Consider the following 71,675-nt stretch of genomic DNA (forward strand, 5'->3'; position numbering starts at 1 on the left):
AAACATTTTGTTTCTTTTTCACAAATCTCTGGCTTTAAGAGATGTCTTTCCAATTGGCGGCGGACAGAAGAGCCCAGTAGATTTTAGTATTTTGTTTTTGGGAGGGGCCCCTGTTGTATAGCAGTTTTGGGCATCTCTAGGTGGGCCAAATATTGTATTGCCCCTCCCTCGGACCTCTTGTTGTTCGGTAACACAGGGACACCCTGACTCTGAGACACATCTTTGAGGTCGGTCTGACCTCAGGCTCAAGGACGCTTGACCCCGGTGGCAGATCTCTAGGTCATTTGAGGTGGGGACACCCTCCTTAAACCTCCCTCGCCGCACCCCTTGTTTGTTCTCATCCCTGAGATCACCTTCCCTTTTAAAATGGGCAACACTCAATCAATCCCACCCAAGGACTCCCCGTTGGGATACAACTTGAAAGCTCTGGGACTTATGGACTTCAAGCCCAAGGGCTTGATTCTTTATTGCAACACGGCCTGGCCTCAATACAAACTGGGCGACCAGAAACTCTGGCCCATGAATGGATCTCTTCACTAAAATACTATCCTCCAACTTGACCTTCACGGTCACCATCTCAATCCCCTCCTTAGGTTTATTCTCAAGATGAGATAAAATTTTTAACCTTCAGTGGGGATTCCAGGCCTTTTTCTACTAACTATGCCTTTTTGTTCAAATTTGCTCCACTCTACCAACTCCTCCCCTCCCCCACTTGTGTCTCTCTTGCTGCAGAGTAATCACTGTATTTGTTTTCCAGCTGAGCAGCATTCTAACCTGCTCAGCAGGGGGTGATACTATTCCTGACCTCCCTAGCCCAAATCCTGCATGCAACTCCCTCTGAAATTAGTCTTGGCCCCACTGTGCCCATGTTAAGTAAACACGTGTACAAGGAGGAAGAAAATCTCACCCTCACCCTCCCACCCACAGGCTGTAAAACAGTCTATATTCCCCTCCTGAAGAGCAGGGAGCTGCTAAATCCTGGTAACAATTGGGACTGCCTCTCAATGCAGAGAAAAAAAGTGGCATTTAAAAATATTTATTTATTTTTAGAGAGAGGGGAAGACAGGGAGAAAAAGAGGGAGAGAAACATCAATGTGTGGTTGCCTCTTGTGCACCCCCTACTGGGGACCCGGCCCCAAAACCCGGGCATGTGCCCTGCCTGGGAATCGAACTGGCGCCTGTTTGGTTTGTAGGTTGGCACTCAATCCAATGAGCCACACCAACCAAGGTAAAAGCGGCATTTTAAAATCAAACCACTTTTCTGCCCCTTTATAAGAGGATGCAGCCGGGGGGGCAAAGAAGGCTTTGTAATGGGGTCCAGAACTCAGGGTGTCTAGGAAATATTAAAAAGATGGGATGTCCTCATCTCTGTAAGTCTGACCTGGGGGATGGGACACATGGAGCAGGGCCACTGAGAGTCGTTCTGCATGGCAACAATTTTGCAATTAACCTCAGCCATGGTCATTTAACATATCTATAACTTTTAACTGGTTTCATCAATATGTTAAACAGCTGTGCCCATGCTTTGAGCCAGGAAGATGGGAGTGACTTCCACCCAGGATGTAACTAGGAGGCAACACCCCCTGGTTATCGAGCCTGCGTAAGAGCTTGTAGATGATTGGCTCCATGCCACAGGGCCACGCCTGCCCGGAATTACTACGGCAGCCCAGAAAAGCTGGAAAAATATGGGAATGCTAGCAAGTGTAGTTGATTGTGGGAGGAGTTGGAAATGGGGCTGCTGGGGAAGACTGGCACTGGGATTTAAACCCCGCAGTGGCAGCCAGGACAAGAACCACGTAGCTTTGGGTCTCCTTTTGTCACGCAGCTTAGGCAGCTGGAAAGCAAGATGTAGCAGCGAGGCAGAGCTCTGTCTTGGGAATTTGGAAGAATACAGGAGAGATGCTGTGGGAAGGAAAGGGGTGAAAGGACTCTTGCTGGTTCACGAAAAGGTGCCACGTGGTTTTGGCTTAAGAACTAGAGAGCCTGGTGACACAGCTGATGGTGCTGTGAACTGAGGGAGGTCTACAAGCCGAGCACGGATTACTGGGAAGAATCGGGGACTACCTGAGCCACAGACCTCTATTTCTTTTACTGAGATATGGTACCCTGGACCAGGCAAAGGGGGTAAAAAAGGACTGTGTTTGTGGATGTTTTAAGGGACTTTGAGATTTTAATGAAGACATTGAGTCATTACTCTCAAGTCTGTATAACTTTTGAATAAATAGTTCCTTTCCTTTTCAACAATCTCTGACATGAAAAGCTACAATTTCCTGGTGCTGGGCAAAGCAAACCTGGTACAGAGAGATCCCAGGAGAGGGGGGGTCCATTCAGTAACACTGTGCGATCCCTTCTCTGGTGGCCAATGAAGGAAAATCATGGGAGACCACATGCGCAGTAGCTTTAAAGTAATATAACTAGTTGTGCATGCTCGATAAAACCCCACCAAAACTAGTCAGGAAGTATCCGCCCTATAAGAACAGAGTCCCTCCAGCCAATGAGGTCAATCTCTGCCTGGAGTTGGTGCTCCCAGGTTCCCTGGTATAAACTCTGTGTTCAGTTCAATTCTTTGTCCTGATCACCAAGAACCTGCTTACCTGTGCCCACCTGTGACACTTTCACTGGACTCTCTAACATTAACATCCCCCCATCTCTTCTCCCTACTTCTCCTCAAACCTCTTGCCTGGCTCCCCCTTCAAATTGGGTTTCTTCCAGCCATTCCTGTGCTAGCCGTCCCCTCAGTAACCCCTAAACCTGCAACTAGCTCCCTCCCCCGTGAGGGATCAGAGGAGATGCTGGATCGGAGAGCATTATTCAGGTCAAGGCTCCCTTTTCAGTGTCTGACCTCTCCCAAATTGAGGTCAGACCCAGCAGTTTTTAGGCAAATTCGGCTAAGGATTTGAATATCTCACCCCCTCATATGACACCTATGTGACAGTTTTGTGACTGCCGATTTATGCTTCTTCATCCCTTCACTTTACTCACCTAACCCCCCTTTACCTCTGGCAACCTTCACCCTCCCTCAGAGTAAGCTCTATACAAGTGATAGAGATAATTATCCAATGTCTGCTTTTCAATAAGAAACTGTTTTCTCCCAACTAGGAAGTGTTATGGGGCAACAAATATTTTTACCAATCTGCCCTGATTTACCTAGTAGCGTGAGACTTTCTTAAAACCAATGATGTCCAGATATCTTTGTGCAGACTGTATTTAAAGCTAAATGAACCAGATACTTGACCAAATGGGAAAATAAAGATTATAAAGGAACTTCCCACATGAGACTGCCTGAATGTTTGCTTCTTTATTAACTTCTCAGAGACAACTTCACAGGGTATCCACTCCACAGGATGGACCTTTTGTCAGGATGGACCAAAACAGCCCAGAGACTTACAGAGAGGCCTCTAACTCTCAGCTTGTTACATATCTGTCCCTCTGTGGATGGGGAACCAGTCCACGGTGCCTGGATCATACAATAGTTACTATTTTGAGTCAAACCTCATTTCCTCAACAGTATGTTTATGAAATTCAAATATAGGTGAATTTGAATTTATAAACAAATTCTATTCACTCTCATTGGTGGATATTTTTACAATATGTAAATTTACCAATAATCCATTCTGTTACAGATGATGGTTGGGTAGGCCCCTGCTTGGTTCTTAAACATGGTGCTGGTATGAGCATAGTGGAAAACATCTTTGGCTGAATGTATGTGTATACTAACCTGAGAAATGTGTTTATGGGTTGAACCAAAAGGTTATGGCATATGAATATCTTTAGCTTTGGTAGATGCCTAAAATGTCCCAAACTGGCTGTCCCAATTTACAGTACAAAGAGCGGTATGACATTGTTGGCATTGTGCTAAGATTCTGTCTTTTAGTTTTTCTTGAAGAATGTAGTAATATCTCATATTAATTTGAAGTTTCATTTTGACTAATAGTGTTTAGTAACTTTACACATGATTCTTGATTGTAGAATTGTAGTGTTATATCCTACCAAACCACTGCTACTAATATGGCAAGAGAAGAGATTAATACCTTTGTACATCATTGCCTCTCCAAAACCATTCTACTTCGCCTATTCCTCAATTCCCCAGCTCTAATTCTTATACATTTAGGATTATACTAAAAGTTGCCCTGGCTGGTGTGGCTCAGTGGATTGAGCCTTGGCCTAGGAACCAAAGAGTAGCCCGTTCGATTCCCAGTCAGGGCACATGCCTGGGTTGCAGGCCAGGTCCCCAGTAGAGGGTGCAGGAGAGGCAACCACAGATTCATATTTCTCTCCCTCTCTTTCTCTCTCCCTTACCCTCTATCTAAAAATAAAAATAAATAAAATCTTAAAACAAAGTGTACTAAAATTTACCACCTTCTTTCTTCTCCCCCCTGCCCCTAAATTCAACATTTTCCAGTTGAGATTAGTTTTTAATCTCGTGGCTCATTGTTCACTCCACCAACAATACTGCAATAATTGAAGACATCAGGACTTCGGGGAGTAATGTGTATAGGAAAACTTTCCGCTGGTTGATTCAGGAGAGGATAACACCAGCCCTCCGAGTGGTTACCCGCATTACCGCCTTGAGATCGACAGTGTCAACCTTTTTCCTACTGGTTGTGTGGGAAATCGTGGAGCCTCTCAGAAGAGTGTTAAGCACTTTCGCTTGAGGAGGAGGGTGAGAATGCAGCGGCAATCCCCTTTGGCTTTCTGGGAAATGTAGTCCACAGATGCGGTGGAGCCGCGAATACTTCCGCATTGGCCGCCGGGACAAGGGAATTCTGGGAAGTGTGTTAACCAGCGTAGCACTTTCACTCCGGGCGCCCAGGTTACCGCGTGCATACCCCTTTCTGTGGTAAGTCGGTTCCGTTGGCTAACTTTCCGAACTTCCCTGGGTCCTGGTACCACCGGGCCATTGATTGAGGAGGAAGAGGTTGTGTCGGAAAGTGGTGCTCTCGGGGGGGCTTGGGTGGCCGGCGTTCCTCTCGGCGGAGCCTCTCTGTTTTGGGGATGGGAAGGCTGTGCGTCTCCTGCGTTTTCTGCCTCCTCAGGCCGCGCAGCTTTGGTTTGAGTCTGCGGTTTCCCGCTGCGAAACATCGGGCGAATTACCTAAATACCCGTTTCCGATGTTTTTGTGTAAAATTGGGATGGCGTTATTACCTTGCTAATACAGTAGTTTGAGATTTAAATGAGACGGTATAAATAAATAAAAGTCTTAAGGCGGTGGCTTCTCGTTATTAGTACTGTTTAGTTGGGGGAAGTGCTCAGTGGGTTTCGAGCTCCAGCTGCAGTGCCCGAAGCTCGGGCACTTCTCTTTGATCTCTGTAGGGGAGCTGGATTTCCAAACCATTTGTGGCTGAAAAGGAGAAGGAAGTGGGGAAGGCACAATATCACTGTGATTTCTCAGGGACAAAAATGTTAAAACAAGACAAGGCCCCAAATAGAGTTACTTAACACTAAGTCCCATGTCACCAGACAGACTTAATGATAGTTTCTGCTCTCCCAGACATGGAATCTTAAACTAGTCGATCAGGAAACTCCCGTTTGGCACTAATTAGGTCATCTGCTTGATGGACCCATGCCATCCCCTAAAGGAATGTGACATTGCAGTAACCAACCTGCTTTATTTTTCTAATATAACTCTCTTGCTCCATTCTGCCTATTTAAAAAAATCTTTCATTTTGTTCGGCTCCTGGGAGCGCCTTTCTATTTGCTAGATTGGATGCTGCCCAATTCGTGAATCGATGAACAAAATCGATAAAATTTTTATAATTTACTTATTTGAATTTTGTTTTTTAACAGTGACATAATCTAGTATTTCAGAGATTCCTTTTCTCCCCCAGCATTTACTTGTCTGAAAGGACTGCATTTCTTGTTGTACCATTGTTACCAGCAGCAGCCTGAAAACTGCTGGTATTCTAGAAATTATCTATAAGTTGAAAACATCAAGCTTTAGCTGTTGCCAGCTATCAGCATCTGCCCTTGCCATTTTTTCACACTTTTATCACACTTCTCTTTTCTTCTCCTAAAAAATGTGACTTGTTCTGTAGACATGGGTCCTCTTTTTCCTTAAATATTTGCCCTTAAATATTCTACGAACAAGGACATTCTTTTCCATAAGTACAGTATCATGATCAAAATCAAAATTGTATTGTTAATATACTATTATCCACAGTTCCTATTTAAATTTGTTCTATTTTTCATTTAAGATCCTTAAAAAACTGTCCCCCCTGCTCCAATTAAGGCCAATATTATGGATTGCTTTTTGCTGTCTGGTTCCTGTTGTTTTTTTTAATCCAGAATGATTTCTCCGCTTCCATCATTTTCTTCATGGTGTTTTTGAAGGGTTAGGCAAGTTAATTTGGAGAAAGTCCATCATTCGAAGTTTACCTTGTATATTTCACAATTTGATTTATCGTTGGCAGAGATTCCACAATTGCTGAGGTATAATTTTCAGCTAACATAACAGGAACCAAAGGAAGTTTTTTGACTTTATATTGCTGATGTCAGCTTTGTTCACTTGGAGAAGGAGATGTCTGTCTCATTACTCCATTGAAGTTAGTAGTTTTATTTTTTGTAAGCACTTTCCTATGGAGAGACATTTTCATTAGTAAAGATGAGCTTCCTTGTTTTTTCCACTTGATTAGTCATTCAAATATAAATTTTATATGCATATAGACTCAGAATCCAGTCTTGTTAACTTGGAATGAGACATAGTTTATCAAATGGTTCTTGAGAACGATTTAATTGACATATTTTACATATAATAATTTTGAAGTGGTGCAACTATACCATAATTCAGTTTTAGAACATTTTCATTCCTACAATAAGATTGTTTAATCCCATTTATAGGTAATCCCTGTCTTCACACCAGAGACAACAACTAGCTTGCTGTATCTGTATTGTGAACCTTTTATTTAAATGTGATCATACAATATGTGGTCTTTTGTGACTGGCTTCTTTCACTTACAGTGTTTCAACATCCATGTTGTAATATATATCATAATTTCATTCCCTTTTATTGCCCATGAATATTTCATTGTGGACATTCCATACTTTCCCTATCCATTCACTCATAGGTAGACATTTTAGTTGTTTCCTGTTCGGGGTTCTTATGAATAAACAGTTTCATTAACAATTATGTGTAAGTTTTTGTGTGGAGATGTGTTCTCATTTTTCATTTTTTTAAAATATATTTTATTGATTATGCCATTATAGTTGTTCTATTCCCCTCCTTCATTCCCCTCCACCCTGCACACCCTCTCCCCCACCATCCCCCCCTTTAGTTTATGACCACGTGTCTCAAGTTCTTTAGATTCTATTCATTTTTCTTGAATAGATACCCAGGAGTGACATTTCTTGGTTAACTGTTAGTTTTAGGTTTAACTTTTTGAGAAACTGCCAAAACTGTTTTCCAGAAATCTTTTCCATAATCTTGTGTTTCTAAATAGATACTAGAAACCACGTTTTGTTGTTTTTTTCCCCAGAAACATTTGCCTGTGGTAATTTAAAAGTTATTGCTAAGGTAACATATTATTAGGGAAGACGGTGAGGGAAAGTTCCCAGATTTTTCAGAAGTTGAGTGACGTTTGCAGAACAGAATAATCATGTCAGAAGTCCAGGTATCATACAATATCTTTTGGTAATGATCACATTGCAAGACCAATTTTGTATTACAAAGTGTCTTTTTTTTTTTTTAATTATAGCTACAAAAATAAAACCTGGATGTACTCAAAGTGGCTGTCCAGCTCAGAACAGTTCAGTTAAGTTGGAAGTAATGTTCTTGCAAGCGTACAGATGACAGTTGAGGAAAAGAGATACTGTTAATTTGCCCAAGATGACCCAGCTATGTGAGAGGCTGAGCTAGGATTTGAACCCAGATATTGTCCCAGGGATGATTCAATGTGTATCATATCTGAATCCAATTTTCTACCTTGGGAGCCACAAGATGTTAGAGATGGTACCAGTATGTATTGTGCAGGATTTGGATGCCCTTCTGTGATCTCACCAACCTGTGTACAGCAGCAGCCACCTCAGGAAAGGGGCTGCTTGGCTAATTCACAGTAAGCATTCATAGAGGTGAGCAACACTCTTGATCACCTTTTCATGTTCCTTTTCTATCTTTCCAGACACTACCAGGCATAGTTCTGCCTACCAGGACTCTCCATATCCAAGGAATCTGTACATTTGCAGAAGTAATAAGAAAAAAATGACCACATTTAAGGTACATATGGCTCACTTTTCTTGCTGTTAAAATTCTGTCTTACTATTCAGAAGGTCACTTTTTTTTTTTCTTGAAATGACTTAAGGAGAACACCAGGCATTTAATGTAAAGACCTGTTTGCTTTGTATTTGTTCTTAGTGTTTGTTTTATTTTGTCATTATTCATTTTATTTCAAAAATAAGTGTGGACAAATTAATAGAAATGACCAGTTCTCCAACATTTTTTAAAAAATATTTTATTTATTTTTAGACAGAGGGCAGGGGAGGCAGAAAGAACAGGAGAGAAACATCCATGTGTGGCTGCCTCTCTCACACCCCCTACTGGGGACCTGGCCCGCAACCCAAGCATGTGCCCTGACTGGGAATCAAACCAGTGACCCTTTGGTTCGCAGGCCGGTGCTCAGTCCACTGAGCCTTACCAGTCAGGGCCACTTCTCCAACTTCATTACATCACTCTAGTACATGAACTCTTATTTTCTTATAGTCTTTTCCTCATGTGTATCCATGGCTTTACTAATATTCATGATTACATCTCCTATTAAGCAGTGGATTTTCATTTAATGTTATAACATTTATTTCTATAAATAACTTTTTAAATATCTTCTACTTACTGATCTACTTTTATGCCTTCATGTATTAATTATTTTTCAAAAGTAATATGTAACTTTCTGTGTGTCTTTTAATAATAGACTACTATTTTTGTAGGGCAGTTTTGTATTCAAAGTAAAATCCAACAGGAAGTGCACAGATTTTCCATATACCCCCGCCCTCACACATGCACAGCCTCCCCCATTCTTATTTTTTAAATATTTAAAAAAATATATTTTATTTATTTTTAGAGGAAAAGGGAGGAAGATGGGAAAAAAATGTCGATATGAGAGAGAAACACCCATTAGTTGCCTCTCGTATACACCCCAACCTGCGACCAAACCCTCAGCCCAGGCATGTGCCCTGACTGGGAGTTGAACCAGCAACCTTTTGCTTTGTGGGACAACGCTCAACCCACTGAGCCATACCAGTCAGGGCCTCCCCCATTCTTAACACATCCCCACCCCCCACATACCAGATTGGTACTTTTTTTAGAATCGATGGACCTGCATTGATACAATGTCACCCAGAGTCCATACTTTACATTAGGGTGCACTCTGTGTACATCCTGTGGGTTTAAACAAACCTATAATGATATGTCCCTGCCATTACACTGTTATACATGTGTAGGTTCACTGTTCAAAAAATCCCTTATGCTCCACCTCATTATTCTTCCCTTCCTGCAACCCTGGGGAACACTGAATATAGTTGGAGTAATACATATGTAGCCTTCAGACTGGCCTCCTTTACTTAGTGATATGCATTAATGTTACCTCCATGTCTTTTTGTAGCTTGATAGCTCATTTCTTTTTTAAAGATTTTATTTGTTTGCTTTTAGAGAGGGAGGGAGGGAGGGAGGGAGGGAGAGGGAAGAGAGAAACATCATCGTGTGGTTGCCTCTCTCACACCCCCTACTGGGGACCTGGCCCACAACCCAAGCATGTGCCCTGACTGGGAATTGAACTGGCAGCCCTTTGGTTCACAGGCCTGTGTTCAGTTTACTGATCCATGCCAGCCAAGGTGATAGCTCATTTCTTTTAGTACTAAATTATACTGTGACCTGGATGTGCCACGTCATCCATTTGCTACCTGAAAGACGTCTTGGTTGCCTCCACTTATAAACTAAGATATAACCTTAATTTAAATGCCCAGTCTTGCCCTGACTGGTGTGGCTCAGTTGGCTGGTTATTGTTCTACCAAGTAAAAGGTTGCCAGTTCATTTAGGGCACTTACCTGGTTGTGAGTTTGGTTCCCAGTTGGGCATATGTGAGAGACAACTGATCAGTGTTTCTCTCCTCTCCCTCCTTTGCCCTCTTTATAAAAATAAATAAATAAAATATTTTAAAAATATGTCTAGTCTTAGCCCCAGCCAGCGTGGCTCCTGCAAACCAAAAGGTCACCAGTTTGATTCCTAGTCAGGGCACATGTGTGGGTCGTGGGCTCTGTGCTCCATCCCAGGTATGGGTGCTTGCAGAAGGCAACTAGTCAGTGTTTCTCTCCCTCTCCTCCTCCCTTCTCTCTCCAAAGTTAAAAAAAAAAAAAGTCCAGTTTTGCTGGATAGGCCAGGCAGTTAGTTCTGTTTCCATATGTATTCCTTAGAGCTACTAGATAAGGAGATTCTTGATTTCATCTTCCATTTAAATAGGTAAAATATGAGAAACCTGCTTAGGGTCACACAGGAAACCAAGCAAGGGTCAAGGAATGTTAGCCATCATGTTTGAAAGGACATATAAGAAGAGAACATCTGCTCAGCGCTGTTCCTGCTACAGTGGACATTGGTTATGAGGTTGAGGTTGCCTGTGTTTGGTGTTGTAGGAGGCCGTGACCTTCAAGGACGTGGCTGTGATCTTCACTGTGGAGGAGCTGGAGCTGCTGGACCCGTCCCAGAGGATGCTGTACCGAGATGTGATGCTGGAGAACTTCCGGAACCTGATCTCAGTGGGTGAGGCCAGGTGCCCTCTCTAACTGAATGTCAACTTCCAGGACTGGCTGTGTATCCTTGGGTGTTCAAGGCTTTGGGGCCTCTGCAATGGTTCCCTGGATTTGGGGGGGTCTGACTTTTCTAATACAGGGTATGTCAAAAGTAGGTTTACAGTGTGTATGGAAAAGAATACAATAATTAATCAATAGTAATGCAACAATAAACTGTGTTTTGTGTACTCACAGCTGTAAACCTACTTTTCCCCTGCCCTGTATGCGGGGGCACAGAGGGGGAATTATCAATTCGCAAATACTTGCGTATTTTATCAATACGCAAGTTTGTGTTTTGCTAAGGAGCTGTAAGTGCACAGTATACTGCTCTCCCTTACCAGTTCCTGACCCTGTCATGCGTTATTAAACCTGTTGAGTCCTACTCTCAATTTTTAAGGAAATAAGTTAATAACCTCGATCCTTCTCATACTCTTCCAAAAAGTTCGAGGAGGAAGAACTTCCTAACTCTTTCTACATATGTGTATGGGTTTGGACAAATGGCATTTCTTCAAGTTGGTTATGAAAAACTCCGCTTCTGATTACTAGAAGAGTATGCTATGGGGACCTAATTTTCCAGGAACGTTTAGTTAGAATGTTTTAGTTTTAAGGATGTGACTTTGCATGTTCATGGGGCATCAATCATTCAAACAAGACATGGTCCACTTAGTAAGGAGAGAAGAGTTTTGGATGATGAAGTTGGCAACCCAGCCCTGGCTGGTGTGGCTCAGGGGATTGAGCACCGGCCTGCGAACTGAAAGGTTGTTGGTTAGACTCCTGGTCAGGGCACATGCCCGGGTTGCCAGCCAGGTCCCCAGTATAAGGCCTGTGGGAGGCAGTCGATCCATGTGTCCCTTGTGAATTGCTGTTTCTCTCCTTCTCTTTCTTCCTCCCTTTTTATCTCTCTAAAAGTAAATAAATAAAATCTTTGGGAAAAACAAACAAAACGATGGCAACCTAGAGAACAGGGAATTCAGGTGAGAACCAAACAGCTCTGAGTCCTGCAGGCAGCTCTTGCATCTGTTGCACTTCTCTCTCTCCATGCTGATCTCCATCGCCTCGTTCAAAAATCCCCAGATGTCTCCTGAGTTGTTATCATCACCTTGGTGCTGGTAGCCATCCTAGATGTGTTCTTCACAAAACGCCAAAGTGATCCTTTGGAAATGTAAGTTACGTTGCCATTATTCTGTTCAAAATCTGTATGGCTTTCTTTTTTTTTTTTTTTGAAGCCAGTTAAAGTGGCTTTTGGAGTCTGGAGCCCTCTGTGGCCTGCTCTGTGTCTCCATTCCCTCTCTGAATACATCTGTGCTGTTCTGTCCCTCTTGCTCCATTTGTCCCACTCAGATTGTCCTCCATGATATTCCTCGGACCTGCCAAGGACACTGTATATTGCCTATTGCTGCTGTAATAAATTACTATAAACATAGTGAAGCTAACAACAAAATTTGATTGTATTTTGGTTCTTTAGGTGTGATGTCTGACATCTCACTGGGCTAAAATCAAGCTGTCTATAGGTGCCAAAGATTTTGAACACAGAAATGGCAGTGTGACCTACGTTTCCAAAAAATCACTTTGGCTGCTACACGAAGACCATATCTAGGATATGAACAGTTCTAGTGGGGAAAACCTGTCCCCTGGGTTCCCGGTATCTACGGCCTGCCCTATTCTTGGCTCTTGTTCTCCTTCCTCCATCTTCAAAGCCATCAGCATTGTACTTCCAGCCATTCTTCTGTGCTCTTCCTCGGCCACTGTCTTCCACCTTCCTGGACACTTCTGGTTACATTGGTCCCTCTCACATAATCCCAGATGCTCTTCCCATTTTTATGGGCAGCTGATTAGCAGCCTTAATTGCATCTGCAACTCAGTTCCTATTTGCTGTATAATAACATGTTCATAGGTTCTGGGGACTGGATGTGGACATCTCTCTGGAACCATTATTAAGTATATTACAGAAGCTTTCCCCTCGGGGTCCTTTACTACTTCTTTCTGCCTAGAATACTCTTTCACATAAAATCCTACAGGTCCTTCTTCCTTCATTGCCTGCTTTGTTTCAATATCATGACCCAGGCCTTTCGACCACTTACTTTACGTACAGTCATATCTTTACTTGCCTAATACTGTGTCTCATATATTTTTGTTTATCACTTCTCTCCCCAGCAGTATATGATCTGCAGGAGGAGTATATTTTTACATCTTTATTTTAGCTTTTTAAAGATTTTCTTTATTTTTACAGAGACTGGAAGAGAGAGAAAGAGAGGGGGAGATACATGGATTGGTTGCCCGTTGTACACCTCCAACTGAGGGTCTGGCCTGCAACCCATCCCAGGCATGTGCCCTGACCGGCAATCTAACCAGCTGCCTTACAGTTCACAGGCTGGTGCTCAGTTCACTGAACCACATGAGCCAGGGCAGGAGGTGAATTTTAATTGTTTTGTTAATTGCTGTATACTCAGTGCCTAGAATAGTCCTGGCAGATATCTGTAAATATGTACTGACTTAATGAATTAGTTATTGGATAGGTGGGCCTTACCGTCCTTACTGTCTTTCCTGCTGGTGTTGATTTTTTTTTTTAAATCTTCACCAAAGGACATGCTTTCCGACTTTAGGGGGTGGGGAAAGAGAGAAAGAAACATCAATGGATTGCCTCTCATACGTGCTCTGATGGGGGGGCTAAACCTACAACCTTAAGCATGTACTGACCGGAATCGAGTCTGCAAACTTTCAGTTTATGGGATAGCACTATGATGAACTGAACCATACCGGCCAGGGCTGGTGGTAACGTTTTGATAGTTTCTATTCTGTTTGTTTTCTTAATGCTTATTACAAGCTTTTATTTCATTGCTCACTAAAGACCTGTGGTTTCCAATTTGAAAAACTGATACAAAAGACCAATCTATTTACATCCAAAGGTTTTCTACACTTTTTAACAGACAGTGCAGAACCCACATAAGAATCTATTGCACAGGCCCTCATGTTTCCTTTTCTTGTTACTCAAGTCACTTCATGTCTTGTGGAGACAGCTAATAAGTGATAAATACAACGGAGCAAATTGAAGATACTGAAAACATTTTGTGTCTCCAAATGACTGCCCATCTAGTTTCTACTTACCTGGATTTAACATGATTGTGTGCTTGTGTGTGTGCTCTTGACCCATATCCCAGGGAAGCTTCTAAGCATTGTAGCTGTGACCACGCTAAGGCTCATGCTTTCCCCGTGGCTTTTCTAGAGCCTTCCCTAGGGGCCATACTCATTTCCAGGGAGTAGTGCTTTCTTTAATGAGGAGTCTGATGTCTTTCCTAGACAGTTTCCCACAAATGGAAAAACTGTATACCCAGAGCACTGAGACAGTAACCAGCTTGCAGGCTGCATTTCCTTTGCATCACTTGCCCATCTGCTGCCATTTACTTCTTACAAAGTCGACATCCACTTCCCTGTTAACCAGTTTTCCCTTCTATGTTCTAGAAGGGGAAGAATGAGCATGAAAGTCCCTGTGGTCATACGTCCTGATCAGTTTTGGTTAAAAATGTGTATATTTCCACGGCTTATTTTTCTACAAATACAGCTTTTAAACAAATCTACGGAATAATGATTTCGCTTCATTTTTATAAAGACATATTGTTTCATTTTTAACTGGTGAACAATATAACCTGGAAGGTAGGAAGAAACTGCCCACTCAAAATTGTTGCATCCTCAGAAAGATTTCCATGTCCTCCCCCCAAAACTATTTTAAAGTGGCCATTTATTAAACTGAACCTTAAACCGTAGTACCTGTTAAGAGGTACGCACTCACCTAGTAGTATTTTTCCAAGGTTCCATTCTTGGAACTTATCTTTCCACTTGAATAGTTTGTTTAATTAAGGACTCGCTAAGTTCCTGAACCAAGTTTTCAAACTTTTGATACAACAGTCTATTCCGAGAAATCCATCTTTCATTGTAACCAAGGAAGTACTAAACGTGTGTAGACAATTTGTGCGATGGTCTCATTCCTCTGGTGATGATGCTCTGATAAGTTTCTATTCTGATTCTTTTTTCCAAATGTTTATTGTATGATTTTAAATTCATTTCACAGCTAAGTAAAAGGATACAGCTTTCAATCTGAAAATCTGACGTGGAAGCCCAATTTCTCTCCATTCACAGTTTTCCCACACGCTGTTTTGAAAGAGACAATCCAGAAGCCTCAGAAGAAGCCATTACATGGGCCCTCATGTGTTCTTTTCACCCTTTAACTTTCTCATCTGTAGCATCACCCTTTGTCTGTTCCTGTGGGATACAGATTTGCCTTCATAGCAAAACTGCAGTTTTTTTAATTGGATATCTTAACTAAGTTACTATGTGTTCCAACACAGAAAAATAAGATGAACTATGTATATTGTGTAGAATTTGTAGGAATACTTTGCTTGTATAAATACAAACAATTCTAGGTTTTTGACATATAAGACTGTAAGGTGTCTAGCCAACTGCAAAATTTAGAGGGACAGCTTACATTCCTGCACTTGGCAACAACTGCAAGTTTGAAGGGGTTCCCAAAACTACCTTTAGATTGACTGTATCTCCAAGAAGGCCTGATAGAACTCACTGAATGCTTTTGTACTCACGGGTGGTGCTCATTGCACAGAAGAATATGCCTTATAAGTAAGTAGGAGAAAAAGCACATGACAGGGAGCCTGGGGAAGAGCCAAATGCAGAGCTTCTGTTGTCCTCTCTGCATGGAGTCAAGGTTTCTGTGTGTTTCTGTGTTACTTTCCAACATACAGGTGTGAATTACAGGGTATTGCCAGTCAGGGAAGCCCACTTGATCCTCAGTGTGCAGAGTAATTATTGCAGGTCCATCACAGGGCCAGTGTATGTTGAATAGTTCATGTGGTTATTTTCAGGCTCCTGGTTCACACCACTGGGTAACGGAAGTCTCGGTCCACAGTTACATTCTGGTCTTTCCAGTATGGTCAGCTTCATTCCTAGATCATACTGTTAGACCAGCCACTGTTACCCAAGACCCTCAAACACTTTTCAGGCATCACATTTCACATGCTTAGAGCTTACCTCTCAAATGTCAAGGACAAAGACCAGATCCTTTTTTTGGTAAGATTGATTTTTTTTTTTTACCACATAAGGATATGTGACAAGCCCAAATATACAAAGTATAAATTATGTTATTGCTTTTCCTTAAAGTTTGTGTTGATTCATACTTCATTGTATAATTTTTTTAAATATTTTATTTATTTTTTAGAGAAGAGAAGGGACAAAGGGAGAGAAACACCAGTGTGTGGTTAGCTTTTCATGTGCCCTGACTGGGAATGGAACCAGCGACACTTTGATTCATAGGCCAGCACTCAACCACTGAGCCACACCAGCCAAAGTGTGTGTATAATTTTTTTAAAGCCTCACCGAAGGGTATACTTACTGATTTTAGAGAGAGAAGAAGGGAGAAAGGAAAACATTGATGTGAGAGAAAAACATTGGTTGCCTCCCATACGCATCCTAACCAGGAATCAAACCCGCAACCTTTTCATATATGGGGTGGCACTTCAACCAACTGAGCCACCTGGCCAGCACCATTGTATACATAGTTTATTTGCTGCATAATTTACTATCCAAGAGTTTACATTGATTATCAAACTCAGTAGAAATCTCAATGGATTAACATCATGTATCATATTACTATATTTTGTTATGCAGTCTTTGATTTCTACCTTGTACCTTATGTGAACAAAAGAGTAACTTGTGCCTCACATGGGAGACTTGGTGTGGTTCTAACTTGGATTTACTGGTGTTTAATGGGTAAGAGCCTACTAGACTACCTCTTGGTTTCTGTAGGCATATAAATCAGAGACCATGATTCATATCCAAAGGACAAAGTGAATACTCCCTGGATTTATTGAAGTCTCATGCTGTCTCCTAAATGTGAAATCTTGAAGACACTAAACAGAGTCTTTACTTGTCCACATCTTTGCATTTTCTCTCCCTATAGGAGGCAAGATCCAATATGAGATGGAGACTGTTCCAGGAGCAGAGCCACATGAAGAGCTTTCCTGCTGGTACATTTGGCAAAAAATTGCAAATGACATAATCAGGAGGCAGGACTCCATGATAAAGAGTTCTCAGTTCCCCAGACAGCTTGATTCAACCAGCCATCTTGGGGCAGGACTGTCTGTAACTCACAGAGGCCAGAAAACTTACCAGGAAAATGAGTGTAAAATATTTTTCGGTGATATCTCCAACTTTAATTCTCATCGACGGTCAGGAGCAAAGTCTCATACATGTGGTGAGTGTGGAAAAAGCTTCTATCATAGCTCGGCACTCCATATTCATCAGAGAGTTCACTTAGGAGAGAAGTGCTACAAGTGTGGTAAGTGTGGTAAGGAATTCAGTCATAGCTCACGCCTGCAAACTCATCTGAAAGTCCACACCATAGAGAAACCATTTAAATGTGAGCAGTGTGGGAAAGGCTTCAGTCGTAGAGCAACACTTATTGACCACTGCAAATTACACTCGGGAGAGAAACCTTTTAAGTGTGAGGAATGTGGGAGGGCCTTCATTCATGCTCACCATCTTCACAACCATCAGAGAGTCCACACTGGAGAGAAACCATTCAAATGTGATATATGTGGGAAGAACTTCCGTCGTAGATCAGCACTTAATAGTCATTGTGTGGTCCACACGGGGGAGAAACCTTACAAATGTGAGGAATGCGGGAAGTGCTTCGGTTGGAATTCACATCTTCATATCCATAAGAGCATCCACATGGGACAGAAACTGTACAAATGTGAGGAGTGTGGAAAGAGCTTCTATTCTAAGGCAGATCTTTATTATCATCAGAGGATCCACACAGGAGAGAAACCCTATGATTGTAAGGAATGTGGGAAGAGCTACAGGTGGGCTTCACATCTTTTGGCCCATCAGCGAGTCCACAGTGGAGAAAAACCATTCAAATGTGAAGTGTGTGGGAAGAGATTTGGCCGGAAGTCATACCTGCAAGCTCATCAAAAGGTCCACACCAGAGAAAAGCCATACAAGTGTGAGACATGCGGGAAAGGCTACAAGACAAGCTTGGATCTTGTTGTGCACCAGAGCATCCACACAGGAGAGAAACCATATACATGTTGGGTGTGTGGAAAGCACTTAAGTAGGGCCTCACATCTTAAACTTCATCAGAGAGTCCATACTGGAGAAAAACCATATAAGTGTGACGTGTGTGGTAAGCTCTTCAGTCAGTTTGCACATGTACAGTCTCACCAGAGAGTTCACACAAGGGAGAAACCATACAAGTGTGAGATATGTGGTAAGCACTTCAGGTCAAGTTCATATTTTAGAATTCATTACAGAAGCCATATTAATGATAAATTTCATCCATTCTCAGAGGGAGGGAAATAATTTGTTTAATTAAAGGGAATGTTTCAGCCATAGCTCAACATCCCAGTGATGCTGAAACCGCAGAAGTGGTGCGGTAAGGGCACGAGGACAGGGAGCTTGTTTGCTGCAGAACCTGCACAACCTTAACATTGATTAGCACATGTGCTCAGTACATGTTTGTGAAATCAGGAGAAATTATATAAAGCTTACATGGAAGAGGACGCCTGCAAAAATAAACAATTCAGAGAAACAAACATGAGTTGAAATGCAGAAGTGCACTGGGTACTATATCCCACTGCATTATTTTGGTGGTATCCTTGCAGTTGGCTCCTGCCCGACCCTCTAGCTCTGTTCTGAGGTTGGGTTCTCTCTCTTTTTGCTGGGGGAGGGGTGTTCTTATTATTCAGATTTCTCTTTGGTATCTCATTGGTATATATAGTATAAATTCATGTATCTCACTTATGATTTTTCTCACAGTGCCGACAGGTTTAACTGTAATAACTGGCTACTGCACATATTACAATAGAAATTTTTCAGTGTTAAGGCAAGTGTGCAAAGTAACCCATTCAAAGCATCAGATTTAGTACTAACGACAAAAATGTTCTAAATCTTGATTGAATATTAAATTTCTGTGTTTCCATACAGGCTTTGATATGACTGCTTTTTAATTGTAGCATATCTTTAGTCAAACTTTGCTAGAGGCTTTGGCAAGTTTGAAGAACATTTAGTTTCTCAACTTCCTATATTCTTCCCTTATTCCCATGAAGTAAAATACCAGAAGAACTTGTTGGGACTTGGTAATTTCAAATGTATTTAATAATGGTGGAGAAATAACATTAACATGCTTTTCTTTTTGGGTAAAAACACATCTTTGGAAAATCAGATACAACAGATTGTGTAAGGCATGACTGTCTGATTTGGAAATCATAGTATAAGAATTTAAGATTATGGAAAAGTGAATACCACATCAATAATGCCATACAATTTTTAGAAAAGAAATAACTTCATCAATAGGAGTTTATATATTTCCATAATAACATACGACATTAAAGAGATGGCAAGGACATGTAATAACAGGAGAAGAACATAATATGCCTTTGTGAAATCAGACTGGCTTTTGTAAAATTAAATTCCTGAATGTGTGTGTGTTTGTGTATGTATATATGTGGAAAGGGGCACTCTTAGTAATGATATCTGTCAGATTATTTGGTGGTATTTTCATCTTATAATTTCATTATATGTTTTAATTTCTCAGCATCAATTTGATTAAACTGGTAAATTTTGTACAGTGGAATTTGAAAAGTGACTATTATGAATCCTTTACAGGTAAGGATTCCTAATAATTGTACTCCATTATTATACGACATATACAATCAAAATTAAGGAATAGGATTCAGTGAGTACTCAAAATTTTTATGGTTATTTGAATACACATAAACTAATGAGTGATCAGTTGTCTTTGCAGTTATTGCATGTGATACATCTTTAAGCACGAGCCAAGGAGTGGGCCAATACTGGAGATAGAAACAGAGGGAATACACGTCATGGCAGTTAGAAGATTCTTGGAAGAAAAAGTGTGCGTGGATAGGAAGCAGCATGATAGTGGAGCCTCCATGGAGAAAGAGCAGCTTTAGATGCCGTTTCCTACTTCTTACACCATCATGGTATATTAAGTGTATTAGGCTAAAAGACTTTTCTTAAAGTATCTAATAGAGGTAAGGTTATTTTTGTAATTTTCTGGACTATATCTTCACAGAATTTTATGTACTTACTAAGATCCATGCTATCTCAATTTGCATAGTGTTTGGGAGTCCCTAAGGTTATCTTTGGGTTCTCTGGTTTCCTCTCATGACTCAATGTAGTTGGACTTAGGACCATGTCACAGTGAAAGGAGATGAAGCAAAATCAGTGAAGGGAAAAGGCACATGGAAGATGTCTGGAGGAAATCGGGTGTAAGCTTCCAAGAGTCCGCTCTCCATGGTATTACATGGGACTCAGTTCCTCCAGCACTGAATTTTGGCCACGTGTGAAATGTCTACAATAGGGCCTCATTGTAGGCCCTATAAGTACTTGGAGACCAGTACTTACTGGGAGCTGGTCATGTGAGCACCATCTGGTCAGAATGTACCAAAATCCCGGGCTTTAAGTAAGGAAAGTGGGTGTTAGGCATAAATGACATTGCACAGTGCACAGCTCCTAACAGTTACGGAATGGTGGGAACTCAAAATCCATGTTTACTGTCAACAGCCAAAGTCCAACTTGCAGGTCATTCTAAGGATCACAGTTGGAACTGCTTTACTAACGTTCCTGCACATGTGGTATCAGATCTAGGGCCTGTAGTCTTTCTTTTTTTTTTTTAAACTAGTCAGAGACCAGAGTTAAGTTATCTCCAAAGTAATTGTTTCTAACAAGCCTCACCAGTTTAAACAAAAAGTACTTCTAAAACTGAAGTTTATAGGTAGGATTCCTCAAGGTGGTCACAGGGTAACACCTGGGACTAGGTGGTTCATGTTCTTGTAGCCCAGAGTGCACCAGGGCTAGATTTCCAACCACATTCAATAGTTAATTCCTAGCTTCTAGTTTCCTGAGTCTTTGTGGGACCACTGAGTTCAAGCTCACACTTTTCACCATGGGCTTCACGTCCTTTTTTTAGTTGTGGGGGGGGGTGTACCTGGGGATTTCCCTATCATTTAAAGATTTGAGTCTGATATATCCTGTTTCTTTGACACATTAATTTTAAAGTCATTCTCAAAGCATCTGTTATCTGCAGACTTGGTATTTTGTTACATGAATATCTTAATATAAATATTTCTTGGAAAGGGTTTAAAAATTATTTTCACTGAAAATAATACCAGTGCAGGAAAGCTCAAAGGAGAGTGTGGAAAATATGAACTCTAGCTATTAATATTCCGGTGAGCTTGCTTCGGTGTATGCATATAAATAATAGTCACAGAATTTTACAAACTAGGAACACGATTCATACTATTTTCTAATTATAGTGTTTCACTCACTGAAACAGTTGTTGAAGATCATTTCATAGGTTGACCTACAACCTCATGTCTAATGCCTAAACAGTATTTCCTTAACCAGTTTTTTACTGATGAAGATCAGTGGGATAGTCAATTTAATGTGGCAACTTGCCCAGACTCCAGTTCTTAGTATTAGATTATACACAAACCTAGGTGTTGGGAAGGTTTTGTAGAGGTGATTAAAGTCTGTAGTCCTTTGAGAAAGGGGTAATATATAATCTCAGTTGGCCTGATTGAATTGGTTGAAAGTCCTTAAGAGCAGAACTGAAACTTCCCTGAAATAATACCATTCCATGTTTCCATTTTGGCCCTTCTAATGGTGTGTGCCAGAGATTTTCACTTGCCAAGCCAGCCCCACAATCTTGTAAGGCAGTTTCTTATAATAAATCTCTGTGTTCCCTCCTGATTATTCTGTTCCTTTTAACCCTTACCAAAAAAGGTTTTTGTTCTGAGAGTGGTTCTAGAGGAACAGAATGTTAAGGATGAGTTTTCTGAATGTGTGTTCTGGCATTGGTTCTCTAATCGTAATGATTTTGTTTCCCACGAAAAATAGAGCATTGGTAGTCATTGATATGACAAAAATACACAAAATACCACATTTGCTATTCTTAGTGAAGTAACTGTGGAAGACAAGGTACTGGTTGACTATGAGATATTTAGAACATATTCATCAAACTAAGGAGTATAATGGGATTTTTCTGATTGCTTCTAACTGCTGGAGAAAGTGGGAATGAGAAAGATGCACTCATAGCCTCAAATTCAAGCTCAACCTGAAAGCTTCAGATCATGCATTGGCTTCTTGACCTTTCCTGTTGATCTTGGCATCCCAAGTAAGTAAATAGATGGCAAATCTACTAAATCATTTTCTGACTTTCTAGGTGACAAAGTTCTAGGACAAATGAACAAATGTCTAATTTGAACCACCAAAAACAGTCCCAGGCCCTAAATCAATTATAAAATGTGGTCAGTTTACAAACCCAGAATCCCTTGGATGAAAGGGAGACAAGGTCCTCTTGAGGGTGGAACCTGCTATACTGCAAATATGTGTGCTGTTAATCTTTTCCCCCAAGGGGCTGTGTACCAATGTGGCTGTGTACTGAAAGGGGAAACAGACTTTTTTTTGGCAGTGATTGGACCCTTGCTTTCTGATTTGGAGTAAGGCCTGAGGGAGCACTCTAGATTGGGTGGTGTCTGAAGAAAGTACCAATTCTAATATTGAGTATTGCAATAAATGTAACCTTTGACAGGGTAAATTAGAGCAAGGATAAAGCTTTAAGTGGTAAAGAAACAGCAGTCATTTAGCCAAGTGGCGGGGGTGCGGGGGTGTCTGGTGTTGTGTGGATAGCATGGTGACCTTGTTTTTGTCTGTATCTAAAATTATGAAAAAGGCCTCGTTTTACCTCACTTTACCATAGTCTCAGAGAAACCTCATTTGAAGACGGTATGCTGTGGTTCTTTTATGTCCCAAAGGAGGATAACATGGCCTCGCTGTGAGTGCCACGCCAACTTCCAGATGTTAGGGGTGGTTTTGTTTTTAGTTCTCAATCCATTCAGTGCAACATTACACAGCAATCATATGGAAGGAGTCAGATTTTCACTGCCAGATACTAGAAACTCTGGCTTATATTGAGTTTAGAAAATGCAGCCCTGGCTGGTGTGGCTCAGTGGATTGAGTGCTGGCTTGTGAATCAAAGGGTTGCCAGTTTGATTCCCAGTCAGGGCACAAGCCTGGGTTGTCAGCCAGGTCCCCAGTAGGGGGCCGGAGAGAGGCAACCACACATTGCTGTTTCTCCTCCTCTCACCCTCCCTGCCCTTCTCTGTAAAAATAAATAAAACCTTTTAAAAAGAAAAAAATGGATACAGAACATGAGACTTCATTTTGTTAATATGTTTATGGGAGGAAAAAATCTTCGAGAAGGATTCTAAGTGCATTTTTTTCTTAAAATTTCCTTTATGCAATTTTAATGTTCCCAGTAATGTGTTTTAAAAAGTAGTAACCATCAGAAAAAAAATTTTAACTACAAATATAAAGTTAAAAAACTCAATGCTAAAACATGCTCCCTCACCTATAGAATCATCATCACCAGTGCTCTGGCATTAAATCATAGGCTTTGAGAGTCAAAATGACTCCAATGCTGAGCTCTTCGGCTGTTATGCTTGGTTTGAGATAGTGGGCAAATTTCTTCTCTGAAACTTGGTGTTTTTTATCTCCAAAATAGGGATGATTATAATGAATGAAAAGTTAAAATGAGGGCAGAACTCTTCCATGAGGACAGGCTTCCACTTTGGCCCCCTCAAGTTGTGCTTCCTGCCAAACTGGTGGTGCCACAGCGTCCATGGTTGGTGCTGGTAGTTTCGTTGCTCTTCATCAGATAATTCTGCTTCCCAAATCATTCCACCTTGCTCATTCCTTAAACCCTGTTTTAGCCTCCTATTGTCACATTATACTGAACATTATCCTTTCAGTCATCTGGTGTCCTCTAGATGGTCATTCTCCATTAATTTCTTTTTTCTAATAAAAAGCATGTTCTTATTAGCGTAGGATGAGGGAATAATAGGAATTTTAAGAAGAATGCTAAAGCAGGAGCTCCAGGAAGCTGTAAAACTTCCATGATTGTTTTGCTTTCTAAAATTGTGTATAAAGAATAAAAGGGAAAAAAAAGAATAAAAGAATTCCTTTTGAAGGCATTGTTGAACTCACTGAATAGACACCATGAGCAAAGTTCACCCACCCGAGCTAAAAAAATTTATGGACAAGTAGTTATTGAAATTAAATGGTGGCAGACATGTCCAAGGAGTCTTGCAGGGATTTGACCCCTTTATGAATCTTGTGATAGATGAATATTGCGGAGATGGCAACTAGTGGTCAACAGAATATTGGAATGGTGGTAGTACCAAGCAATAGTATGGTTGAAGCCTTGGAACGAGTATAAAAATGGCCGTGTTCACCAGAGAAACCAACTGCTTCCGTGTCCCCTCTCCACATCTGTTTTACTACAATATAAAAATTGGTTCTTTACATTTATTTTCACATTGAATTTTTGTGAAATAAATTTTTGTATTGGCCAAAAATAAAAAGAATTCCCCACCTGAAAACTACCTTATAAATTCTTACAGACATAATGTTTCCTTTCCTGCCTGTCAAGGAAGTGGAGGAACACGTCACAAAATTTGTTTGTCATAATCTCTGAAGAACTTTTTGGGCAGCTCTGGCCCGGTAGCTCTGTTGGTTAGAGTATTGTCCTGATACACCAAAGTTTTGGGTTCAATCCCCAGTCACAGGACATACAAGAATCAACCTATGAATGCATAAATAAGTGGAACAACAAATTGATGTTTTTTCTCTCTCCCTTCCTCTCCTTATCTAAAGTAAATTTTTTAAGAATTTAAAGAATTTTTATACAGTTTGTCAGAGGAGTATTAGGGTCAGTACTTCTGTGACCCACTAGCTCTGTCCCATCCATTTCCCAGTGTCACCTCCATCTTGGCTGGCTGAAACAAAGTTCAGAGTTCTCTTTTCAGTAGTTACCAAGTCCAGTGAGATTTGCTCCGGACAAATGAAACAATTATCTCCTGGATGATGCAGCAAAGAAGAATAAACACTTTTTTTCTTACCTAAACAGGAAGAAGCTGTAGAGTGGCTTCCAGGGTGGCTGCGGTGTGGCCTTGGTGGGCTGTGGCAATGGTGCTGGCTGGGTGGGACAGGGGCACCAGACTATTCTAATCAAAGAGAATTGCTTGTGCTTCTACGATGAGAGGAGGAACTCACATACCAACTGAGCATGCGCTTTCAAACAGGCCACCACCAGGAAAGCAAAGGTATCGAAGCCTAAGCCAGACTGTCCCTTGATCCCTGGAATCCCCCTGGTTCCCATTTATACTTAACATTTTTCCACCTGCTGTGACTTTTATTTTCCTTAGTCTGGTGGAACTGTGTCAGCAGGACACAGAAAGGCCCCTGGATGATAAATTGGAAGGTGTTCAGCATTGGCAGTGACACGTTTGCACACACAGGTTGGGTGTGTGTGCCAATCCTTACTAGAGTTGCCACTTAGCTGAACTGGATGCCAAGTCTTCCTTAGATCAGCACCTCACTGAGTGCCCACAGGTCCCCAGCTCTCTTCATTCTGAACTTCTGGGGAGGGCAGGCAGCAGCAACAGTTGTTGAAATACATCCCTCCCAGACCCTCGAGTTTGGGAGCAGCAGCGCAGTACACAGTGTTGGTAGCTCCTTGTTCCATGGACTTGGTGAAAGGCCCGATCAAGGTAAACAGCAGTGTGTACAAGCCACCAATTGCAATGCAGGGAGGAGTACATCATGTTTCCTGGACGTACAGCCTTCGATGTGACCCCACTCAGGGAGGTGCGATGAAGTTCATTGGAGAAGAGAATATTGCAGAGTTTGGACGGGTTGTAAGCCAGCATGGCCCAGCAGTCGTTTTTAGTTGGAGAGAGGTGGCTAAAGTCTAGTTTTCCTGAGAAAAAAGTATTTGTAAAACTATGGGACTCTGAAGAGACCACCATGACTCCAGCTGGGGCTGCGCAGCATCCTGAAGGAGCTGGAAACGTAGAAGTGCCCCAGGTGATTCGCCTGGTAGGTGGTCTTCAGGCCGTCTTTTGTGAGGCTCCAGGGTAGAGCAACAGCCGCTGTGTTACACACAAGCATATGCAGAGGCACATTCTTGGCCTTGAACTCTGGAGCAAAATACTGCACGCTATAGAGCAGAGGAGGTTCAGGGTCATTGCTTGAACACGGCTTCATTGGCTCTTGTCATATTCCTACAGACCAGGGTCACGTGAGCACCATGAAGGGTAAAAGACTTGGAGCTTTCAAAACCTATTACTGAATCATCTCCAGTACTACGACCACTTTGCCCTTTGTAGTACTACCATCATATCTCTGTCTGGTGGCTGGCATTGTAGGATTATCATCTACAGTAAATGCCAGTCTTGGGTACAAATAGGTACTTCTTTTATTTATATGGTCGACGAAATATACTTGTACATTCTCATTGGTTTTTTGTTCCCATCCATATGGCAAATCTGCTATTTGTTTCCTTTTTCCAGTTTTCAGATGTTCCCATTGAGCCTTCTCCTCAGTGTGATTGGCATAGTAAACCCAACCGTCTTTGGTGGTTCTCTGCTCCCAGCTGGTCCAGCGCTGCACTGCCAAATTCCGTTAATTTCTCGAAGATTGTATATCCTCCTCTTGTTCCACTCTGGTTACTACCCAGGAAGTTTGTACTGTGGGTATAACTCCGCTCTACTCTAGCATTTTGGGAAGTGTAGTCAAGGAGCTGACCTTAGACATAATACTCTTTCCTACAGGGTGAGCCTCTAGTAAACTTTTTCCTTCGGAATTCAGGGAAGTGTAGTCCAGACGCCTTGGGTGCTCCAGTGCATTTCGCAGGAAGGCGGTTCTGGTGCATTCTGGGAAATGTAGTCCGGAAGCTTCTTGATATCGCAAGCACTTCCTTTCTCGGAGACTGAGGTTGCTGTGGTTTTCCCTGGAGTGGTACGTCGGTTGCGCATCTTCCTGGCGGTCCGAACTTTCTACCTCTACGCTTAGGTCCCACAATGAGTCGGCAGGCGACCTAGTGGGTAAAAAGCCTCCGCGGCGGAAGTCTATTATGAAGGGCGAAATTTGCTTCTTTTCCTCTTATCTGTTTTAACTGTAGAAATTTGAAAACACTGCCAAGAAAGAATAAACTAATGAACTTCCATATAATTTCATGAATTATTACTAATGGTTAATAGTGTTACCTAATAGATAATGCTAGAAAACATACTAGATAACATTATATAATCCACAGTCCTGCATTTATCTTCTTCTGTTTTTCACTTAAAGTCTTCATAATGTAGCCCTGGCTGGTGTAGCTCAGTGGATTAAGCATGGGCTGTGAACCAAAGGGTTGCCAGTTCGATTCCCAGTCAGGGCACATGCCTGGATTGTGGGCCAGGTCCCCAGAATGGGGCATGTGAGAGGCAAACACACATTAAAGAAAAAATTTTTAAAAGTCTTCATAATGTATTTTCATTGGAGGACTCATGGGAAGGCAACACAGACTCACAGTATAGTCAGTTTTCCCCTCAGCTTCAAAGTCCACTTTTATGCATTTGCCTTAAGTTTTATACCTTGTCGTATAAAAACTTTACAAAATTTTTTATCATACTTCTTTTTTATTATTTATTTTTATTGATCATGCCATTACAGTTGTTCTATTCCCCACTTCATTCCCCTCCACCCTACCCCCCCATCCCCACCATTAACCCCCTTTAGTTTATGACCATGTGTCTCAAGTTCTTTAGATTCTGTATTTTCCATACTATTCTTGCCCTCCCCCCATCTATTTTCTGTCTACTGTCTATGCTACTTATTTTCTGTACCTTCTCCCCCCTTCTCCTCCTCCCATTCCCCTGTTGCTAACCCTCCTTGAGATCTTCATTTCTATGTTTCCACTCCTGATCTAGCTGTCCTTTTAGTTTGCTTTTGTTTTAGGTGTGGTTGTTAATATTCTTTTTTAATGTGGAATGAATCCACAGCCTTTGTTTTGTTCTTAATGCTTTGTACAAGCAAAGAGTCAAGTTACTTATGAGCCAGTCCTCTGGCATTTATTTGATATGTTCCATGGTCAGGTTCAGACCCTGCACTGCTGCCAGGGACCCCACAGAAGTGGCGAAGTGTCCTGGCCATCACAACGCGATAGGAGCCGAAGGGTGTCGGTTTGTCCCTTTTTGATGAAATCAGCTTTGTTCACTAAGCTGAGGGGATGTCTATCAGGTTTGAATTTTTTGAAATTAATATGGGTTTTTTCTGGGGAGGTACATTTATTATTGGGCATTCTACTATAAAGACAAGCTTCCCCTTCCCACTCACTGTATTCATTCATTCATTCATTCATTCAAATATAAATATTATATCAGTAGAGATTCAGAATCCATAAATTAGTTTTACTCATTTAAATAACATGCAGATTAACATTTATTTTTACCAAATGGGACTTGGCTGAGTGGGGCGGGGCACGTTTTTGTTTCCTCACTTGGATTCCTCTTACCCAGTTACAGATGATTAATGCCCAGTTCCTACCCAAATACCTAGGCAACCAACTTACATTCTGTCTCCATAGATCTGCTTATTATGGACATTGCATAAAAAAAGAATCACACAATATGTAGATTTTTGTTACAAAGTTTATCCATGTTCTACCATAACCAGTACTTTATTCCTTTTAATTGGGGGATAATATTCCATTGTACGGACATGCCACAGTTTGTCTGTTTATTCACACATAGGTCGATGTTTCAGTTCTTCCTAGTTTTAGGTTACTATGATTAATGCTGCTATAAAGATTCACAAGCTCATTCATAATAATTGCCGTGTAGTTGAGCAGCATCCAGGCTACGCCTACAGCTGGTTCCTTTACCTTTGCAGGCACTGCCAGGCACTGCCAACCACACTTCTGCCTTCCTGAGATCTGTATCGCTCAGAACTCTGCGCATCCCCAGAACTAGGAGGAAAAATGACCAAGTTCAAGGTAAGTAGGGCTTGCCTTGCTCACTTTTAAAGTTCTACCTCAGCCCCGGCTGGTGTGGCTCAGTGGATTGGGCACTGGCCTGTGACCCAAGGGATCGCCAGTTCAATTCCCAGTCAGGGCACATGGCTGGATTGCGGGCCAGGTCCCCATTTTGGGGGCATGTGAGAGGCAATTGATGGATGTATCTCTCATACATTGATGTTTCTTTCCCTCTCTTTCTCCCTCCCTTCCCATCTCTCTTAAGACAAAATAAATAAAATCTGTAAAAAAAATAAAATAAAGTTCTACCTCATACCAGATTGTCACATGTTTTTCTTGGGACAACTCAATACTTGAACAATGGGTATTTGAGGACCTGGTAGGCTCCAAGGTTTTGAGTTTACTTTGCATTTGTTTTTAGTTTTTGTTTTATATTATTATTTATTTTGTGGAGAAGAAAAGTTACTTCTTGAGAAGAAGAAGTAACTTTTCTTCTCCACAAAATAAAATTGTGGAGAAATGAACAATTATCTCATTTTACTGTTTCCCTGCTGACAAATTTGCTGTTTTTACTTTTTATTTATGTATTTATTTATTTTTTTAAGACTTTATTTATTTATTTTTAAAGGGGAAGGGAAGGAGAGAGGGAGAGAAACATCAATGCGTGGTTGCCTCTCATGCATCTCCTGCTGGGAACTGGCCTGCAACCCAGGCATGTGCCCTGACTGGTAATGTTTTTACTTTTTTTTAAAATTCTTAAAAAGATTTTATTCATTTTTTAGAATTTATTTATTTTTAGACAAAGGAGAAGGGGGGGAGAAAGAGAAGGAGAGAAATATCAATTGGCTACCAGGCATATACCCTGACTGGTAATCAAACCAGCGACCTTTGGGTTTGCAGGCCAACGCTCAATCCACTGAGTCACACCAGCCAGGGCTTTTCTAATATTTAAATTTTTTTATTTACTTATTTTTAGAGAGAGGGAAAAGGAAGGAAAAAGAGAAACATTGATTGATTGCCTCTTGCATTCCCACAACTGAGGACTTGGCCTGCAACATAGGTGTACACCCTGAGCAGGAATTGAATTGGCAACCTTTTGGTCTGCAGGCTGGTGCTCAATCCACTGAGCCACACCAGCCAGGGCTGTTTTTATTTTCCAATACTCTTTTTCTCATATTCAGTCATAGATGTATTTGTATTCATGTTATATCTAATTTTAAATTGTAACTTTTCTCCTCTGATGTTATGTAATTTTTATTTTTTAGGGTCACATCACATTTCTATCGAATTGAGGTACCTTTTAATTTTTAACTACTTGCCACTCAGAGACATTTAGATGGTTTGGGAATTTTACTATTTTTTTTTACATTTATTTTTCTTTTCTTTTCCTTTTTAAATATTTTATTTATCTTTAGAGGGGAACGGAAGGAGAAAGAGAGAAATATCAATGTAGGGTTGCGTCCCGTGTGTCCCCTGCTGGGAACTAGCCTGCAACCCAGGCATGTGCCCTGACTGGGAATCGAACCATGGTTGCTTGGTTCCCAGGCCCACGCTGAATTCACTGAGCTACGCCAGCCAGGGCTATTTTTATTTTTCAATCACAGTTAACCTTCAACATCCTATTAGTTTCAGGTGTGCAGCACAGTGGTCGGACATATAATTTAACTCACAAAGTGACCCCCTCTTTTAATCTAGCACCCACCTGGCACCATACATAGTTGTTACAATATTATTGAGTATATTTCCTCTGCTGTACTTCACATCTCTGTGGAATTGCTTTAAGCAACACTGCAGTGACAGCCATGTTACATAAAATCATTTCCTCCAACATCAATTCTGAAAACAATCTGACAGTTTTCTTTATTGTATTGAATTTGATATGTGTCAAGGTGGCTGTTTTCCATGTAGAACATCCAGATATCCGCATGGCACTGCAGACAGCGCTGCTGCTTCGCACAAATATCACTGGAGATTTTCATACAGAACAAGCTGGAATCCGTCTTTGCCATGCCTGAGTCAGGCCTTCTGTGTTTTTTATTTAGTGGTGTTTTTTCCTCTTGTGTAGTAATTGGTTTGACTAACGTAAGCTTAGTTTGAACCTTAGTTTAAAATGTCCAGAGATACTAGAAGATTTGTCGGTAATGAGCATTCTGTGACTGCATTCCTTCTCAGAGCTGCTGAATGAGGATATTTGGGCCTCATCTTCAGCTTAAACACATGAAATATGAACAGTCTGCTCAGATCCCCACAGGAAACGGAGGGTCAGGAATGGTAGGCATTCTACTCAAGTGAAAGAGATTGACAAAAAGAAAGACAGGAAGAGTTCCTTTCAGGATCTGTGCCCTGGAGACCCCTTCTGAGTGACAGTTTCCACAGGTGGCGCTGCTGTCCCCCAACCCCTTCTCCATCCTTTCTCAGGGCGTGTGTTTTCTGTCCCTGTTGTGGCTCCTCCTCAGGTCCACAGAGATGCTCAGCACTCCCAACACACAAAGACTGAAGTTAGCATAGTTGTATAAAAATCTCTAGCCCTGGCTGGTGTGGCCCAGTGGATTGAGGGCCGACTTGCGCTGGTTCCATTCCCAGTCAGGGCACATGCTTGGGTTGCGGCCCAGGTCCCCAGTTTGGGGCTCATGAGAGGCAACCACACATTGATGTTTCTATCTCTCCCTTGCCCTCTCTCTAGAAATAAAGAAAATCATTTTTTCAAAAATCTCTAAATCCGTCTGTGGTAAAAGACACCTTCCAGTAGTGTCCAACCTTATGGTGTCTGTGGGCCACCCTGGAAGGAGAGCTGTCTTGTGCCACATTAAATAGACAATCACGAACAAAAACTGATAAGCTAAAAAAAAAAAGGTGTTAAGTAAATTTACTTAAAACTGTGTTGGGTCACGTTCACAGCCGTCCTGGGCCACATGCAGCCTGTGAACCACAGGTCAGACACCGCTGCTACAGTGTAATAGAAAAATAAAATTACCAGAAAAAATAACCTGGGGCAAAAATATTTACCCCAAAAATGCCAAAAAATATTTACTACATGAATGCCAAAATTCATAATAGGAATCTTTGGGGCTTTTTTGTTTATTTCATAATAGGAGTCCTATACATAGGGTTAATGAAAGAACCCAGTGAAATATGAACGAAGGACATGAATAGGTCTGTTCAAGAGGAGAAAGAGAGATGAGTAGTAAACATTTGAAAACGTGAAGTTAATAATTTATAATCAAATAAGTGCAAATACTAAAACAAATTGTTCTCCCAAATCAGATGCCAAAGCCCAGGGAAATTTTATAACCTGCTCTTGGCTACTGTAGAGAGAATCAGGGTGCTTGTATTCTCTTGAAAGATTCAGGAAACAGAGGGGAAATCTGGGGAAAAAAATCTATCATTATATGATCATAATTTTAAACATGCTTATTTTTGATATTTTAATTTTTGTTTGCAGTTCCTTAAATAGGAAAGTAAAATGTACATAAAGTGTAGATTTGCAGGATAAGTTTTAATGAGAAAAATATATAAGATTAAATATTTAGAATAGGTAATTATAGGTCTTCAGTTCCCTGGAATAATATGGAGCCATGAAACAAGATAAAATATATTTGATAATGATAAGAAGAAATAAGAATAATAGCATATGAAAAAAAAGAATAATAGCATATGTTTATTAGGCACTTCGCCTGTCAAGCGTTGTCCCAAATGCTATAGATATTCCCTTGTTTAATGTTTGGAAGAGCTCAGTCATGGTCAGGACCATTATACAGAGGCATGTAGGCAAGTTTGTTCAAGGTCACACAGCTTATGAAGGATAGACCTTTGTGACGCGCACTGAGGCATATTGGCTTCAGAGCATGACACTGAATGCTGCAATCAAGAGATGTAGTGTGTGCCTTGAGGTTTCAGGGGACAGCCACATATAAAAAGTGATAGTTTCCAGGATTCACTTGTGAGTGAGGAGGAAGGAAGGTGCTACCAAATATGTTTGGACTAAATTACTAAATGCTTCTGGGGGCCACTGGCAATATTCACTGGAAAGTAGCCATGGCTGGTGTGGTTTAGTGGGTTGAGTGCCTGCCTGTGAACCAAAGGGTTGCTGGTTCAATTCCCAGGCAGGGCGCATGCCTGTATTGTGGGCCAGGTCCCCAATAGGGGGCTCAGGAGGCAACTACACATTGATGTTTCTCTCCCTCTCTTTCCCTAAAAAAATTTATAAAATCTTTTTTAAAAAGAAAGAAAAGTAAATCACAAGTGCCCCAGTATGCATATTTAGGGTTCTTGGAGTTTACTTGTAAGTAGAATCAATGAGGGCACAAAAGAAAAATACGAGGACTGTTGTCACTGCCGCACCTCCGCTGAGCCTGAGGAGTCAGTGGCATTGGAAGGGTAGAGGGGATGGCAGATCTGCACATCAACTTAAGTCACTCAGAATCTGAAACCATTTCTCGCTAAAGCACTCTACCTTCTCGGTACTGTATCTTTTCATGTGGCCATTGATTATAAGATTGAGGTTGCCTGTGTTTGGTGTTGTAGGAGGAATTGACATTCAAAGACGTGGCTGTGATCTTCACTGAGGAAGAGCTGGGGCTGCTGGACTCCATCCAGAGGAAGCTGTACCAAGATGTGATGCTGGAGAACTTCGGAACCTGGTCTCTCTGGGTGAGGACAGGCGCCCTCTCTGAGTGTCACTCCCCAGGAGTGGCTTGTGTCCTCAGGTGTTTAAGGCTTTGTGGATCTTAAAATGGTCACTTGCATTCTTGGACCTGAATTTTGTACCAGCACTTTTTAATGCAGTAAAATAAGGGAGAAATATCCATTTGTTAGAAAGAACAGGATACATTACAGCAAAAACACTGGCTAATTACATGAGTAATGTAAGAACCAGTGGGAGGAGCTTAATGAAAATAGGCATTGGTTAGAAATCAGGTTTTGTAATAAATACCTTTTGTGCGTATCTCTGTAGGTCTTGAGATATTGGTATTTCTTCAAATAGGTCATGTTTTTACTCATTTTGATTAATTGATCAGTATGCAATAGAAATCTAAATTTCCAGTAAATGATACCTCTAGTGTGTTCATTTTAAATATGTGACTTGTCTTGTTCCCAGGATGTCACCCCTTCAAACATGACATAGTCCACTTAGAAAAAGAAAAAAGTCTTTGGATGATAACCACAACCCAAAGAGAAGGGAAGTCAGGTAAGCACCAAGCAGACAGAAGTCCTCAGAGATGTTCTCCCATGTGTTTAGTTCTTTTCCACCCCTTTGACTCTCATCTGGCCCAAATTGCCAGACCTCTCTCTTGAATTATTTCAACCACTCGTGCTGGTTGCGCTTCTCCCACCCTCCCTCTGATGGTCTCTGAGCCATAGGAGACAAAGCCAAACAGCTGTTCCTTTACTCAACATCCTTTCTGGCTTTTCATTTTTCTTAAAACCTCTCTAAGTGGCTTCCGGAGCCCTCCGTGTCCTGCTCTGCATCCTCTCCCTTGTGCTCTGTCTCTTCCACCCGAATCGTCCTTTCTTCTGATTCTCAGATCTGCCAGCAATGCTATTGCCTGTTGCTGCCATGACAGATTCCCACAAACATCATGGCCTAAAACAGCACACACTGCTTATCTCACAGTTCCATAGGCCAGAGGTGTGACGTGGTTCTTCTGGGTGTACATCCGGGTGTTGGCACAATTATACTTCTTTTGGGAGTCTCTTGAGGATGGTGTGCCTTTGCCTCTCAGGCTACTATAGATCCCCCACCTTTCTTAGCTGTGGCCCCCCTTTCTCCATCTTCTCAGCCATCAACAGTGCTCCTCTCTGCCTGTTCTGCTGTAGTCACATTTCCCTCTTCCACTTGGAAGGACCCTTTCAACTACGTTGTGCCCATCTGAACAGTAGAGGACTGTCTTCAATTTTAAGGTCAGCTGATTATCGACCTTAATTACCTTTTGCCGTGTAACCTAACATATTCTAGGCTCCAAAAATTAGGATGAAGATGCTTTGGGAACACTCATCCTGCTGACTACAGGTCCTTCTGCCTCAGGGCCCTGCTTGTTTTCTCTGAGCCAGACATTCTCTTTCACCTACAACCTTCCTGTTCCCTCCTTACTTCACTCAGGTCTCTGCTCAGTTTTAATTTCATGAGAAAGGCCTTCTCTGCCCACCCTGTGGAAAATACATCCTTTCTCTGCTCTCCTCGTTCTGCCTTTTATTGGGGCTCATATGTTTTTGTTTACCTGCATGTTACCTCTCTCTCCGCACGGGAGTATAATGCCCCTGAGTGAGGAATTTTCATGTTTTGTTTATTGCTCTAGCCTCAGTGCCTAAAGTAGTCTGCTTTATGACAAGTGTCTGTGAATGTTTGTTGACTTAGTCATTGTGGTTCACAGGTTGGGGACCTCAGTGTCTCCATAGTCCCTGTAGGAGATGGCTGTAGACCATGTGCAAGCCAGAGTAGATGGAGGATGTGTCAGAACATTAGTTGTCTTTTTATGAATGCCTGTCTAGTTACTTTATATTTCATTTACTCTCTTGAGTGCCTCTGACATGAACATATGTTTGTGTGTGTGCACTTGACTCACATTCCAGGGAAACTTCTAAGTGTCGTGGTTGTGACCACACTGAGTGACACACTTCCCCTGTGGCCTTCCTGGAGCCTTCTTAAGTGAGTATACTCATTCTGGGAAGAATGGTTTTCGAATGAGGATTCTGAAGGCTGATTCTCAGATAGCTGAGAAATCAAGGAAAAAAGTCTATTTCCTGCACTGCCAGACAGTAACCAGACTGTGAGCTGCACTTCCCCAGAAGATCTACCATCTGCGGCCCATTCATGTCTTTCAAAGTGCACGTCCATGTCACCGCCCTCAGGTTTCCCTTCATGTCCCTGAGGGGGAAGATTGAAGATGAGAGTGACATGGAACACACCTCAGTGTCGTATATAAATCTGGTTCAAAAATCTGTTGTGCCTTTGTTTTCTACAAATTTAGCTATTTAACAAATGTTTTAAAAAAAATACAGATTTCGTCAGGGCACATACCGGGGTTGCAGACCGGTTCCCTGCAGGCCACTTCCCAGCAGGGGACACATGAAAGGCAACCATACATTGATACTTCTCTCCCTCTCTCCTTCCCTTCCCCTCTAAAGATAAATAAATAAAATATTTTTAAAAAAAAATACAGATTTCATATAATTTTCCCTTAATTGTTACAAAGACTTGGTGTTTTTCAACTAGTGAACATTGTAACTTGGAAAGAATCAGGAAAATTGCTGTTTAAAATTGTCACATCCTCAGAGAGCCTCCCTGTCCCCTTCACACAACTATTTCTAAGGGTCCATTTGTTAAATATAACCATAAATTATGTTACTTACCAAGAAGTACATACTTACTACATAATATTTTTCCAAGCTTCCACTCTTGGAACTTATCTTTGCACTTGAAAAATTTCTTTCATTAAGGCCTTGGTAACTTCTAGAACCAAAGTTTTCAGGTTTTTTTTTTCTAGGAGCCATAGTAAGTGATGCATCTTTCATTGTAACCAAAACCAGTCTTTCACATGTTTTAGAATTACATGTGTGACTTTCACAGCCATTTTGTATACTAATCCCTCTCCTGTTGGTGATGATTCTCTGACACTTTCTATCCTGGTTCTTTCTCCTCAAGCTTTTAAATTTATTTTGCAGCTCACTAAAGGGATGGGGCTTTCAATTTGAAAAATTGCTGTAATAGGCTTTTTTTTAAATCTACAGCCAAAGTTTTTTCCAAACTCTGCTTTCAAAGAAATAGTCCGAAAGCTTCAAAAGAAACCAGTGATAGGCCCTCTTGCTTTCTTTTTGCTCCAAGGATTTTGCCATCTTTAATTTTCTCTTTAACATCATGTTTGGTGTATGTACCCCTGTGTCTTTTGGTTTGACCAAAAGTAAAACTTTCTTGGTGGGACTCATTTATTTATTCAATGTACATTTGCTGCATGCTCACCATGTTTCAGGCACAGTTCTGAGTGGTGGTTGTATACCAGGAAGGTGCGTTGTGTTTGGTGTACAAGGTGTAAATCCATCTTTCTTTGATGTTGTAGGGGAAAGACATCATTAAACAACAGTTGACTTTGGGTGTCTGATGGTAAAAGTGCTGTGTAGAACATCAACAAAGAGCATGGATGTTGCCAGAGGTGAACTGAGTGAGGACAAGATTTATTATCTTACACTGGGTGGTGAAGTGGCCGTGTGGGTGGGCTGACATTGACTAGAGACCTAAGAGACACGAGGAGCCATCCACGTGTCTCCCCGGGAAGATGTCTTGGCTGGAACCAATACTTGTTGGCTTTCTGAGTTTGTGCTGTGACCTTATCTTTTCCTTCTCCCGGGTTCTATCTCCATTGCAAAAGATTACCTTCCATTTTTCCACTCTGTTTTCTAGAGATCTGAATTAGTGTCAGATTTTAGAACAACATATGTTATCTGTTCAACTTTATTTCCCTTTTGTCCTCAGGGAGGAAGCTTGCCAATAGGAGCTAACGTTTCACTGTCTGCTTTACATTGTTTTAATCAATATGTGATTAGATGTTTACTCCCAAACCTGCAAATCATATAACCATCCCAGTCACCTTGAGATTGAAGTAAGTTTCCAATGAAATGACCCAAGACAGAGTTATATAGTGTGGATGCTTTTTTATTTTTATCCTCACCTGATGACTTGCCCACTGACCTTAGAGAGAGGGGAAGGGAAGGAGAGAGAGAGAGGAGAGAAAACATTGATAAGAGAGAGAAACATTGATTGGTTGCCTCTCACATGCATATGGACTGGACCAAACCCACTACCTCGATGTGCCCTAACTGGGAATCAAACCTGCGGCCTTTTGGTTTCTGAGACAATGCTACAACCAACTGAGCCACACTGGCCAAGACAAAACAGGATGCTTTTACTTAGTTATTTCTACATGGAGGAGAGTGAATTTCTCCTTTATAAAATATTTTCAGAAGTTCTTTAAAAAGGAAAACCTTTTCTTTTTTAGAACAGTTTTATATTCACAGCCAAATTGAGAGGAAGGTACAAAAATACCCTACATATCCCCTGCCCACATACACACAGAGTCTTTTTTTAAAAAAATTTTATTTATTTATTTATTAATAATAGAGTGGACAAGAAGGAGAAAGAGAACGAAAGAAACATCAATGTGTGATTGCCTCTTGCGCCCCCTACTGGGGAACTGGCCTGCAACCCACGCATGTGCCCTGACTGGGATTCCAACCGGCAACTCTTCCATTTGCAGGCCAACACTCAATGCACAGAGCCACACCAGCCAGGGTGCCCACAGACTCTTATATTATTGACATCCCCCATAAAATATAATTGATGAACCTAAATACATTGGCCCATTATTATCACCCAGAGTCTGTATTTTACAATAGGGCTCACTCTTGGTGTTATACATTCTGTGGATTTGGACGAATGTATAATGACACATAGCTATTATTATAGTGTCACATAGGGTATTATCACTGCCCTAAAAACGTTCCGTGCTCCACTTGTTCATCCCTTTCTTCCTATAACCCTTATCAACCACTGAAATTTTTATTATCTCCATAGTTTTGCCTTTTCCAGAATATCTTATAGTTGGAATCATATAATAAGTAATCCTTACATTAGCTTCTTTCATTTAATAATATGCTTTTACCTTTCATCCATATCTCTTCATGGTTTGATAGATCATTTCTTTTCAGCACTGAATAATATTCCATAGTGTGATATACCACAGTTTATCTATTCGTCTACTGAAGAACATCTTGGTTGCTTACAAGTTTTGTTGCTATTGAGTAAAGCTGGTGTAAACATTCATGCACAAGTTTTTGTGTGGACTTAGGTTTTCAGCTTCTTTCGTTAAACACCAAGGAGTGCAATGCTGGATGGTATGGTAAAAGTATGTTTAGTTTTGTAAGAAACCACTAAACTGTCTTCCAAAGTGACTATACCATTTTGCACTCCCATCAGCAGCCAATAAGAGCACCTGCTGCTTCACATCCTCATCAAAGCCCTTGAGGTTGTCAGTATGCTCGATTTTAGCCATTCTAATAGGTGTCTGGTGGCATCTCAGTATTTGAATTTACATTTCCCTGATGACATAAGATGCGGAGCATCTTTTTTATATGTTTAATTGTCATCTGTTTATCTTCTTAGGTGAAGTGTATGTTGAAGTCTTTGGTCCATTTGTAATAGTGTTCTTTGTTCTCTTACTGTTGACTTAAAAAAAAAGATTTTATTTATTGTCAGAGAGAAGGAAGGAAGGGAGGGAAGAGGGAGAGAAACATCGATGTGTAAGAGAAACATTCATCGGTTTTCTCTCCTGCATGTCCCCAACTGGGGACCTGGCCCACAACAGAGGCATGTGCAGGGACCAGAAATCAAACTGACAGGCTTTCCGTTTGCAGGATGACACCTAACCCACTGGGCCACACCAGTCAGGGCTTATTGTTGACTTTTAAGATAAGTACATTTTATTTTTATGTTTTTATTTAAAAGATTTTACATATTTTTTGAGGGTAAGGAAGGGAGGGAGAGAAACACTGATGTGTGAGAGAAACATCTATTGGTCATCTCTTGCACACCCCCAACAGAGGGCCTGGCTCACAACCCAGGCATGTGCCCTGACTGGGAACCAAACTGGTGACCTTTCAGTGTGTGGCAGGCTCAACCCACTGAGCCTCACTAGTCAGGGCAAGAGAAGTACTCTTTAATTGAAAAGTTCATTGAAGAAGTATTCTCTAGATGTTTAGATAACTTTGTATTAATATAGAAACTTTGAGATACCAACAAGGGTAAATCTTTTAGAAAACACATTTCTAAACTGAAGTTATTGGAAATTATCAAAAGTTTATAAGTTGCCAACTCATTTAATGTCTATCAACATGAAAAACAAGACGAGATGTACATGTTGTAAGAATTTCCAGGAATACCTTAAATATGTAAATATAAATACTTCAAGGTATTGGATATTAGATTATATTACATGAACCTGAAACTGAAATGTTTGATTGTTATTGCTCTTCCTTAAGTTGTAGTAGATTCCTTTTTTATTATCTATGTAATTTTTCTATCTATAATTTATTAACTGCATAATTTACTATCCAAGATTCAACACTAACTTGATATTCAGTAGAAATGGCCATAGGTTAACAGTTTGAATCCTATTGTCAACTTTTAAAATTAAGCCTTTGACATCTACCTTCCACCTCACATAAGAGACTTGATGTGTACTAATGGGTTTCATTATGCTCAGTGGATAGGAGCCAACTGGTCCACCTCTTGATTTCCATAGACATGCAAACCAGAGAACATTATACCCAGTGGAGAAGACAAACTGAATATTTCCTGGATTCATTTAAATCTCAGATTCTGTCTTCAGTGTGAAGTTGTGAAAATACTGAACAAAGCCTTCAGTTGTTCATTTCTCTGCATTCTCTGGCTTTACAGGAGGAAAGATCCAAGGTGAAATAGAGACTGTTCCAGAAGCAGACCCACATGAAGAGCTTTCCTGCTGGCATATCTGGCAACAGATTGCCAGTGACTTAACCAGGCATCAAGACTCCATAATAAAAAGTTCTCAGTTCTTCAAACGAGGTGATCCAACCAGCCAGGTTGGGGCAGGATTGTCTACAAATCACACAGGTCAGAAACCTTACCAGTGTAATGAATGTAAAAAATATGTCAATGATGTCTCCAACTTTGATCTTCAACAACAAATACACTCAGGAGAGGAGTCTCATACACGTAGTGAGTGTGGAAAAAGCTTCTGTTACAGCTCAGCACTCCGTATTCATCAGAGAGTTCACTTGGGAGAGAAACGCTATAAGTGTGATAAGTGTGGTAAGGAATTTAGTCAGAGTTCACATCTGCAAACTCATCTGAAAGTCCACACTGTAGAGAAGCCATTCAAATGTGAGCAGTGTGGGAAAGGCTTCAGTCGTAGAGCAACACCACTTACTGTTCATTGTAAATTACACTCTGGAGACAAACCTTATAATTGTGACAAATGTGGAAGGGCCTTTATTCACGCTTCACATCTTCAGGAACACCAGAGGATCCACACTGGGGAGAAGCCATTCAAATGTGATATATGTGGGAAGAACTTCCGTCGTAGATCAGCACCTAATAGCCACTGTATTGTCCACACAGGAGAGAAACCATACAAATGTGAGGACTGTGGGAAGCGTTTCACTTGTAGTTCAAATCTTCATATCCATCAGAGGGTCCACACAGGAGAGAAACCCTACAAATGTGAGGAATGTGGTAAGTGCTTTATTCAACCTTCACAATTTCAGGCCCATCGGAGAATCCACACTGGAGAGAAACCATATGTGTGTAAAGAGTGTGGTAAGGGCTTCATTTACAGTTCAAGTTTTCAAGCACATCAGGGGGTTCACACAGGAGCAAAACCATACAAGTGTGAGGAGTGTGGCAAGAGCTTCAGGATGAAAATCCATTATCAAGTTCATCTTGTGGTCCACACAAGAGAAAAACCCTATAAATGTGAAGTATGTGGGAAGGGCTTCTGTCAAAGTTCATACCTTAAAATTCATCAGAAGGCCCACTGTGTGGAGAAACCGTACAAGTGTGAAGAGTGTGGACAGGGCTTCAGTCAGAGTTCACGACTTCAGATTCATCAGCTGATCCATACTGGGGAGAAACCATACAAATGCGAAGAGTGTGGGAAGGGGTTCAGTCGTAGAGCAGACCTTAAAATTCATTGTAGAATCCACACAGGAGAAAAACCCTATAATTGTGAGGAGTGTGGGAAGGTCTTCAGTCAGGCCTCACATCTTCTTACCCATCAGAGAGTCCACAGTGGAGAAAAGCCATTCAAATGTGACAAGTGTGGGAAGAACTTTGGTCGCAGTTCACACCTTCAAGCCCATCAAAAAGTCCACACTGGGGAGAAGCCATACAGATGTGAGGAGTGTGGGAAGGGCTTCAAGTGGAGCTTGAATCTTGACATGCATCAGAGGGTCTACACAGGAGAGAAGCCATATAAGTGTGGGGAGTGTGGTAAGCACTTCAGTCAGGCCTCAAGTCTTCAGCTTCATCAGAGTGTCCACACTGGAGAGAAACCATACAAATGTGATACATGTGGCAAAGTCTTCAGTTGCTCTTCACAACTTCAGTGTCATGGGCGAGTTCACACAGGGGAGAAACCTTACAAGTGTGAGATATGTGGTAAAAGCTTCAGTTGGAGGTCAAATCTTGTAAGTCATTGCAGAGTCCATGCTGGTGATGCATTTTACAAAGATGAAGAGAGTGGTAAGACCATCAGAGAATTTTCAGAGGAAAGAAATTGTACCAAATGATGTCTTTTTAAAAACTCATATACAATCTGAATTATTATCAGGTTTTATAGGAGAAAAATATTTGTTCCAAAATTGGAACACATCTAAGTTTTCAGCAGGCCACACAGTGGAAAACCCTTGTGCATGGTACAGTAAGTGCTTCATTCAGAACTTTGACATTTATTAGCTGTCACTTAGGAGATGGTACTTAGAAAGGAAAACAGCTCAGTCTGGCATTTAACAAAAAATGCAGTGATGGACATGCCAGAATTGCTACCCACTAGAATGTAAGCTCCATGAGGACAGGGACTTTGCTGCCAAGTCTGGACAACCTTAACATTCACTGACTCTTCTAGATGTACTCAGTACTTACATGATAAATAAACAAAAAAGAGAACATGTACAATATAGGAAATATTTAGAGGAAGAGACCTGCCAAATAAAATTCAGGGAAATGAACATTTGTCAAAATACAGAAAACCACTCAGTATACACAACCACAATATTAATGCGGTACTCCACCATTGCAACTGACTTCCCCCTTCCCCACAGTGTCTGTTCTCGAGTGATTATTTGGGGCCCTGTCTAGTTTTGTAAGGATTGTGTACAGTGTAATTAGACTTTCTTTGTGGTTTCTCTGACAGTACAGACTGAAAAAGTTTTTTTTTAACTTTACAAGAAGTTAAAAAGCATGTTACAAAATTGATTTTTGTCTATCAATGTTAAGACAGGTTTGCCCTTAACACTTTGAAAGTGTCACCAATGTCAGCTTTCTTAACCTTGAATTTATTGTTGACTTCTAATTCTGTGCATTTCCAGCCTGACTTCGAAATGTTCTCCTTCTAATTACTGTAGCATTTCTTTTATCAAAACTTCTCAAGTAGGGTCTATGCCATATTCTTCCCACACACCCATGATACAAATACCAAAAAAAAAACCCTAGAAGGAACTCGATAATTTTATCAAATGTAAATATTGAGACAAGACTGACATGTATATGCTCTTCCCTATTGGTAGCAGTAAAACATAGTTTTGGGAAAGGAGTATATATCAGAATATAGGTTGTACATCTCTTTGATCTGGAAATCCCATAAACAAAGTTCTGATCATAAGATGAAAATACCAAGAAGATGAGCACCATGTCGATGATGTCACTGAACTATTTAAAATGAAAATAAGCATACATATATAGGAGCTAGAAGTTTGATATATTCCTGTCTTGATCTGAGGCCATTTAAATTATGAGAGATAATCTGTAAGGACAGGAGAAATACATAATATGGGCTTTGAGATATCATAGTTGGTCACCTTCATAGTATAATCAAATTTGTGTGTGTGTTTGCACATGCATGTGTGTGTTTCTGAATGAGACTAGCATTTGATTCAGCTAACTCAGTAGATTTCCCAACCCACTGTGGGTGAGCATGAACCAATCTGTTTAAGGATTTGAGTCGAACAAAAAGAGGAAGAAGAATTCCTTTAATTCAGTTTATTAGAGTGACGTTGGTTTGCAAAACCATACAAGGTTCAAGGGTAAACCCAATAAAACATCACCTGCACATTGCATTAAAGAGATAGGAGAATTTGCCCCTTTTCATTTCCTGCCTCCCTGCTTCAGTGGGGCTATATATTCTCTGCCCCTCGGATTGGATTTTAAACCACTATCTCTCCTGGTTCTCAGGCATTCGGACTTGGTCTAAATAACTAAGAGCTATTCTGGGTCTTCCATGTGCAGACAAAGATCATGGAACTTCTTAACCTTCAGAATTGCATGAGCCAGGTTTTTATGACATCTGCATGCCTGTATGTAGTACCGGAGTCCCAAACCAGGGAGCTGCCTAAATGTTCATGATATTCTAAAAAAAAAAAAAAAACAACTCTGCCCGGTAGCCTAGCAGATGTGAACATGCCATTTACTACTCATATTCCATGGGAGTGCGCTGATGGTGGCGGGTTGATGCAATAGAGACCACACCTCCTCCCGTCTCGGGCTAATTATAAGGGGTCCCAGACAAAGGCAGCATGGGTCCAGGTCGCACAAACCTACATGTGGCCTGGAGCTACATTACATCAGTGTGAATATGCAGAAGGAAAAGGTCAAGAAGCAGTCACAGGATAAGAAATCACTCCCAGAAGGAGATAAGGAGGGAGTTACAATCCATTCACAAAACAATACACATTCCTCCCTGGCCAGCCCTCATTCCACAGTACATATCTGAGATATCTACTCACCAGGCTTCCTTTATGGAACTGGTGCTAGCCAATGACCACAGGTCTTTGAGACAACCACATGGGCATCTTAGAGTTTCTTCAAGCACTTGGTCAACCACACACATTGGGTAGATGTCAAAGACAAACACTAGATAAACAAGAATGGAGTAGCTGCTCTGGACAGCACTGCTAGTGGAGACTGATCACAGGCATCAGAGGGAGATTTCAAATCTTGGAGAAAGGAACCACAAATTGTGGGGACTGTTGAGGCACAGTGCCCAAAGCAGGGGCCCCACTTCCCTGTACCTAAGGGTAGTACCCCTCTCCCACTGCTAATATAACCTCGTTTTCTTGCAAAGTGCACTATAATTTTCCTTGTCCATTTGTTTTGAGCCCTAGTCTTAATGTTTTCATTTGCAGGATGGAGACTGCTAAAACAAGTCTATGAACATCTTAGTGAGGTCACTATCACCAAAACCACATTCCAAAAGGACTGGGCTTATATCACAATGCTTACACTGCTAAGTATACTCCCAAGAGAACTGAAAGCACACACACACAAACACACAAAAGCTTGTGCAAAAGTGTTCATAGGAACAGTATTCACAATAGGTAAAAAGTGGAAGCAATCCTATGTTCATCAACTTATGAATGATAAACAACGTAGTATATCCATATAATATGACATTTTAAGCAATATGAAGGAATTAAGTACTGATTCATGCTACAGCATGGATAAACCCTGAAGACATGCCAAGTGAAAGAAGCCAGACATAAGAGATGATGTGTGGGATGATTGCATTTATATGAAATGTACAGAATAGACAAATCCATAGAGAGAAAAAGTAAATCAGTGCTTCCCAGGAACTAGAGGTGGGGTGTAGAGTTGGGAATGAGGAGTGACTGCTAATGTGTAGGGTGGGATGGTTCTTTGGAGGAGATGAAAATGTTCTAGGATTAGATAGTGGTGATCATTGTGCAATTGTGAATCTTTTCAAAGTGGAGAAATGATATGGGAAATGATACATGATACCCCCCTGTGTTAAAATGTAGTTGTATTAGATCAGTTAAAATTCTTCCAAGTTAAAAATCAGTAGTACTTCTATACTACTGGGTCATCCAAATGGAGGTGAGGAAGTTGTTACACAAAAAATCTCATAAACAACTCTTTTTAAAACATTTTATTGCTTTATTTTTAGACAAAAGGGAAGGAAGGGAGAGAAACATTAATTTGTGGTTGCCTCTTGTGTGCCCCCTACTGTGGACCTGGCCTGCAACCCAACCATGTGACCTGGTTGTGAATCTAACTGGTGACCCTTTGGTTTGCAGGCTGGCATTCAATCCACTGAGCCACACCAGCCAGGGCTTCATATACAACTCTTGCTAATGTCAACTGCAGTAGCCTTTCTGAAGGTCAATCAGACTAATATTAAATTTGTGTATACACATATGCTATTAAATAATTTCATTCTTGGGTCTATATTCCAAAGAATTCTGAATTCTCACATAGGTCTACAAGCAGACATGTAATGATGTTCATTTCATTGTTATTGGCAGAAGCAATGGGAAGAGTAGATAGGTAAAATTGTGTGCAGAAAATGGAGTTCCATGAACTTCTATCTACTTTTGTTTTGCCATTTATTTGGTAACTTCTTTTAAAAAATATTTTATTTTATTTTTTAAAGAGAGGTAAAGGGAAGGAGAGAGGGTGAGAAACATCACTGTGTGGTTGCCTCCTGGATGTCCCCCACCGGGGACCCAGCCCACAACCCAGGCATATGCCCTGGCTGGGAATTGAACCTGCGACCTTTTGCTTCACAGGCCTGTGCTCAATCCACTGAGCCACACCAGCCAGGCTATTTGGTAACTTCTTGAGATGAATATTTTCTGAATCAGTTCTCAGCTTTACTTCTATTTTAACATTTATGCATTTAAAGCCCAACATTTTCCTCTATGCGTAAGTTAAAATCTACAGTTCCAATTATGAGTTTGATTTTTTAACATGTAAGCTTTTGTTTCGGCAAAGACTAATAGTTTGCTTATAAAAATGATAGCTGCCATTTGTCAATATCTCTCACATGCAAAGCACTGTGCTCAGTACTTGACATTGTCCCTAATCTTTTTAACAACTTGTAGAGTTAGTCATAATAGCCTTGCCTTACAAATGAAGAAACTGAGACTAAGAGTTGTTAAGAAGCTCATGCAAGGTCACACAGCCATCCTTGGCAGAGAACCTGAACCTATGATACTTGACTTGAGAGCCCAGGCAGGCTCTCCCTGAGCCCTTTACTGCCTCTCCATTCACTCCCTTACAGGCTGTTGCCAAAGGCTGTGCCATGCCATCGTTGAGAAGAGGCTTTTTGTTTACTGGCAGTGTGTGTGTGTGTGTGTGTGTGTGTGTGTGTGTGTGTGTGTGTGTGTGTGTGTGTAGGACTTACTGTGGGTTTGGATTTTCTGCAATAATACATGGGAGAAACTTGGGTACTGGATTATCTTTTCAAGGTTGAGAAACACTATAATGAAATAAATTTCAGCATCCTTTGGTATGAACAGATATTACCCATGACCCCGCAAGTGTCAGGCAGATGTTTTTTATTCATTCATTCACCAGATACTTCTGGAGAGATTATTTCTTAGGAAATATTGTTTGTGATGCTGTAAGAAATGGAAACAGCCCTGGCTGGTGTAGCTCAGTAGACTGAGCGCAGGCCTGCAAACCAGAGTATCACGGTTTGATTCCCAGTCAGGGCACATGCCTGGGTTGCCAGTTTCCAGAAGACACGAGAGGCAACCATACATTGGTGTTTCTCGCCCTCTCTCCTTCCCTTCCCCTCTCAAGATAAATAAATAAAATCTTTAAAAAAATAGAAACAAACAGGCAGGATCACTATCTGGGAGGCTGTGGTCCCTCGATGAGCCCTGCTTGAAACATGACTAGAGCAGGAAGCACTTGACCATACTGATAGGTTCTTTGAATACTTTAGTCAATTGTGCTATCATTTGTGTCCCTCCAAAATGACAGAGGTGGCTAGTATTGATAGTGGTGATTATAAATGTATGGTCTATACTCTGATGACCATATGGACACTGACCCAGTAAGGAGTATGTGCAGTTAAAATGAATTGTCTCCACCCTGGCTGGTGTGGCTCAGTGGACTGAACACCAGCCTGTGAACCTAAAGCTTGCTGGTTGATTCCCTTTCAGGGCACATGCCTGGGGTGTGAGGCAGGCACCCAGCTGGGGATGTGTGAGAGGCAGCTGATTTGATATTTTTCTCTTTCTCCTTCCCCTCTCTATGAAAATAAATGAGTAAAATAAAATGAATTGGCTTCCCGAATCGCCAGTAACCCAACTGCAGAAGTCCTCCTCTGCTTACTTGGGTGCTCAGAAGCCTCATCTCAGCAGCTGCTTTGTTTTCTGTCTCCTGTGCAGTAACTTGGAGATGAAATGGCTTCTCTTCATCCCCCTCCAGCACCACAGGCAAAGACACCAGGTTATCATCCCCACCCCATTTTGTAAGTCTGTTTCTCTCTCTCTTTTTTTTTTTAGGCAATATATAGAGCTTTACTGGGGTGTGTGTGCCTGGGCGAAGTCCTCTGAGCTGCACACAGAATGCATCGGAGAAGTCGCCCAGTCTGTTTCTCTTTAAAGCGCCAAGCACACTTTCTTGCATGGCTCCCTATCACTTCCTCCCTTCCACCATCACAAAGCTGATGGGGTCTAGTGGCATTCCTTCAAGTGTAGACTCAAAGTGAAGAAGAGCTGAGTAATCAGGGGTTTAGCAATTACGTTTTCATGCATACAGTTCCCCACCCCTTTTACAAGACACATGCTCATACCACCTGAGATGCTGTGTGATTTTTCAAGATTCTATGTTTTTAATGTTCTGTATAACAAAGCCATGTCGACTTCTGTAGATACGAAATCCCTTTTACCTGTCCTTCCTATTTCAGTGTTGCTACCTATGAAATATGATACACGGGTTCCTTTTTTCTTTTTTGCAAATGTTTGTATATTGGGGAGAGGGCACGATCACATCTTCTTTCATTCTGTCTCCCTCAAACTGGCTCTTTCTCCTATTTTTTGTTTCTGTGAATTGGTTTCCATGCACAAAAAGAAATACTGTTCTCTTTCACCTGGGTTATATGCTTATATTTTCCCAAGTGTCTAGGCTTGTACTGGAGTATGGTTCCATTCATCTTCCATGACATTCCAACTTGACTGCCCAAGGAGGGCAGTGCTGTGGAATTCTGGGAAATGTAGGTCGGGGGATCGCGTTGGACACTTCTCTTTGCCATTTGCTCTTGATGGCTCCTTGGGCATTTTATTCTTTTCAGAGTCTCAGTTTACTGCTCTGGCTACAATGAAGGTGTCAGCAGGGCTGCCTTCCTTTTGGTGACTCTAGGGGAAACTTCACTTCTTGCTTTTGCCAACTTCTAGAAGCTGTCTCCATTCCTTGGTTCGTTCCTTCCAGCAATGGCATCACACCTGCTTCTCTGATCTTTTTTTAAATACTAGTTTAACTTATTCACAAATAGAAATGATGGGTCCCTGAGCCTTTATCTCTTTTCCTCCCATCCAGGAGTCCTAGTTTTGGAGTCTTGTCTCTTTCCCATATATAATCACTTTTATTGCATTGCCAGACTAGCATTCATTCATTGCATGGTTGACTTGTTAAATCCACCAAGATAATGGTTGAAACTGTCATGCTACAGTTGTATTGTGTGTGCTACAACCTACAATGCTATTTTTTAACCTTTTGTTCACCTTCACCCACTGAATCTTTCTCCTCAGTGGTTCTTTTAATTTTCACAGTATAAAATATAACTAAAGTTGTTAGATTCTGGTAACTCAAAACTCTTGTCATTATAAAGTGTCTCTCCATATGTCAGGTAATGCTTTTGCTCTTAAAGTTCCATATGTCAGGTAATGCTTTTGCTCTTAAAGTTCCATATGTCAGGTAATGCTTTTGCTCTTAAAGTTCAATTGGCCAAATATTAATATCAAAAACTTTATAATTACAGAAATAATCTTAGGTGTAGGATGATGGTACATTTCTCTCTACAAAAGTTTTTCATTTGCTTCTGCAAGGGACGTAATATTCCAACAAAACACATTCACCTTTATGCAATTTCAGTGATTGAGGCGACTTGACGTTTCATTTCAGTCCCTGCCAAAGAATGTCCATTTCCCGTTTCGCCCTTATTCATAAGGTGAAGCTCTTTGGGGTTTGCCAGGAAACCTCTGCGGCAGGTGATTGTTTAAGTTGCTTACTCCCTCAAAAGCGTGCAAAGTGCTACTCAGCATCTCAACGAACAGAATCTGCACTTTTCTAACTCCGTCATACGAGAATAGCAAGCATTTGCCCGAGATCTTCTCAGGGGTTCCGGGAAGTGAATGAAGACGGGGCGCTCAGAGTAGTTCGGCACTTCCGCATCAGGGGGCAGCTCTCTGTCCGTTTTCCACTCGCAAACTGTGGTCCTCGAGGGCAGTACTGTTGTCATTTTTTTTTTCCGCTCAGGATTCTGGGACGCGTAGTCCAGGGCTCCGTGTAGTCTTACATACTATACCTAAGGTAAGGCCGTGCAGTAAAAGGCTCCTCCGCCCCCGCCCCGCCCCCTGCGAGCGGAATTCTGGGCAGTTTAAGCCCATTGGCTCCGTGTAGGCGCTGGCACTTCAAGTCAAGGAGGGCGGTGCTGTGGAATTCTGGGAAATGTAGGTCGGGGGCTCGCGTTGGACACAGGCACTTCCGCCCCAGCGGGCCCACGTAGCGGCCATCTTTTCCTAGGTTGCGTTTATTCAGGTCCACTATACACTCAAACTTCCCGGGAATACGTCTGGGGCCAACAGTCACCTGCCCTTCGTTTGGTGAGAAAGAGGTGGAGCTGCTAAAAACTGAGGTCTGAGTCTGAGGCTGAAGTGGCCATTTGCATTTCCCAGGGCGGAGCTTTTCTTGTGTTTGGGAAGTACCCGGGATGGGGTGGGCTCAGTCGTGCTTTGGGGTTTGAGGGTTTCCCAGGCTCTCTGCAACCCCTAACCCACTGCCCCACTTAACACTTAACGCGGTATCGCATTGGATGAGTTCCTTAACCCCTCTGTGCCTTCGCTTACTGTTCTGTAAAAGGGAAATGAAAGTAATACCTTCCTAAAAGAATGTTTTGAGAATAGTACAAGTAAAAGGTTTCATTAAAGCTGCCTGGCACATGGGTTATTATTAATATCACTGTAACTCTCCGAAAAGGGTCCGTCTCACAGTTAGATTCTGTGAGCTCAGGAAGCTGAAATGTTCTGGACTTTTGGCTTATTTTTAGGAGAGGGTTGCCTCTAGCTGGTACCAGGGGATGCGATTTATCAGAGTCGCAAGCACAATCCTGGTATTTCACAGCTTCCTTTGCTTCCCCAGCCCTGACTTCTCAAAAAGCACTGCACGGTGGAGGAGGCAACAGAGCTCAATACGTGAGTAGGCTTTGGATTCTTCTAGTAGTCACATAAACTGGAGCATGAGTGGGACGTGCACTTGGACAGATACGGAAAATGATTGTAACCAAATCATGGTTGCTACGTTTCATCTTAAAGCTTTATACAGATGAACACATTTCTGTCATACAGTGGATCTATGAAGTGATGCTGCTAATTTCTGTACATTAAAGATGAGACTGAGAGGCAGGAGACCTGTTGGCCCAGCCACCCTGCTAGTAGGAGGCAGAGCTGGAGTTGGAACTTAGGCAGTCCGAGTCCAGTATCTGAGTTCTTTAATGTCTCAGGTATATTCTCCTTGAGCATAGAGAACTCTCCAGAATCCTATCAGGAAAGTAGGTGGGGACTTGATTGTGGGGACCTTGAGAACAAGGTTTAGGCTATTTGATAGAAGAGTTTTTAAAAAGTTTTAAGAGTCTTAATTGTTTCACTATTTTATTTTAAGTAATGTTTATACAGAGTGGGGCAAAAGTAGGTTTGCAGTTCACATGGGAAAATAATACAATAATTAATGCATAATAATACAAGAATAAACTGTCTCATGTACTCACATCTGTAAATCTACTTTTGCCCCACCCTGTATTATAGAAGTAACATAATCATTATGGAAAATTCAGAAATACAGAAATATATAAATAAAAATTTAAATTGCCTATAACCTTAGGATGTAAAGATAACCATTGTTAACATTTTAGTAACTCTGGTTATTCATTGTGTAGATTCCTGGTTAGTGGAGGCGTTTTTTGGGGGGGACTGCTGGTGCACTGCAGTGCTTCTCAAATTGTGGGCCACAAACCACAATTTGCACTGACATCACTTGAGTAGAAATGCCCATCCTTGAACCCTACCCGAGATCTTTCAATTTACAATTTCTGCAGATGAGACCCAGGAATCTGCATTTCAGCAAGATCCTGAAGTGATTTCTGTGCCCAAGAAAATTTGGAGAATTCAGGAGAGGTTCTTGTCTGGAAATAGAATCCTAAAACATTGACCCTGCCAGCTGTCACAGATAAAACTGAGTAGGGTACACCAGAGCCCTACTCAGTCCGATGATTTTCCACTACCACCACTAATTATTGACAACTGTCAGGTTTTCTTGTAAAATCCTGACATTAGCAGAAGGCAGTTGTGAAGAAGAGAGACAATGGACAGAGTTAGAGGTTGTGAAGATAACATTTCTCCAAGGCTTTGTGCAGTGGATTCACTGCCCACTTTTTAAGCAGAGGACTTCTGTCTGAAGTAGGAAGATCACCTAGTACTTTCTGATAGTTAATACTAGGTACTTTGGCTGTAGTCGTCATCATCATCACCATCATCAGAACTACTGTTGTTATTATTACTATGACTAGTTTCTAATTTCTCTACCTTTTTATTTCCATATAACTTTGTATTCACAGAAAAGCTGCAAAGATAGTAGAGGAAATTCTCACATTCTTTACCCAGATTCATCAGTTGTGTATGGTTTGCCTGTTTCCTCTGTCGATGATCATCAGCCAAATACTGTCAGGAACATACCTGTAATCATCAAGAATTAAGTTTGTTTTAGCTTGCTGCGGCAAGGGAGCCCACACACCATGCAGCATCAGAGGCTGTTGGTAAGAGGCAGTTAGGAGGGCCTGCTTATAGGGTTTTGGCCTGTGTTAGCTGAATTGGGAAGAGTTCTAGGCAGTGAGGGTTTGTTCTGGATTAGGTGCCATTAAGAAGCAGAAGCAATTTCATGACTGAATATTGTAAGAATTTTTACCTAACCCTGACCAGTGTGACTCAGTTGGTTGGGCATCATTTGGCAAAGCAAAATGCCGCTGGTTCTGATTCCCATCTGGGTCCATACCTAGGTTGCGGTTCCATCCCTGGTCAGGGCGTGGACAAGAGGCAACCCACCCATGTTTCTCTCTCAGATCAATGTTTCTCTCCCTCCATTTCCCTCTCTCTAAAAATAATCAATAAATAAAATCTCCGAACAAGAATTTCCACTTGGCAATGGAAGAAACAAAATGAGACTGGAGTTGTCGACTGTTAACAAAGTACTCACTCGTATTAGCTGGGAGGGGCAGTCCTTTGGCTAGCTGCTGTGGAATATCTTTGTCCCTGTGCTGTGGAGTGTCTTGTCTTTTTCTTGCTCACCGCAGTCACTGAGTGGGCCTGTCTGTTTTTTGTTCATCACAGGAAAACACCAAGTTCTAGCTGTTGTGGCTTCAGCTTATCAGAACTGTTCTCCTTTTCTCTTTCACAGCTTTATCATACTCATACAATTTTTGTCTTTCGGAACCATTTGAGAACAAGCTAGAGACAGTGATCAAAATGGAATTACATTGATAACATACTGTTATCTAGTTCACAGTCTCATTTTAAATTTTTTGTTTTCCCAATAGAGTTGTTGAGAACATTTTTTTTCCCCTAGTTCAAGTTGCAAGTTGCCAGTCCAGCTGCATACATCACACTTAGTTTTTCTTACATTAGTCTCTTATCTAGAATGACTCTTCAGGCTTTTTCTTTTTTCCTCTTGATATTTGAACAGTATTGGTAAATTAGTTTGTAGAAGGCCCCTCTTTTGTGCTTTGTCTGGTATTTGTTAATGATTGGACTCGGGCTCAGCGGGGATGCTGTAGAAGCAGGGAGGCATCCTTCTCAGTGAGTCATACAAAGGAAATGTAGGTCTGTCACAGTTGGTGGTCTCAGCTTAGTTTTCTTGGTTAAGGTGTCTGCCAGGTTACTGCTTTTCCTTTTGCAACTAATACTTTGAGACTGTAGGTATCTTATTCCTCACCAAACGTTCACCAATTTTAGCGTCCACAGGTGATTTTCTAACTTTCTTTCTGCCTTTATTAGTTCTAAGAGTTTTCCCTTCTCACCTGTTGACTTCTTATATATTCTCATATTTATAACAATATATATATATAGATTCCTTCCTCATTAATTTAAGTTAGGTGTGGACTATCCAACTATTTTTCTTATTGTTACAGAGTCATGGATTTTAATTAATTTTCTTCCATGCATATTGATCGAAAGGGCCCTTCTTACTTTAAAAGAAACTTTACACGTTTTCATACTTCCTATATAAAGTTGTCTGTCAATTTAAATATTATTGTTGAGGTAACATGTTATTGCAAAAAAGGAAAACAGACTTTTCAGAAGTTATAAGAGTCTCTAAAGCAACAACTGCTGAACGCCATATTTCTTACATTATTCTATGGGTAGAAAGTACGTTTATAAGGATAATATCAAACTAGAGAATATCATCTGCTTTACTGTGGTTGCAGAGAAGTAGGACATCCTGACAGAATTCTAAGAACTTTCTACCTTATAACAATCCCATGAGGTCAATACAGTTATGTCCCCCCACTTGAAGATAATAGCATTAAGGTAAAGAGATGTTAATAATTTTTCCAAGATGATACTGTTAGTAAATAGCCTAGCCAGGATTTCAACCCATGCATATTAACTCCAGCGCCTACTCTTATTTTGTCGCAATTTACAGCATGTCCAGCATAAGAATTACTGCTGAAGAAGCTACAGGCACACTGGTGATTGGGCTACTGTCTGAGGTTGGGCTGGTTGTTTCCTGAGCTACTGAAAGTGGCAGGGGGATTCTCTGGCATCCATGCCAAGTCCTGTTCATGAAGCTGCATGCAGCTGCTGCCACCTGAGAGGAACGAGCACCTTTGCAAATTCACAACAAGCTGCCACATGGGTTAGTGGCATACTGACCAGTTTCCATTGACTTCTTTCTCTTTTCCCAGTCTGTCTTCTTAGAACACGGTGTTTCCCTGGTAGGAAAAGGAAAGAATGAGCATGTACAAGGTGAGTAGAGCTTTCCTTTTTTTCTTTTAAAAATGCCATTTCAGTAGTCGGAGACACAACTTTTTCTCTTTCAAGGAATGTCTGGGCATTGGAGGAGCTGTTGAGTGTCTCAGGTGCTTGTTGTCTCTTCTAAGTTTAATTGCTTTTAGTTTTAGTTTGTGTTTTATTTCATCATTTTTTATTTCACAAATAAGAGAGCAATTAATAGAAATGAAAAACATCTACCTTACTGCTTCCCTGCTTACGAAGTAGCCGTTCTCCTGTTTCTGTAATCTCTCTGTCGTATGCATTCATACTGTGTATTTGTATTCAGAACATAGATACAACTTTACATTTGTTTTTGCATTTAATACTGTGTAACATTCACTTTCATTATGTCATGTTCTCATCAAATTTATGTACCAATTTTTTTTAACTATTCTCTATTCATAGACATTAGTTTAGTATTTTTACTATTTGGGGAACACTATAGTAGACTTTCCAGCATTGAACATTTTTCTCGAAAAATCAGTTCTAAAAAAATACTGTCTTTTTTTTTGTCCTTAGCATATTAGGTATGCAAAACAGAGAAAGTATACTTTATAGGTGGTAGCTAGGGTTTTTTGGTACAATATTCAAATACGGCACAGTGCATCAGGATTAAAGTACTGTTTCACACAGAAAATATACTGAAAAAAGTTTTCTGCCCTGGCTGGGTAGCTCAGTTAGAGCATCGTCCGCACATGCAAAGGTTTCAGTTTTGATCTCTGGTCAGGGCACATACAAGAACCAAGCAATGAGTGCATAGATAAGTGGAACAGCAAGTCAGTGTTGCTCTCTCTCTAAATCAATAAATTAAAACATATTTAGCCCTGGCTGGTGTAGCTCAGTGGATTGAGCAGGGGCCTGTGAAGCAAAGGGTCGCCAGTTCAATTCCCAGTCAGGGCACATGCCTGGGTTGCAGGCCAGGTTCCCAGTGGGGGACACGTGAGAGGCAACCACACATTGATGTTTCTCTCCCACTCTTTCTCCTCCCCATCCCCTCTCTCTAGAAATAAATAAATAAAATATTTTTTAAAAAAACATATTTAAAAAAAAAGAAAAACAAAGCTTTCTCACTACAAGGGCTAGATTTTGTGTCCCCCCCCATGCCTGAGTCATACCCTGTATGTATTTCATTTACTGGTTTATTTTTTTCTTTGTGTATATTTTTAAAAATTAAAGTAATACATGACTGTAGTTTAAAAAGTCTAGTAGTACTAGAGTCCTTGTCACTGCCTTGACACTTCAGAACAATTTTATGAAGAAGTTGTTGGTTTCATCTTGATTTTTAACGTAAAGAACATGGAGTATGAAAAATAAGGAACCTGCTCAAGTTCACACAGAAAAGCAAGTCAGAATATTTGACTCAAGTGAAATGCAGAGCCAGGAAATTCCAGAGATCCAGCAGGCCCTTTTGATTTTGTTCACATAGAGCCTGATTCCCAGCTCGGTGGGAAGGCACGTACTATGAAACACTTACTGTTGGGGCTAGGACAGTAAATGTTTCTGGGGCAGTTGACAGTATTAACTAAAATGTAGAACATCTTTAGTCCATATACAGCAGTTAGAATTTTAGGGAGTTTATGCATAACAGTGCTCAATGTGAGAGCACCAGTACACATATAAAACTTTTTTTCATAGCATTTTTGGCGAGGCTGTGGAAAATCAGTGTATGACATTGTCAGGATGGAAGAAGGGCTGGGAGATCTACAAACTGCTCAGGGGTCAGAGCAACTTCCCACCCATCCCCCTCACCTCAGTGCTGCCCCTTTGAGTGGATGTTGGGTGTAAGTTTGCGGTGTTATGTGCTTATTGTAGGAGGCAGTGACATTCAAGGATGTGGCTGTGGCCTTCACAGAGGAGGAACTGGGGCTGCTGGACACTGCTCAGAGGAAGTTGTACCAAGATGTGATGGTAGAGAACCTCAGGAACCTGGTCTCAGTGGGTGAGGACAACCTTCCTTTGAAGTATCTTTGTGGAGTTAAGGCTTTGGGGCTCTTGGAATGGCTCCTTGGAATTTTGGGGACTGGACTTTTGCCAGTTCATATGGGACCCAAGAGGATGTTTCTGGTCTTTTCTTCTGTCAAAAAAAAAAAAAATTTATTGATTTTTTTTTTAGAGAGGAAGGGAGAGAGAGAGAGAAACATTGATGTGAGTGAGAAGCATTGATCTGTTGCCTTCCATATGTGTCCCAACTGGAGACTGAACCAGCAACCTAAAAGTATGCCCTGACCAGGGATTGAACCCGCAGCCTTTTGGTGTGTGGACAGTGCTCCAACCAACTGAGCCACCTAGCCAAGTCTCTGGTCTTTCTAAACAGGGTGTTTCAGGTCTTTTTTCATTCATGTTTTGTAAAAAAATCATAAATAGTCAGTATGCTGCTGTACCTCTTGTATATTCTTTTTTAAATTTCACTCTTGTCCCATTACTAAATTATAAAACCAATTTACCTAGTCCTATCTGTAATTTTTGATAAAATAAAATAGAGTAGAAAACATCAGAGCTCCGTAAGAAAAACAGAACATTGCAGCTAAAAGTGGCCAAATGCATGAGTAGTCTGAGGCCCACAGGGAGGAGGTATAATGAAAGTAGACATTGGTTACAGATGGGCTGTTTGACTTCTGTTTTAGTGATACATATCTATGCATATGTATCTGGGTCATGAAATAAATGCTATTTCTCCAATGGGAAATGATAAACTTTTTGAAAAACACTGCTTTCAGTACCTTGACTGTGCATTTAGAACTCAAATTTCCAGTGACTTTTAGCTCCAGTGTATTCATTTGAAACTTGTGACTTTGCATGTTCTTAGGACATCTACTCTTCAGACAAGATACATCACATGTAGAAAGAGAAGAGAAGCTTTGGAGGATAGAGACATCACCCCAGATGAAAAAAAATTTAGGTGAGAACCAAGCAATTGTGAGTTCTTGTAGTTAATTGTCTGTCTATTTCATTTCTCACCACCCTTTGACCTTACCCAGTCAAAATCAACAAATCTTTTTCCTGGATTATATCAACTGCCTTTGTACTGGTTGCCTGCTCTCGGAAAATAGCTTGTGAGTTAGCCTGTCCCTTAAAAGATTGCACAGCTCATCCCATTTGCTTCTTCCAAAGTCCACATCAGTAGTAAGAAATGGATTTTACATCATACCTCTATAAGCATTTTATTTTTGTATACATTTATATATGTAATTTTAGAACAAGTTTCATGTACTGAAACTTTTACTGCTTGTGATATTGTCTGATAATTTCTAGTCTGCTTCTTCTAAATACTTATCACAAAGTATTGAATTATTTCACATTCCACTAATACAGTGCATCCTCACTTTGGAAATCATTCTTGTTCAAGGCCATTGTATCTCCATATAAAATTTGTCATGCTGTTTTCAAAGAGACAGCATTCTTCCCTAGCCTCTAAATTTTGATTCCTATGTAGGAAAATAAAAACATGTTCAACAGTATGAAAGTGTCAGAAGAATCCAGAGCATCCAGCTTTTCTTTCATGTCAGGTGATTCTTAGCACCTTGATTTTATCCTCTCGGAGCGCCCCTTGGAGTTCCACTGCCTGTTTTGCAGTCTTTCAACTTCTCAGCAAACTATACTTTCCAACCCTTTTGCTATTTCAGATACTTTCCTTGTAAAAGCACTTTCGCTCCTATGACTTGCTTCAAAGTTAAGCTGGGATTTAGAGTTACAGAGAATCCCAGAAATCAAAATGGGATTCAGTATGTATGCATTTTTGAGCACCTGCTAATGATAGGCACTATTACAGTTGTGAGCATTCCAAAATGCTTTTCCTTATTGATACTGTATTATGATAGGACATACATGTAATTTGTGAACAATGATTTAAATAGTATGTCAAATGGCAGTCATTTTGTCTTGAATGGCTTTCATTAATGGTAAGTGGTTGGGAGCTTAATGGACCACCCCCTGGTTTCTGTCAGTGTATAAAGCAAAGAACTTCATGTGTAGTAAAAAAAAGATAAGCTGAAGTATCCCAAGGCTCATTAAACTCATGAACTGTGTATCATAAGCGTGAAATCTTAAATCTTTGAACAAAACTTGCATTTGTCCATATCTCTGAATTCTTTGTCCACATAGGTGAGAGCAGTCAAAGTAAGTTGAAGACTGTTGAAGACAGAGGAGCACATGAAGAGCTTTCCTGCTGGCAGATCTGGCAACAAATTGTAAATGACTTAACCAGGTGTCAAGACTTCATGATAAATTGTTCACAGTTCCACAAACAAGGCGATTCCACCTGCGAGGTTGGGGCAGGACTATCTATCCAGATTTCTGAAGATGAAAACTATATACTAAATCATAAAATGGATGGTCCCAGTGACACTGGAAATCCAGAGTTTCCAACTTTGAGAGCACAAGGTTCTTGGAGGAAAACCTCTTTGAATGAATCCCAGAATTATCGGAACAGCTATCAGGAAATTTCCATAAAAAATAAATTCTTTCAGTATAAACAGGATGTTGACACCATCAGTTGGGTATCACATCGTCTTGATAATTATGGAGTACACAGAAGTGAACAACCTTACAGTTACAACGATTATGGAAGAGACAACATGAAAATCTCAACATTGGATCAGAATAGTGTGATTCATACAGGACAAAAACCTTACCAGTGTAATGAGTGTAAAAAAACTTTCTATGATCTCTCCACCTTCAATATTCATCAGCAAGTACACTCAAAAGAGAAGTCGCATATATGTACTGCATGTGGAAAAGGCTTCTGTCATAGATCAGTTCTTCCTATTCATCAGAGAGTTCACATGGGAGAAAACAGCTATAAGTGTGATGATTGTGTTAAGGAATTAAATAAGAGCTCATGTGTGCAAAATCATGAGAAAATCCACGCTGTAGAGAAACCATTCAAATGTGTGGAATGTGGGAAAGGCTTCAGTCGTAGATCTACGCTTACTGTTCATTGTAAATTACACTTGGGAGAAAAACCATATAATTGTGAGGAGTGTGGAAGGGCCTTCACTCAGGCCTCTCATTTTCAAGACCATCAGAGAGTCCACACTGGGGAGAAACCATTCAAATGTGATGCATGTGGGAAGAGCTTCAGCAGGAATTCACATCTTCAGTCCCATCGGAGAGTCCACACAGGAGAGAAACCTTACAAATGTGAGGAGTGTGGGAAGGGCTTCATTTGTAGCTCAAATCTATACATTCATCAGAGGGTCCACACAGGAGAAAAACCCTACAAATGTGAGGAATGTGGTAAAGGCTTTAGTCGGCCCTCAAGTCTCCAGGCCCATCAGGGAGTCCACACTGGAGAGAAATCTTACCTGTGTAAAGTATGTGGTAAAGGCTTTACTTTGAGTTCAAATCTCCAAGCACATCAGAGAGTCCACACTGGAGAGAAACCATACAAATGCGATGAGTGTGGGAAGAGCTTCAGGAGGAACTCCCATTACCAAGTTCATCTTGTGGTCCACACAGGAGAAAAACCCTATAAATGTGAGGTATGTGGGAAGGGCTTCAGTCAGAGTTCATATCTTCAAATTCATCAAAAGGCTCACAGCATAGAAAAACCATACAAGTGTGAAGAGTGCGGACAGGGCTTCAATCAGAGTTCACGGCTTCAGATTCATCAGCTGATCCATACTGGGGAGAAACCATACAAATGTGAAGAGTGTGGGAAGGGGTTCAGTCGTAGAGCAGACCTTAAGATTCATTGTAGAATCCACACAGGAGAAAAACCCTATAATTGTGAGGAGTGTGGGAAGGTCTTCAGGCAAGCCTCAAATCTTTTGGCCCATCAGAGAGTCCACAGTGGAGAAAAGCCATTCAAATGTGACAAGTGTGGGAAGAACTTTGGTCGCAGTTCACACCTTCAAGCCCATCAAAAAGTCCACACTGGGGAGAAGCCATACAGATGTGAGGAGTGTGGGAAGGGCTTCAAGTGGAGCTTGAATCTTGATATGCATCAGAGGGTCCACACTGGAGAGAAGCCATATAAGTGTGGGGAGTGTGGTAAGCACTTCAGTCAGGCCTCAAGTCTTCAGCTTCATCAGAGTGTCCACACTGGAGAGAAACCATACAAATGTGATGCATGTGGCAAAGTCTTCAGTCGCTCTTCACAGCTACAATCTCATCAGAGAGTTCACACAGGGGAGAAACCTTACAAGTGTGAGATATGTGGTAAGAACTTCAGTTGGCGATCAAATCTTACAATTCATCATAGAATCCATGCTGGTGATAAATCCTCTAAAAGTGACAGAACTGGTAAGAATATGAGAGTGTCCACACAGGTAAAATGTTTTATAAAATGATTAAAAAAAAAACACGAGTGTCATGTGAATTCTTCCAATCATCAAATTTAAAAGAAACTTGTTGTTGTTCATTAAGGCAGTGTTTGAACCATAGCCTAACATATCCCAGTAGTCAGGAGGCAGAACTTGTATAAGTGGTTTAGTAAGGGCTTCAATTAGAACTTTGACTTTTATTAAATGTTACTCAGGAGAGAGGCCTTACGATGGGTGAGATTTTTATCAGACCTTGTACAAAAGTATGACAGACAACCCAAAATTAACACCCACTAAGAATGTAAGCTCTATAAATGCAGAGATGTTTTTTTCTGAATCCATGTAGTCTTATTGCAGGTACTTCATGGATGCTGAATATTTATTAATAAATGGGGCCTTGGCTGGTGTGGCTGAGTGATTGGACGCCTGCCTGTGAACAGGTTGCATGTTTGATTCCCAGTCAGCACATGCCTAGGTTGCAAGCCTGTTCCCTGGCTGGGGGCATGCAAGAGGCAACCAATCAATGTTTTTTCCCTTTTCCCTCCCTCTCTTTAAAAATAAGTAAAATGTTTAAAAAACTAAATGGGAAAAGTTTATATTTGGAAGCTATTAGATCACTTCCAAAATTCCATAAAATTTTGTATTTTGAACAGGAAATCTAATTGTAGCCTTAATAAAATTAAGGGAGACAAAGTTCAAATATTAGAAAACCAGTACTTCAATATGTAACTGTGATATTAAATTGACGTTGTCCTGTTGTGATTAGCTCCTGTGCTCCCCTTCCCCCCAGCCTCTCTTCAAGTTTGGTCCTGTTATCTTGGACTTTGTCTGGTGTTCTATTGATTTTACATAGTATAAATTCAGTCCTCATGACAGTACATATTGCCTGAAAAATGGAATTTGTTAATCTTTCAATAAGATCACCCAATTTTCAAGAATGTCAAAGCAGGGACTTAAGTGTGTTACAGTTACTAGGAACAAACATTTTACAGCCAATGAAAGAGAGCTGCTCTTTCTATTGTAATGTTGGGTATTCACTGTCTCCCAGTGTGTGGCTGCTCTGACCTTTACCATCACACCAAGATTAAACCCCAGCTGAGTATCCAGTTTTTTTGGCCTTTGTAGGTAATTTAATTTCATCTGCCACTTGACAATATGGGCTCAAGTTCTCTATTTTTGGCCTTGAGAATTTTCCTATCTTAGCTTTGAGCCTGGCTACATACTAATACTTAGGGAGACTTGTTCTATATAATCAGAATTTTTTTAAACGACACAAAGGCAAATTCATTCAGTGGCTGACTTCACAACCCTGCAGATTCTCCTACATCATAGGGTATCGATGGGCAGGAATAGACCCCAGAAAAATTGAGATGGGAATATATGGCCAGATTCCAACAAAGCTGAGGCCTTTGGCCTCAGTTTAGCAAAGGCCCCCTTTGCCATTGAAAGTAGGAAGCCTTCCCCATCTGAGTTAGTCTCCCCTTGCCTGAAGACCTTGTAATGATCTCTCCTGAAAGTTTCCTTGCAGAGGACTGCAGGTTCTCAAGATTTCCCTTCACCATCCCCCTGCTGCTGCCCCCACTATAGTTTCTAGACCTATTCAGATTCAAGTCCTTGCGGATAGGAGGGGGTCTAGGTGGGGAGGTCAAAAAGTATGAAGTGTGACCATGATGAGATACTGTACCTGCCAAAGTAATGATCTAAAAATGATGTCAATAGAAACCTGAGAAATACGGTTGTGGGTCGTAGGCATATTGAATCAGGTGACAGTGATGTAATGTTGGATTAGGCTGGGTGTGTTGATACAGGTGCACTGAACACCATTTCCAGACTTAGGATTTAGCTTGAGTTCCTAGGAATGCCTTTGATTGATTGCTTAGTTAATGACTGAAACCTGTACCCAAAGCCAGCTTATGCTCAAGTCAAACTGCCAGACTTTCGGTGTTGTAGAACAATTTCTCAACTTTTGCACTATTGACATTTTGTTGGGTAATTTTTCATTGTTGGGGGCTGTCCTGGGCATTGTAGGGTGTTTGGCTGCATCTCTAACCTCTACCCACTAGATGCTAGCAGCACATCCTGTTTCCCTCAAGTTGTAAAAATAAAAAATTTCTCAAGACACTGCCAGATGTCCCTGGGGTAGGGGCACAGTTGTCCCCATTTGAGAAACACTGTTGTACAAGAAAATATACAAAGGTGCAGGGGAGCATTGGCAATCTTGGAGAGCCCTGTAGTGACTCATCTCAAAAAGCCAGGAATGAGAGAAGGAAATTACGACATCAAATGGGGCTCCCTGAATTCAGTGAGAGCAATGGGATCTTGGAGCATCATAGGTCAAGTGAAGGACTTTCACTGGCAGAGATAAATTATATTTGTCATAATGAAAAGGAATCATCAGAATGGTTTGATTCCCAGAAATTTTTGCATTTGCTTATTGTGTAGTCCCTGGGGCTAGCCTACTAATAGGCCTGGTGAACCTAAGTTGGACTTGAATCAACATGAGAGTTGTGGCTCCTCAATCATCTCCATAAAACGAGTCAGTTTCCATTCCCAGAGCACGCTGAATAAGGAGCAGGTTGGGTCCCCTTGAGGAACGACCCTGTTATACTGCCCAAATTACATGCTATAAATCATCCTAGATATCCCCAGAGTGACTTACAGCCTTGTTTTATGGAGGGTATGCGATGGGTAAGTGGGAACAACCAGAATATTGAGGTCTTACTGGATGCTAGAGCTGACGTTTTCTCGACAGCCCCAAAATGGTGCTGTGGTCCACCAGTTAGTAGAAAAGCTTATGAAAGACAAGTCGTGTTTTTGCTCAGGTCCATATGCAGTGGTCTGAACGTATCCCTGAAACCATCATAGGGTTATTTCCCAAGTTCCAGAATGCTGAGTTGCAATAGAAATAACAACTGGAAGAATCCTCCCATTGTTTCTCTGACCAGTGGAACAAGGGCTATTTGGTAAGAAAGGACTAGTAAACACCAGACCTGTCTCATATGTACCAAAATAGAAAATCAAAAGCAATACCATATTCCTGGAGGGGTTACCGAGATTAATGCCACTATCGGTATCTTGAAAGTTGCAGGGGTCATGATTTCCATCACATATTCAATGCACTCATTTGACCTGTGCAGAACATGGGTGAATCTTGGATAATGACGTGGGACTATTGTAAGCTTAATTAGGAATTGATTCCAGTTGCAGCTTCCAATGTGGTTTTATTGCTGGAGCAAATCGACACATCTGGTGACACCTGATAAGCAGCTATTGAGCCAACATGTGCTTTTTTTCTTTATAGTTACTAGTAAATATCATCCAAAGAAGTTTAGTTTCATCTGTTAGGACCATCAACACACTTTCATGGCCCCAGTTCAAGGCAACATCAACCTTCCAATCTTCTTTCACAATTTAGTCCAGGGATTGGCAAACTACTGTCCATGGGTCAAATCTGGTCGCCACTTACAAATAAAATTTTATTGAAACATAGCCATGACCACTGTTGTAAAGCAAAATGACAGAGTTGAGTAGTTGTAATAGATTATGTGGTCTGTTACTTAATATCTGGCTCTTTACAGAAATAATTTTATGACCTCTGATACATATCTAATCATGTATGAATTGTGTGTAACAGGGAAGCTTACAACACTGCTATTTAGAATTTTGGAGCAATGCTTGTCATTCTCTGCAGGTGGCATTAGTCCTGAGAAAGCAGCTTCTGCCTTTATCAGGCTCAGCCAAGGCCCAGAAAATTACCATGCAATTGAGTGGTAAGTGTGGGCACACCCACAGTGCTTCATTGAGTGTGAGACATATGAGATTCAGCTCAAACATAAATTGCAAGTAAGTACCATGAGCAAGTGGCTCAAATTCCGTTTTAGGATATGCATTTAAGGTTCTACAGTTCCTTCTAAGTATTAAAATTTTGCTTTCTGTGAATATTTTTCTCCTAGTTCTGTCGATTTTGCTTTTAAAAGTTTGCTTTATATTTTGGACATTATACTTGATGAGTTTAAAGTAATCATGATGAATGTCTTTATATCTTATAATGCTTTTTTTCAGAGACTACTTCATCTAATATTAATATATTTTTAATTATAGAAATAATTTGAAGCCCAGGAAGATCCTTTCTCTAGAGAGGATTTTCATTTGTTCCTGCTAGGTGCTTGAAGATAACTAACAAAAATGATTCACTCTAATCAATTTTCAAGTACTGAGAGATTTTTTTTTAACCCTCACCCAAGGATTTTTTTTTTCCAAACATTTATTCATTTTTAGACAGGGGAAGGGAGGGAGAAAAAGAGAGAAACATCAATGTGTGGTTGCTGTTCACATGCACCCAACTGGGGACAGCCCGTAACCCGGGCAATATGCCCTGACCAGGAATCAAATCAGTGACTCTTTGGTTCGCAGGATGGTGCCCAATCCACTGAGTCACGCCAGCCATAGCTCAATGATGTTTTTATTCATTTTAAAGGGAGACAAAAGAGGAGTGAGAGAGAAAGAGAAAGAAGAAAGAGAAAGATCAATCATTTGCAACCCAGGTATGTGCCCTGACCAGGAACTGAACCCACTTACTTTTTGGTGTGTGAGATGAGAATCCAACCAATTGAGCCACCCCGCCAGGACTAGGATACCAAGGGATTTAGAGTTTGGCTTTATAGACAATCCATTTTTCTTTTACTCTTACTTCTAGGGGCAGCTATTTGGGGTTTTACCAGGATTCCTTCCGACCCAGACGCCCTTCAGAGGCCCCTGAACGTGGTTACTCAGCTCAAAATAACAATCGGTAGATGCTAACCAAGCAGACACTACCACCCTAAAATGTCACAAATTGGTGGAAATCTACACTGTCATTCTAGGGTTTACTGCTCAGAAACTCAAAGTGCTGGGAGGTATTTCCGCTCCAGGGACAGGAGTTTTAGCCACGTTTCTGTTGGAGGTTGTGGGAAGTGTAGTCTGGGACTGTGTAGCCACCAGCACTTCCGCCTCTGTCCGGCAGCGCTGGGGAATTCTGGTCAGTGGTTCAGGGCTCCCTCTAGTCGGAAGGAGGTATGGAATCGCTAGGTTGCTCCTAACCTTTTCCTGTAGTAATAAATGAATCTTGGATCCCAGAGGCTCCTCCAAGACTGGGATTGCCCAAGCTTAAACGGTGAGCCAGCGGGACCCTGGTCCTCATCCTGAGAGATTGAGAGGAGCCACGGGCCGCTGTGCAGCAGCTAGTTTGGAAGGGCTGATGCTCCCTAGGTTTGGGGGGGGGGGGGGGAGCCTGAATTGGTGTTGCCTGATTTGAAGGTCTCCTGGCGCCCCCCTACGGGCTTCTCTTACCTACCAGCCCCCTCTGCCGCTTCCTAGAGTAACATTATGCGAGACAATCTCCCTTGGCCTCATTTTTTCCTCTTCTCCAAAGTAGTGTCATCAGTGTATTCCCTTATAATTTTCTACAAGTCAATTCATTAAATGTTTGAAACAGCCTTATGATTTAGGTGCTGCTGTTAGGGATTATTTTTATTTTTATTGATTGATTTTAAGAGAGAAACATCGATTCATTGTTCCATTTATTTATTCATTCGTTGGTTGATTTTGTTTTTTTTTAATATTCACACAATATGTTTAGATAGAGGAAGAGCAAGAGAGAGAGAAACATTGATAAGTTGCCTTCCATATGCGCTGGGCCTGGAATCAAACCCTCAACCTTTTGGTGTACCTTTTGGCATAGGGTGAATCCTCCAAGCAACTGAAGGTACCTGGCCAGGGTGGTTGTTGATTCTTGTATGTGCTCTGAGGGGGGACAGAACCTACAACTTTGGCACATGGACACCATGCTCTAACCAACTGAGCTGCTTGGCCAGGGCTTTATTAGTGTTGGTTTTTAACAGATGCAGAAACAGAGGCGGTATTGAAGAAATAAAACATCCTACCCAAACAAACTTCTCTCTACACAATGTAGAAAACCAAGCTGTCTTATTACTGAATAAGCATACCCAGATCACAGTATTGTAGGTAATTTTTCAGATAAGGATTACAAAGAAAGAGATTTCTCCCCATTGATATAGGCAAGTAGTTACAAACCTTTTATACCATCCTACTTTTAACCAAAAAGTACATAGATTTTTAAGATTAACAAAATCTTGTCTTCCTATAAGAGGACTGCACCATTTGCTGCAAAGCCTTTGACAAATTCATCTTAAATTTACTTGGGAATCAGGTCTTACCGTGCTGACTTTATTCAAAGGATTAATAAAATGTATCTCTCTGCTAGCTCAGAGAAAGGCACCTTGGCTAGACTCCCACAGCGACAGGGACAGTGATTGTTATTTTTCTCAGATGTTAACAAAGGGGCTTTTGAAAACACTTCTGGGTTTTAAGCTGGGGAAGAGATTTACTTAGCCTCTAACAAGATTTACATATGTATCAAAAGATTAGAGAGAGACTCCAAAAGCACTGCTTTTGGAAATGCTCTATGAAGAAAAGGAGAAGGGAAACATTCTTTAGACAAAGAAAAAAAATTTTGTTTTCATTTACTCTTGATGAGTATATGTTGTTTGCTCAAGATTTACAGCCAGGAAGAAGCAGAACTGCCATTTAAACCCAAGGGTTTGGAGCCTCAAGTCTGTGTTTTTCATTTCTATGCTGTATATTTTTTTAAAAAGATTTTATTTATTTATCTTTAGAGGGGAAGGGAAGAAGAGAGGGAGAGAAATATCAATGTGTGGTTGCTTCTCATGTGGCCCCCACGGGGGACCTGGCCTGCAACCCAGGCATGTGCCCTGACTGGGAATTGAACCCACTGGTTAGCAGGCTGGTGCTCAATCTACCCAGCCACACCAGCCAGGGTTTTTTTGTTTTTGTTTTTTTTTTCTTTTTCTTTTTGTTGAGCCAGAGAGAAACTACTATCTGTTGTTCTACTTACTAATGCACTTGTTGGTTGATTCTTGCATATGCCCTGAGCAGGGATAATACCCACAACCTGGCATATTGAGACAAAGCTGTAATCAACTAAACAACGGAGCCAGGTCTGCTAGCATTTTGTTTGTCAGTGAGAAAAAGTCCTGGCATCAGAGAACTGCTTTGAGGCCAGCAAAATGGCAGGTAACCATTAAAGGGTTTTTCTGGAAGTTGTAGGCTTGTAGGCTGGAAACTCAGAGAGTCTGGTGATTTATTTTTTATTTTTTATTTTTTTTATTTTTAATAGTTCTAACAGCTTGGAATTGGTTTTTCCTCCTCTTGGGGTCCTGGGAAATGTATTTCCCAACTCTGTCCAAAGACAAGGGGTTCTGGGAAGTGTAGTTCTGCAGTGCTGTGTAAGCCGGGGCACTTTTGTCCAGCAAAGGGGAGGCCATCACCATGCTTTCTGGCCGGGAGGTGAGTCAGCCCTGCACCCCAAAGACCCCTCTGAGCCTTGCTGGCCTGAGCGTGGGACTAGGCGCTGCCTAGCTTGCTATTTTGCGATGGAGGAGTCTTGGTAGCCAGCGGAGGCTGAGAGGAGGGAGCGGAAGACCTGCTTCCTCGCTCACCAAGCGGAGGAGCTGCTCCTTCCATCAGTACAGTGTATGGCGAGTTGTTTCCTATCTCTGCGCTCTAATTTCCTCCTCCTTAAAAAAAAAAAAAAAATAGCAGGAGAGACCGTAACTACTGCTGAGGGGTGTGATCAGAATTAAAAGAGACAATACGTGTCCAAAGCTTAGAACGGTGGTGGCACTTGTTACAGCTACAGTTCATTCCCTCCCCAGTGCAGGGAGAGAGGAGCTCTGGGCTGCTGGCGCGAGGCCGTAGCCCCTCTGTCCTCCTGTTCTTCCCGAACTTGACTGAGTTTTCATCTCTTTTTAAGGAAGCTCTCAGTCACCCCGCGCCGGTGCCTGGGAATGTCCTCTGCAGTTTGCCCGTGAGACGGACGTAATCACACTGTCCCACGGCAAGAATTCCGCAAGGGAAGGAAGAAGGGACATCGTAGACCCTCACTGCATAGCTCCAGGTAAAGACTCAAGTACTTTCCTAGTCTGGCATCTCTGTTCTCAGTTAAGCAGGGTTCCTTCACTCAGTAAGTTACAACAACTAGGGAAATGTTTAAGTTTTGGTTTTGGTTTTGGTTTTCGTTTTAATAAACCTGAGAATGCTCCATTTGCTTCTTAATATGTATGTGTGTTGCTACCATGTGCACCTATTTTAAATATATCTTTATTTTTAAATTTACTGTCTTTACATTTTTTCCTTTTGTCTTCACTTTATTTCCTTCATCTGCTCTCAACTGGTTTTGAAATTACATGGGCTTCGTTATTTCTTAAATTTTGTAAAATGATCATCTTTTCAGCAAACACTGAACTTAAGTAGACTGTATTTTCATTCTGTAAAATATAGAGAAGAATGTATACTTAAAATTTGATAATGGGCCCTGGCTGGTGTAGCTCAGTGGATTGAGCGTGGGCCTGTGAACCAAAGTATTGCAGTTCGATTCCCAGTCAGGGCACATGCCAGGGTTGCAGGCCGGTTCCCTGCAGGCCAGTTCCCAGCAGGGGACGCATGAGAGGCAACCACACATTGATGTTTCTCTCCTTCCCTTCCCCTCTAAAGATAAATAAAGAAAATATTAAAATAAATAAATGAAATAAAAGTAAAAAAATTGATCATGGCTACCCACCACCACTTTTTTGTTTTTTGTTTATTTATTTATTTATTTTTAGAGAGAGAGGAAGGGAGGGAGAAAGAGGGAGAGAGAGACATCAGTGTGGGGTTGCCTCTCTTGCACCCCCTGGCTGAAACCCAGGCTCTGGCCCTGACTGGAAATAAACCAGTAACCTTTCTATTCACAAGCCAGCGCTCAATCCACTGAGCCATACCAGCCAGAGCACACCATCACTTTTTTAAACTTTAGGCTAGATTATGAAGGTTATATATATATATATTTTTTTTTTTATTATAACCACCCCTTAATTTTTCTAATGGTTCTTGGAAATTTTCTAAAAAGATACTACCAAACACATTTACAAATGTTTTCTTTGTTTTTTTTCAGAGTTCATTTAGTCATAAATTTTCTCCATATATATTTGGCTAAAATATCATTGTCTGTCCCTCATGTAAATAATCATTTAGTTGAGCATAGAATTTAAGGCCAACAGTTATTTTCTTCACTTTGAACACATTATTTAGTGGTCTTAGATCTCCTTTCTGTTTCCCTGTTTCAGACTAATTGTCATTTCTATTAGGTAAACTGTTTTCTTTGTGGGAGCTTTAAGGATTTCTGTTGTTTTTAGGTTTATTTGTTTATTTAATCTTTTGCATTCCTGAGTTCCACTCTAATTTATTTAGGAGTATATTTACTTTTATTTATACTATTTAGAGTTTCTATTTATGAGCTCAGCAATTATCTCTTGAAATAAGGCCCCTCTGCCATTTGTTCCATTGTCCTCTCACACTCCTGGTAGACAAATGTTAGGGCCTCTCAGTCTGTCTTCCAAGTTTCTTGAATCTTTTGTATCTTTCTCTTTGCTATAGGTTTTTCTTCACCTCCAGGCATATAGGATAAAAGGCTTTTGATCAATAAGCCTTTTCTTGCTTTATGAAGTAAATTGACCCAAAAATGATACTTTTTAGAAAAGAAATACCAGCCATCAGTAAAATATGATTAGGGCAACAAATGATTAGGTAAGAAAAAATTTTAGCTAAAGAATTAGGGCTTTCAGAGGTTAAAGGTGACTTTCCTAAAGGTGACAATAATAAATGAAGTCCAGACCTTCCGGGTCTTTTAGTTGTTTTTGTTGGAAAGGGCATTTGCAAAACAGTCAGTCTCTAACTTTTAATGGTTCCGCTTAGGGTTTTTCAACTTTACGATAATACAAAAGCAATATGAATTCAGTATCTTTTCCTAGGCTAGCATTATGTGGTACAACACTTATGATGCTGGGCAGCAGGCACAAGATACAGCTCCCAGTCAAGATGCATTGCCAGCATTTTTTGGATATTGTGTTTCATGTTTGCACATCCTGACATGTCTACAAAATGCCCATCTGTGTCTCTTGCTTCTGGTCAGAGGAAAGAGAAGTCAACAGTTACTCTTGAGATGAATTTCAAGATAACTGCCCAGCTGTAGGCTAATGTAAGTGTTCTGGGAACATTTAAGGTCGGCTAGGCCAAGCTATGATGTTCCGTATGTTAGATGTATTAACTGCATTTTGACTTATGATATTTTCAAGTATACAGTGGGTTGATTGGAAAATAACTGCAGCCTAAGTCAAGGAGCATCTATACAGCTTGTGATGCAAAGTATTACCCGCTTGTTTTGTAGCTACAAGAAAAAAGGATTCCTGGTTATCTCTTTAAAGATTTTATTTATTTATTTAATTTTTAAAAATATTTTATTTATTTTTAGAGAGGGGGGAAGAGAGGGAGAAAGAGAGGGGGAGAGGAATACCAATGTGTGGTTCTCACGTGGCCCCCAGGGGGGACCTGACCCCCAACCCAGGCATGAGCCCTGAAAGGGAATCAAACTGGTGACCCTTTGGTTCGCAGCCTGCACTCAATCCACTGAGCTACATAAGCCAGGGATATTTATTTATTTTTAAACAGAGGGGAAGGGAAGGAGAAAGAGAATGAGGGAAACATTACTGTGTGGTTGTCTCTTGAGCCTGCAATCCAGGCATGTGCCCTGACTGGGAATCAAACCAGCAATCCTTTGGTTTGGAAGTCAGCACTCAGCCCACTGAGCCACATCAACCAGGAACCGATTCTTGGTTATTAGAACTTTCCATTGATTTATTTAGTCCTTGCGATTTATGAGTCTTATACAGATGACTGGAGTGAGGAGTAGAGAGGTTGTGCTTTTGTTTGTTGTTGTTTTAATATTTTTTATTTATTTATCTTTCGAGGGGAAAGGAAGGAGAAGAGAAATATCAATGTATAGTTGCCTCTCCTGTATCCCCTGCTGGGAACTGGCCTGCAACCCAGGC

General features: G+C 41.1%; 4 protein-coding genes and 2 pseudogenes across 6 annotated transcripts in view; 5 read left to right on the forward strand and 1 right to left on the reverse strand.

Annotated features, from left to right (window-relative positions):
- Positions 1-4,766: 4,766 nt before the first annotated feature.
- LOC119054405 (zinc finger protein 234) lies at positions 4,767-18,758 on the forward strand. Of its 3 annotated transcripts, XM_037152286.2 has the most exons (4): positions 4,767-4,840; positions 8,115-8,209; positions 10,612-10,738; positions 16,733-18,758. In XM_037152286.2, exons 2-4 carry the CDS (start codon positions 8,195-8,197, stop codon positions 18,133-18,135), a joined length of 1,545 nt encoding a protein of 514 aa, XP_037008181.2. In that variant the 5' UTR covers positions 4,767-4,840; positions 8,115-8,194; the 3' UTR covers positions 18,136-18,758. The 3 variants fall into 3 exon arrangements, with proteins under 3 accessions (XP_037008181.2, XP_053511700.1, XP_053511701.1); XM_053655725.1 differs by lacking the exon at positions 8,115-8,209 and having other exon boundaries at positions 4,801-4,840; XM_053655726.1 differs by lacking the exon at positions 8,115-8,209 and having other exon boundaries at positions 4,801-4,840; positions 10,612-10,734.
- Positions 18,759-18,863: 105 nt separating this feature from the next.
- Positions 18,864-24,154, forward strand: LOC128625909 (small nuclear ribonucleoprotein G-like; annotated as a pseudogene).
- An 869-nt stretch (positions 24,155-25,023) lies between these two features.
- LOC119054395 (WW domain-containing oxidoreductase-like) lies at positions 25,024-26,316 on the reverse strand (annotated as a pseudogene).
- A 308-nt stretch (positions 26,317-26,624) lies between these two features.
- LOC119054428 (zinc finger protein 234-like) lies at positions 26,625-43,247 on the forward strand. Its single transcript, XM_053655728.1, is given in 6 exon segments — positions 26,625-26,740; positions 28,576-28,678; positions 33,182-33,287; positions 33,290-33,307; positions 33,756-33,845; positions 40,104-43,247. Coding segments are annotated over 5 exon segments (2,100 nt in total). The 5' UTR covers positions 26,625-26,740; positions 28,576-28,663; the 3' UTR covers positions 41,975-43,247.
- Positions 43,248-49,932: 6,685 nt separating this feature from the next.
- LOC119054424 (zinc finger protein 226) overlaps positions 49,933-71,675 on the forward strand; it is a 34,242-nt gene continuing 12,499 nt past the window's right edge. Inside the window, 6 exon segments of the mRNA XM_037152317.2 lie at positions 49,933-50,064; positions 50,568-50,620; positions 54,382-54,442; positions 56,282-56,408; positions 57,276-57,368; positions 58,571-60,682. Of these exon segments, the coding sequence (XP_037008212.2) occupies positions 54,428-54,442; positions 56,282-56,408; positions 57,276-57,368; positions 58,571-60,682 (2,347 nt within the window). The 5' untranslated portion in view covers positions 49,933-50,064; positions 50,568-50,620; positions 54,382-54,427.
- The window catches only part of LOC119054426 (zinc finger protein 227), a 12,239-nt gene continuing 5,776 nt past the window's right edge, over positions 65,213-71,675 (forward strand). Inside the window, exons 1-2 of the mRNA XM_053655727.1 lie at positions 65,213-65,276; positions 68,564-68,707. The gene's annotated coding sequence lies outside the window, so the exon portion shown is untranslated. The remainder of the gene's footprint in view (positions 65,277-68,563; positions 68,708-71,675) is intronic.

This window comes from Artibeus jamaicensis, unplaced genomic scaffold (assembly GCF_021234435.1).
Source record: "Artibeus jamaicensis isolate MK-2021 breed Jamaican fruit bat unplaced genomic scaffold, CSHL_Jam_final scaffold_11, whole genome shotgun sequence".
NCBI classification, from domain to species: domain Eukaryota; kingdom Metazoa; phylum Chordata; class Mammalia; order Chiroptera; family Phyllostomidae; genus Artibeus; species Artibeus jamaicensis.

What these genes read in the sequence shown, in the direction of transcription:
- LOC119054405 (XM_037152286.2), top strand. An exon ending in CCGGAACCTGATCTCAGTGG is followed by an intron (nt 10,739 to 16,732) that starts GTGAGGCCAGGT and finishes CTCTCCCTATAG; the next exon opens with GAGGCAAGATCCAATATGAG.